Source organism: Solanum tuberosum, unplaced genomic scaffold (genome assembly GCF_000226075.1).
Source record: "Solanum tuberosum cultivar DM 1-3 516 R44 unplaced genomic scaffold, SolTub_3.0 scf00154, whole genome shotgun sequence".
Taxonomy (NCBI): domain Eukaryota; kingdom Viridiplantae; phylum Streptophyta; class Magnoliopsida; order Solanales; family Solanaceae; genus Solanum; species Solanum tuberosum.
The window spans coordinates 215,837-285,665 of record NW_006239079.1 but is presented as its reverse complement, the minus strand read 5'-3'; the positions used below and the strand labels follow the sequence as shown (position 1 = coordinate 285,665).

Sequence of the window (69,829 nt, the reverse complement as noted above, 5' to 3'; positions counted from 1 at the left end):
ATACTACTCCTCTCAAGAATACACAATTCATAGAGTTCATGCAAAATTATGGACATGAACGACTCAACTCAAGGATCTCAATAACAATATAGAAAAACTCAACAATCAGAACCTAAAAAACTCAGAACTCAAAGATACTACTCATCTCAAGAATACTTAATTCATAGGGTTCATGTTGAAATATAGACATTAACGAATCAACTCAAAATCTCAATACATAACGTATAACAATTCAATAATTAGGAATAGAATTTCAAAAGAATCATGAACTCAAGAACTCAAAATCAACTCATCTCAAGAATACTCAAATCTAGGGGTAGAATCCTAGATTACTCTTTTACTAATTTGAAAGTAAATGTAGGGCGTGAGGAAGAACTAGTCCAACACTATGATAGCCTTATATACATAAAAGAACAAAGTTCTTGAAGAATCTTGATGAAGAACTTGATTAGAAGCCCTGAAACCCTAGCTTGAAGGAGAACAATCAATAAAACCTTTCTTGAGATTCTTGAATTAGTTTCTTGAAATCTCTATTACCAAGAATTATGATTTTCATTGGTGATTTATGATTGTATGGAAGAATTTAAGTTGGAAAGAATAGAATTCTCGGAGAAAGACTTACCTTGAAGAAGAATCTTGAAAAAGATGGAAAAAATCTTGAATGAAGTCTTCTACTTTGATTTTTCCTTAAGGTTTTGTCCTTTAGGGTTTGAGTAGTAAAAGAGAATGATGTATTAAGAGATGAAAATCTGATTGTTTTGGGTTTTTAATTAGTCAAGAAATTCGTTTAGGATTTTCTTAGAGGCAAAAAGACAAAAATGGCCCTTTTTAATGTTTTTCCGTCGGCTAATTCGTCATTGCACTGTATCAGGTTACTAAAATGGTCGTAACTTTTTACTCAAAACTTGTATTGTTGTAAAATTGGTGGCGTTGGAAAGAAGATTCAAATACATTTAATTTGATAGGTTATGGACCACATCAATCTTTATATTCTAAGAGATGTGGTCATTTGAAGTTGACACAAAGAGAATCTTGCATCAAAACTTAATCGGTAAGGATACTTTCAACTTTACCTTGTGCTAGGAGTTCCTAGTGGCCTTAATTGATATCCAAAATCATTCACACACTAAAGAATTTACCTTTACACATATGGACAATTTAAGAATCACCCGATATAACCCTACAAGTAAATGAAGGATACTTAACTTAGAAATTTTTGGGGTGTTACATTAATGATGGGGAGAAATCAGAGTTTAATTCAAATCACAAACTCTAAGTCAATTTTATAGATAATCACTCAAAGTTAATTACTTTGTGTTGCACTAAGTTCTCTAAACTATTTTTACAATAAAAAAATTACTTACATTTGCCTAAACAATAAGTATCAATGTACGTATCACGAAAAGTCATAGGAGAAAATAAAAGAGACATCTTATATGATACACTTAAACAAAATTGAATGACTTTCTATCATAAAACTTATATAGTAACAAAACATTAGTTTAACTTGAGAAAAATTATGTACATCATTTACAAAAAAAAAAATTCAACGACTTTTCAATACGATAAATAAAAAATGAATTGACTATCCAAGAAATTACCCCTTACAAATCATTAGGTTGTTCGTTCGCATTAACTGCAGATGGAGCTCCAACTGGTGGACGTGAAGGAGATTTGCAATAACACTTACTTGTTATCAAGTAACATGTAGGATTTTCAGCAGGATTCAAACATTTCAATAGAACAATGCAATCCAGATCGTTTTAACACATCTTTTCATTAATATTTGGTTTGCTATTTGGAAGTTTACAATAACAATTTTTTGTACTCACAAAACATATAGGTACTCCATTCAAACATTTCAATTGTCAACCACAATTGGCAGTTGTTCTACACCTAAAAGGTTTAGTATCATGTGGAAGTCCGCAATAACACATGTTTGATGTGTAGTAACATACATGATGTCCTTCATTGCATTTTAAATTTTTATGCAAATGTCATTGTCGTTGCACCAAGTAACCTCGTTGATTGTTTGTCCTAAGAACATCATCGATAATATTGTCGAGTAAGTCAGTTAAAACATATCTAAAGTATCATGATATTTTGTCTAAATATTATAAGAGTAAAAACCATGTAGAATGGTTTTCTGAGTTTTGTCATAAGACTTGAACTATCAGATGTTCACTTTCCCTACTTGAAGTTCAGGTGTGATTTTATAGACAAGTATTACCTCTACTAAAACGACAAAACAAGATGAGTGTGTACGGACAGATATGGATAAACCACAATGTAATTACCCTCATATTCATTTTTGTGCTTATCATTTTATGTGTCGTTTAGAGCGTTACTATAGCGAACCCTAAGTCATTTATGACTTGTTGGGAAGGATAGTTCGATCACCTGATCGTTCGTTTGGTTATTGTGTGAGTTTTAGTATTTTTGGAGTTTATGATCCTTAAACGATCATTTTCAATCAAAAGTTCAAGAATATGACATTTGAATCCAATTCTGACGATTGCATAAACTCCGAAAGGGTCATTTTAGGCTAGTAGCACGGTAAGCATGGCTCCCGAGGTTTTCAGTGTGAGTCGGTGCGATTAGGCATTTTAATTTTTAAGCCTAAGTTTGACTTTTGTCAACACTTTGATTAAATGCGCTCGGATAAGAATTTCGTCAGCGCGGTTAGCTCTGTAATGCTGAGTTTGGTCTAGATTGACCCTTCTTTTGTGTTTCGAGGATTTTGAGCTTTTTTCGAGCCTCTTTGTGGTTTTTAACTTAAAATGGCGGTTGGGTGTGGACCCACTTTTTGTCAAGATGACCTCGAATGGAAATTTTGACTGCACCATTGAGTTCGAAATATCAAATTTGATATGGTTGCATATTTCGTTTATGTGCACGGGATTCTGAAAGAGTTCGGAGCGCCCTGTCGGAGTTTTTAAGTTTTCGAAAAATGCTAAAAAATCTGGTGGATTTATGCAGATATATCAGCACTTGTTCAAAAAATTTAAAAGGTCTTAACTCCCTCATTTCTAAGCCAAATAAGGCTATTCAAAGTGCGAGAGTTTCGTAGGTTCTAGCGCTTTCTCTTGATTCTCTTTTTGAAAGATCTCTTCACTTGCCTCTATGGGAGGCTCTGGTGGCTTCGCTGTAGAGTGTTCAGAAGTTGTCAGGAGCGCATCGTTCAAGTAAAATTTTGTGATAAACCTGACTGCTTAGCCCTTTTTCAAGTTTTTTTTGGCTCAGTTTTAGGTGATTCGAAGTCCCACGTGTTGGGAATTATCGAGGCTACATCGTGGTGTATTCAAGAAGTGCTGGGCACCCTTCGATTCTTGTAAATTTTGAGTTTAGCCTGTTGCATGTTTCTTTTTAAGTTGATTAAAGTGTGACTTTTCTTGCATGTTGGGTTTTCCTGCGTTTTGAACCTTAGATTAGGCGATATCGTTGCTTCTTGTATTTCTATACCTTCTCCCTTTAATTCTACAGTTCCAACGCATTCTCGAAGTTTTGGTGCATCACTAGAGGCGTGGGATTGAGATAGTATAGTCTTGGAGCCTTTTCTGTGATTTCTTGGAGTGGACGACGTTGCACGGTGGCTGTTACTGGATTGGATCCTATTGGAGATACCATCACCCCGGGGTCGTTCTTTCTAGCTGGGCTGGGAGCGTATCGTTGGCTGGGTGGACTCGGTGATTTGGCGATCACCCCCGGGCCTCTCTCTAGCTAAGCTGGGAGTGTGCTGCTGGCTGGGTGTCCCCGGGCGGCTCTTTGTAGCTGGACTGGGAGCTGACTGCATGGTAAGACGACTCGCGATATCTATCTCACCCTTGGATCCCTCTTTCTAGGTGGGCTGGGAGTGCACTGCTGGCTGGGTGAAGTTTGAAGGATTATCTTGGTTATTTTGGGCTGGAAGCCCAATTTTTTTCTTTCTTAGTAGACTTAGCTATTATGTGTACCTATCAGGCTTATAGGGTTCGTTTAGGTTTTATTTAAACTTGTGCACGAGTGTACCTTCAGATCGGGGTTCTCAGTTCACGTCTAACTTTTGGAGGACCTTTCCGGATGAGTTGGGCACCCAGGTTGACCTTAGCACAGTTTTCCACCCGCAGACTGATGTCCAATCGGAGTGTACTATTCAGGTCCTTGAGGACATGCTGCGGGCTTATATTTTGGAGTTTGGTGGTCATTGGGACCAGTTCTTGCCTTTGGCGGAGTTTGCGTATGACAATATCTATCATTCTACCATTCAGATGGCCCCATTCGAGGCCTTGTCTGGTAGATGTTGTCGCACTCTGGTGGGTTGGTTTGAGTCTATAGAGCCTAGGCCACGGGGTACATATTTGATTCATGAGGCTTTGGACCAGGTGAGAGTGATTCGGGATAGACTCAGGACGGCTCAGAGTAGGCACCAGAGTTATGCGGATCAGAGGCGTCGACCTTTGAGATTCTTTGTTAGTGATCAGGTATTCCTTCGTGTGTCGCCCATGAAGGGCGTGATGAGGTTTGGGAGACGGGGTAAGCTTAGTCCAGGTACATTGGGCCTTTTGAGATACTCCAGACAGTTGGGGAGGTTGCTTATGAGTTGGCCCTACCCCCAGCATTTTCAGCCATCCATCCGATTTTTCATGTCTCGATGTTGCGCCGGTATGTTCCTGATGAGTCCCATGTGCTCCAGTATGATGCAGTTGAGTTGGATGACCGTTTGACATTTGTAGAGGAGCCAATTGTCATTCTAGCCAGAGATGTGAGGAGATTGTGCTTTAGAGACATTCCTATTGTTATGGTCCGTTGGAGGTATTGTCCAATCCACGGCTAGGAAGGTACGAAGTGACTTGACTCTAAAGAAGAGGAAGGAGGCCATTGGATGAGGTTACTTCGTTCCTCAACTTTTTGAATTTCATTATCCCGGGAATTCGGGTTGCAACCAAAAACGAAACTTGGTAGCACTCTAATCAGTTGTGATTCCTCTTGTTGAAAAGAAAGATGCATCTTTTTTTTCTTCAAAAGCTGCCGTGCATTTCTTTTTTATAGGTATACTTGGGACTTCACTGACCATGTAAGGACTTTTTAGGAAAAAGATGTTCGGCCTACAAAAAGAACTAAAGACTATCTGATGAAAAGCTTTCTCATAGTCAAAATAGCTGATGAAAGAAAGAGAGCAGCTGAGGAGGCTACCTACGAGACCTAACAGGAGATGCGAGAGCAGTTTCCCAGCTTGTTTGAGCCCTCAGGTACTTCTTGACCCTTATTTTCGCAGACGAAAGTCCTTTTTAGTAGTGGATGTTGTAATGATCCTCATGGTCATTTATGTGGTTATCCTTTTGTGTGTCGTTTAAAGCGTTCCTGTAGCGTCTCCAAGTCATTTATGGCTTGCTGGGACTGACAGTTTGATCACCTGGTCGTTCGTTTGGTTATTGTGCGAGTTTTAGTGTTTTTGGAGCTTATGAACCTTGAACGATCCTTTTCGATCAAAAGTTCAAGAAGATGACATCTGAATCCAATTCTGAAAATTCCATCATCTCTAAAAGGATCATTTTAGGGTAGTAGCAATGTCGACATGGCTCCCGAGGTTTCAGTGTGAGTCGGTGTGTTTAAGCATTTTAACTTTAACTTTAAGTCTAAGTTTGACTTTAGTCAACATTCTGAGTAAATGCGCTCGGATGAGAGTTTTGTCAGCGCAATTAGGTCCGGAATATCTAGTTTGGTCTAGATTGACCATTCTTTTGTGTTCCACTGATTCTGAGCTTTTTCCAATCCCTTTGTGCTTTTTGACTTAAAATGACGGTTGGGTGTGGGATCAACTTTTTGTCAAGATGACCTCGTATGGAAATTTTGACTACTGCATTGTGTCCGGAATATCGAATTTGGTATGATTGCATATCTTGTTTGCGTGCACGGGGTTCTGAACGAGTTCAGAGCTTCCCGTCGAAGTTTTTAAGTTTTCGAAAAATGCTGAAAATCTGGTGTATTTATGCAGAAATATCAGCACTTGGTCAAAAACTTTAAAGGGTCCTAACTCTCTCATTTCTCAGCCAAATAAGACGATTCGAAGTGCGGGAGCTTCGACTTTTTGGTGGCTTCACTGTAGAATGTTCGGAAGTTATCGGGTCCATGTCGTTCAAGGTAAATTTCGTAATAAATCTGACTGCTTAGCCCTTTTCTGAGTTTTTGTTTTTGACCTTTTTGTTTTGGTCATATCTCGCTCATTTTAGGTCGGTATTGGGTGATTCGAAGTCTCATGTGTTGGGAATTATCGAGGTTGCACCGTGGAGTATTCGAACAGTGCTGGGCACCTTTCGATTCTTGTAAATTTCGAGTTTAGACTACTGCATATTTTTTTTAAGTTGATTAAATTGTGGCTTTTTTTGCATGTTGGATTTTGCTATGTTTTGAGCCCTGAATTGTGTTCCATTTTGGAATACAAGTTCGGGGTACTATTTTGGGTCTCTTGGTGGAGTCAAATCCGCAGAGTTCGGTGTGGGTCCCACGATTCCCATTTTGACTCTAAAATTGACCCGTCTCTGTTTGTTGTAATTTTGGTTTCTAAACAACCGTACTAACGTTGTGATCATATATTAGAGAGAGTGACAACGTTCAAAGGTCGTTCGGGAAGGAAAAGCTCCAACAAAATGATTTGGAGCACGCGCGATCGGCCTTAAGGTAGACTACGACTTCCTTTCTATTAGATTGAGCTTAATTGTATAAAAGCGTGTGGATTGGAGTGAATTTGGGGTGGGTACCAGCTTCTTACTTTATTTTGATTAGATACCTTGTGCTAGGATTGATTGACCATATTTCGGGTGTAGTACAAGTTAGTCGGGTTAGTAGAATCACATGCTTATGTGCTAAATGCTATTGTATGCTTGTATGTTGTGTGTTTCATTATTTGTTCATCGTCAACTGTAAGAATGACGTCCTTAGGCTAGCGTTGCCTTAGACTTATGACCCATGTGGGCTGGATAGCCTTGACTTTCTGCCGACGTCGTTTGGATGACTTAGCTCCTTGAGTCTGATAGTTTAAGCCTTATATTAGGCGTTATCACTGCTTGTTGCACTTTTATATCTTCTCCATCTAATTATGTGGTTCCAATGCGTTCTCGAAAGTTCGATGCATCACTAGAGGCGTGGGATTGAGATAGTATAGGCTTGGAGCCTTTTCTGTGATTTCTTAGAGTGGACGGCGTTCCACGGTGGCTGTTGTTGGATTAGATCCTATTGGAGATACCATCACCCCCGGGGTTATTTTTTCTAGCTGGGCTGGGAGTGTGCTACTGGCTGGGTGTCCCGGGGTCGCTCTTTCTAGCTAGGTTTGGAGCTGACTGCATGATATGATGACTTGCGATATCTACCTCACCCCCAGGTTCCTCTTTCTAGATGTCCTGGGAGTGGACTGTATAGTTGGGTGCCCATGGGTTTACTCTTTCTAGCTGTGCTGAGAGTGTATTGTTGGCTGGGTGGAGTCTGATGGATTATCTTGGTTACTTTGGGCTAGGAGCCCGGTCTTTTTCTTTCTCAGTAGGGCTTATGGGGGTTCGTTCAGGTTTTATTTAAACTTGCGCATGACTGTACCTTCTGGGCTTATGGGTTCCAATTAAGTTTAGTTTAGTTGTACTTAGTTTATTATTGGTATGCTCGTGTGCTTTCTTTTCATATCCGCTTTGACCTCTCTGTGTCTAAATTCTATCCTTTCTACACTCTGCATCTATTTTGTGATGCAGGTCCTAGTACCAGTTACCAACAGTGATTAGTTCCAGCCTTCTTTTGCAGCTGTGATTCAGAGACGAGGGTGAGCACTTGGCGTTTGGGGTTTGTCCTACCTCCTTCTTTTGTTTTAGCTAGTCTTGTTGATTTTGAGGCACGCTTTGTTGTGGTTCACTTTTGGGACTTGTACTATTTATTAGATAGCTCTGTACTAGTGACTTCTAAGTTCTGGGAGGAATTTCTATATATATTTATTTTGGTTTGCGTCCGCCTTGTTGTCCTTGTTTAGATTATTGTTTTCGCTAGTTTCTGCCCTTACGTTCATTACTTGATGTTCTGGGTTACGGGTTGGCTTACCTACTGGTGGGGTATAATAGGTGCCATCATGACTCGAGAAATCGGTTCGTGACACACATACCACAATAGATATAGGGAGGAAAAAGAAAGTGCCAGGCAAAAGTTGTCTTGTTGTTAGCATCGGCAATGGTGTTCTAGATCTGTGGCATCAACGATGGTGGATTTAAGAGTTGTTCACTTATTTGTGAGAATTGTATACGATGGTGAAATAAGATTTATTTTTTAGAGTGAGTATTGTGTTTGAGTTTAGGGATTTCAAATTTTAGTTGGGTTGGGTTGGACTTGGTTAATATAATTTTATGCTAATTAATAATGGGTTGTACTGTTGTGGACTGTGGTGGCCTGAAAATTGGAATACAAATTATAATATATTGAAAATTTCGGGTTTTCGGCTAACCGAAATATGATATTTTAAAAACCAAAAACTGAACTGAATAATTGTAATTTTAAAATTTGAAATCGAAATCGACCAAATAAATCCAAAAATCAAAATCGAAATTTTAAAAAATTCAGTTCAATTGGTTTTTTCGGTTTGTTACAAGCTACTCTCTGTTTAAAAAATAATGATATATGTTTCATTTAAAAAGAATGATTTTCTTTTTGAAATATTTTAATTTCAACTTTTCACATGGCATATTTAAGGCCACAAAATTAAAAAGCAATTTTATGAAAAGTTTTACTATGGATGAGGCACACCAACACAGAACAACTGCAAATTGACTCAGAGTTTGTGATGTGAATTGAACTCTGATTTCTCCCCATCATTAGTGTACCACCCCAAAAATTTCTAAGTTAAGACCTGAACTATCCTTCATTTACTTGTAGGGTCATATCGGGTGATTCTTAAATTGTCCAAATGTGTAAAGGTAAATTCTTTAGTGTGTGAATAATTTTGGATATCAATTAAGGTCACTAGGAACTCCTAGCACAAAGAGTTGAAAGTATCCTTACTAATTAAGTTTTGATTCAAGATTCTCTTTATGTCAACTTCAAATGACCATATTTTTTAGAATATAAAGAGTAATGTGGCCCATAACCTATCAAATTAAAGGTATTTGAATCTTCTTTCCAATGCCACCGATTTTACAACAAACAAGTTTTGAGTAAAAAGTTACGACTATTTTAGTAACCTGTTTCATCGCAATGACGAATTAGCCGACGGGAAAATATTAAAAAGGGTCTTTTTATTTTTTTACCTCTAAAAAAACCCTAAACGAATTTCTTGACTAACTAAAAATCCAAAACAATTAGATTTTCATCTCTTAATACATCATTCTCTTTTCTCTCAAACCCTAAAGTAAAACCCTAAGGAAAAATCAAAGTAGAAGACTTCATTCAAGATTTATTCAATCTTTTTCAAGATTTTTCTTCAAGGTAAGTCTTTCTCCGAGAATTCTATTCTCTCCATCTGAAATTCTTCCATACAATCATAAATCACTAATGAAACTCATAATTCTTGGTCATAGAGATTTCTTGAAACTAATTCAAGAATCTCAAAAAAGGTTTTATTGATTGTTCTCCTTCAAGCTAGGATTTCAAGGATTTTAATCAAGTTCTTCTTCAAGATTCTTCAAGAACTTTGTTCTTTTATGTATGTAAGACTATCACAGTGTTGGACTAGTTCTTCCCCACGCCCTACATTTACTTTCAAATCAAAAAAGGAGTAATCTAGGATTCTATTCCTAGATTTGAGTATTCTTGATATGAGTTAATTTTGAGTTATTGAGTTCATGATTCTTTTGAAATTCTATTCTTAATTATTGAATTGTTATATGTTATGTATTGAGATTTTGAGTTGATTCGTTCATGTCTATAATTCAACGTGAACCATATGAATTTAGTATTCTTGAGATGAGTAATATCGTTGAGTTATGAGTTTTAGGGGTTCTGATCGTTGAGTTTTTCTATATTGTCATTGAGATCCTTGAGTTGAGTCGTTCATGTCCATAATTCTGCATGAACTCTGTGAATTGTGTATTCTTGATAGGAGTCGTATCATTGAGTTTTGAGTACTGAGTTTTCATATTGTTATTAAGATTTCTGAGTTGAGTCGTTCATGTCCATAATTCCGCATGAACCCTATAAATTGAGTTATAAATCTTGAGATACTTTTTAAAGCCAATATTTGAGTTTTGAACTAAATTTTTGAGGAAGTAAAGATGAGTTTTGAGAAAGAGTTTCTAAAACATGATTAGTATGACAATCGAGTATGTCATCAATGTTTAAGCAGTATGGTATCTAGATATACCATCAATGTTTATGCAGTATGACTTCTCGAGTCATCAATGATCATATATCACAACATGATTTTGATATACGTTTTAGAAAGAGTTTTCAAGTATGAATTGAGTATGAGTATAAGAGAACTAAGTATTCCCAAAGGTATCCGTTTTTACATTGATAAAAGAGAAACTTTAATTTCTAAATGAATTATGAGTTCAAAGATACTCCAAGAGCAGTTACCTCTTTTAAGAGGATAGTTTGAGCAATTACCTTAAACCATAGAAAGAGTACTATGTTTTTAAACATTGAGCATGAGTATATATTATTGGGAGTAGTATTGAGCACCGATTGGGAGTAACATTGAGTAGATGAATCCTAAGTGCCTTCGGACAGATCTTAGTTGATCCACTTAGTTGAGGTGTTCTATACCTCGACAAGGTATATGACAGTTCTGACAGCGTGGGCGAGACGTTGTATCATCATGTAGCTCATAGTGATAGTTGTTGGTTAGAGAATCTCCTAAATAGATTTAAAAGTATATTTTTATTATATCACTTAATATGTTGAGTTTAAAGATGAGTAAGTATTTTGTAAAGTTTTAATGATTTCACTCATTTATTTCTTTACATTCGATTGAGTATATAAATATATATCTATTGTCGTCCTTTTATTCAGTTATTTGTTATTCAACTGTATTACATACTTGTACATTCAACGTACTGATGTCATTCGATCTGCATCTTTTAATGATGCAGATACAGGTTCTTAGGATCCTCAACAAGAGTCTGTTGAGATCACTTAATCTGCTCATCAGCTTTCGAGTAAGACCTCCTTGCTTTCAGAGTACTCTAGTTTTATGAGTTGTTAGTAGTAGTTCTTTTGAGAAGTCGTGGGTCTTGTCCCGACACTCATTTTTGTATAGTAGAGGCTTCATAGATAGACAGTTTTGGAGAGTCTTTCAGTTTCAAATGTTTTATTTAAAACCTACGTTCATACTTAGAATATTTAGAGAGTTTTGAGATTTAATGAAACTGTTGATCTATCTTTTCTTTCAGTTTGATGCTTGTGTATGCTTGAGTTAGTCTTCCGCTTGTAGTCAGTCAGGATGATGATTCGCTTGGAGACCAACACTGGTTCTCAAGTGGCGGTCACGTCCAGGGTGTAGGCTCGGATCGTGACAATTAAGAATGCTTAAAAAAATAAAATTAATCATGTCACGCAAAGATGTGTTTTTCTATTGTGTAGTAATCTGTATATAACGTGACATTCTGTGAGTATCATGTCACGTAGGACACATGTGTCTACTTGTTCAACTTTATACAAGTTTAAGTATTTACATGTGCACATCTGACGTTGGAGGGCATAATATTAGTTGAGGTCAAGTTAAAAGGGACATTTATTATCATGGGTAGGGATCGGGAGTTGGATCCTATGTAGGTTCGGAGTTGATTTTGGGTCGTAAATAGGATCAGGGTCAGTAAAGTCAGATCCTAATTCGGGATAAAGGTCGGGTCAACTCAAGGTCAAGAGATATATCCTGAATCATGTTCAATGTTAGTGTCGAGGTTCTGGGTCAGGGTTGGGAGTTTCTCAAGCTGGGGTTAGGAGTTTGGGTTTCAAATTGAGGTCGAGGTTGGGTCAAAGGTCAAGGTAAGGAATAGGGTCTCGGGTTAGGGTCAGGATCAAGATCGGGAGTTGGGTCATGGGTCATGGGTTAAGAGTCAGGTATGCATCAGGAGTTGGGTCTTGGGTCAGGTGTAGGTTAGATTTGGGTTGTGGGTCAATAATAGGGTCGAGGATCGAGTCAAGGTCAAGAGTCTAGTCCGAGTCGGGGTGAAGTGTTGACTCCTAAGTCAGGGTCGGGAGTCGAGTGATAAGGTTGAAAAAGAGTTTTGAAAAATGTTTTCCTTACTTTTTAGGAAAGTCGTTTTCCTTAATTTGAAAAAATTAAGTTCATATAAGAAAATTGGAAAATACTTTCTAAAAATATTTTTCATCGTACCAAACACACCCTGTATAAAACTTAAAACTTTTTTCTCTATTAGCTAGTGAACGTCATGCAAGAAAAGATTGTGTTATCTTAGTCTTAGATTAATTTAATTTTTTTAGCTAGCTAAACTATTTATGCGAAGGACATAAAACTATATATATATATATATTGCTAAAATCAACAGTTATTTATTTATTATTTATTTTATTTATTTTTCTAAAATCAACATTTAACTTGCAAAGATATATTCAATTAAAGATATTTAGATTAATTCTCAAACAACAAAGGAAAATTACTCACTTTTCAAAATAATTCAATGTCTTCATTTTAAAAAAAAATTATTATTTACCCATAAATTACTTGTATTGTGTAACCTTAATATTTGATTTGACTTCTTTAATTTAGGGAAAGTACATTGAATTTCTTTTTCTAAGTTATTATTTCTCTATCAACTAAATGTTTTTGTTTCCCTATAAATACATTGCTAAGAATGACAATTAAAATCAATAATAACAATCACATATATAGTTAATTACTCTTGTGTTACCACAAAACTTGGAAAAGAAAATGGAGAAGGCAACGTTCCTTAAGGTTTTCTTGATCTCCTTTTTGCTTATGTTGTTTGGTAAGCAATTTTCTTATCAATTTATGTGTCTACAATTTAAGCTATATGTATTGACTAGTAAAACTAATAATTTGTTTACCTTTTCAAATGTTGACTATCTGTTATAAAAAAAATTGTATACGTCACTGATTTGTTCAACGATGTGAATGTTGGTAGGACAAGGAAGCCATGCGAAAGGAGGATGCACTAAGGATGATGATTGTGTTAAGATTATAAGATGCATAGACGCAAGCCCCAAATGTGATGTGAATGAAAATAAGTGCTTTTGTCCAATTCCACCAAATTATGGAACAAAAAGGGTTCACAAAACTCAATAAAACTAATTTACATGTATGTTATTCATATGCAAAATTGAACCATGATTTATGTATCTCCTTTCATATATATATGGTTCAATAAATAAAGATCCTTTTTTTCATATTAATCATGTTGAAAAATGGTTTGGTTTGCTCTTTTGACTTGATGTAATTATATGCACAATGTATGTATCTTCAATTAATTCTTCGAGTCAATTAAGTTTAAGGATTTTAAGTAATTTCGAACTTTGAAGAACCCCTAATTAATTGGTCGCAATAGTCAATTATAAGATCTGAATGGATATATTCATATTGATTTTTCAATAGTCAATTTCAATTAGTTTGCTGACAAGTTTAATTTTGTATAGATAACGTAAAAATAGGTGCCACATTTTATATAAAAATATAAAATACTACAACGTTATATTAAAATAGAACAGAATATAAATAAGGGCAAAGGACATAAATCACATACTTTAAAGCCAAAATGACCATTTGTCCCTTATAAGTTTAAAATGACTGAAATCCCTCAAAAATTTAAAACACGGATACAATAATTCAGCACTGATACATTAAATATATGACTTGGATACATTATTAATTAACTGTGTCTAGTTTATTTCATGTGTTAATGTAACAATATACGATTGTTCTGATTAATGTATCGTTGAAATTTGTTGAAACAGTACGGAAACATTACAGGCTAAATTATGATACAATAACTGTGTCTAGTTTATGTCATGTATTAATGTACCAATATATGATTGTTTTGATTAAGGCCTAAGTCATCTGCGGCCCCTTAAAGTTGTCCACATAATTCATTTAGACACCTCAACTAAGGCTTGTGCCTATTGAACACTCTAACCTTAAGAAATTTTTACCTATTTGACATAAACTGACAAACAGTTGAAAAATAAAAATGCGTGTATCTCAAACGTGAATACAAAATCGATTTACCAATAAAATGATGACACGTGGTATTGTATTCAAATTCTTTTAAAAGCTCTATTTAAATAATCCAAAAAGTATTTTAAAAAATTAAAAAAGTTTTTTTTAATTAACAGCCCCTCCCCCCCCCTTCCCTTCTTCTTCTTCTTCGATAGACCCAATTCTAGTTTCCCCTTCCATTGGAGCTGGTGTCGGCACCGACGACTCCAACAAACCATCGCTCTAACTCTTTCTTCTCTTTCGTTGGCGTCGGCAGTACAAAATACACCATTCCTATCCATTCAAACTAAATACTCATTCTCTTTCATTTCGATAGCATGAATATCTTTTACTCATTGCCTTCATCTTCTATCCATTAGTAACTATTTATTAGAATTGAAAAAAAAAATAACAAACTTTTTCCCAAAATAATCAATTCATATTTTTTCATGTAATAAATTGAGCTTCTTCGAGATTTTGAGACGTAAATTAACATAAAAAGGGGAAATAAGAAGAAGAATGGCAGTGGGTGAGAGAAAGAGAGAGGTGTAGGGGGTGGGGTGTGCAAATGTGTGTAAGAAAAATGATGAGAATGGTGGAATAATAGATGCAGGAATGGGGAAGAAGATGACTGCTCCTTTTTTTTTTGTTAATTAATTTTTTTCTTTTTTATTAATTCAGTTGCATAAGTTAAGGGGAAAAAAAAGAAAAAATATTATTTTTTGATAACTTAACGCGCTCAAAGAAAGTGAAGCACACGTTTTTTGCCATGTCAGCATTTTGTGTCTAATAGGAATGACTTTTGAACAAATAAGGTGTTCAATTGGCACAGGGATAAGTTGAAGTGTCTAAGTGAATTATGCGGACAACTTTAGGTGGCCGGAAATGACTTAAGCCTTTGATTAATGTATCGTTGAAATTTGTTGAAACAGTAAGGAAACGTTACTGTCTAAAATTATGATATAATAGCTGTGTCTAGTTTATTTCATATGATAATGTATCAATATATGATTGTTCTGATTAATGTATCGTTGAAATTTGTTGAAATAGTATGAAAATAGAATTTGTAAACAACTTGAAAGCCTCGACATTCATGTACTTTTTCAAATCTTGTACAAAAGTCATAGTTGTATGCTGCACCAAATTTCAAATAGTGTGTAGGGATTTGCTTGATAACATAACTCATAGTCTGTAAGAATCCAAAAAACATAACAGAATATTATGCAAAAATAACAACCTGTTATTAAGATGATACAAAATATGACACATTGTTACGAAAGACACATTAATGACTGAGATACAAAAAATAACAGATACACAAACAGACCCACAAACAAAACACGTACGATACACATACAGACCTTAAATAAAACACATTATATGTAACTGATACAACATTTACTATGAAAGACACATTATATGTAACTGATACAATATTTAGTATGAAACTTGAAATAGCATATACACATACACAGACCCATAAACAAAACACAAACGATACATTAATGACTGAGATCTACTGAACAATGCATGTTATAACAATCGAAATAAAATACATTATAATTTGACTTAGTTAGAGTTAGTGTATAAATTGATTACAGATAATAACGATACATTAAATAAGAGACCTGAATTTGTGCATTTTTTGTATCATAAATTGATTAACTAACAAAAAAATTACAACATTCGAAAGAAGAAGAACTAAAATCTAACATCAGGTAATGGAGGTCGAGAAATTGGAGGAAGCAAATTTTCGACCCATTTTTTTGGGGGTTTTAGGAACGGTTTTGGAAGATGAAGTAAAATCGTTTTTCTTCTTTCCATCTTTTACATTCACCATTAACAATGGGTCGTGTAGGCTTTTGGATCTGTTCTCCGCCCAACCAATATCTTCATAGTCATATATCTGATTAATGTTAGCATCATCCATCTGATTCAACAATTAGAAGAACAAACAAAAGAGTATTTCAACAGTATAAGAAGAAACAAAAGAGGATTACAAGAAAAGTACCAAATTTACCTAGAGTATACACAGAGAGATACTTGATTTTGAAGAATATTGGAGAAATCAGTTGTCAAAGAAAATGTGGAGAAGTTTTAGGAGAGAAATAAGAAAAGAATGAACTCTGGTTTTTAGCGTAGGAAAGGCCCAATATTGTATCCGTGAGAGTTTTTGACTTAAAAGAGAAAAAGAGGGATTTTGGGGATTAATAAAACTATTAAGGAAAAATAGTAATAAGTAAACTTAAGGGGGGGGATTTGTGTCATTTTGCCTATAAATAAACTACAAGTCATGTATATTACTATCACTCAGTTGGATGGATTTTCAGTTTTTGAAATTCAAATAACCTTATTAAAAATAATATTAAACACTTTTATATATAGGCACCAAGTGATAAATAAGAAACTCATCACTCTCTTAGAAATAAATATAAGTGCACAACAATAATTTCAAAAATCGCTTCTCAAAAACTACTACTTCCTCCGTTTAAAAAAGAATGACCTTATTTCCTTTTTAGTCTGTTTAAAAAAGAATGACCCCTTTCCTTTTTTGGCAACATTTTAACTTTAACTTTCCAAGTGGCATGTTTAAGACCACAAGATTAAAGGGCAATTTAGTATATTTGACATAACTTTAATTTAGAACCACAAGATATGAAAGTCTTCTTTCTTTTCTTAAACTTCGTTCCAAGTCAAACTAGGACATTCTTTTTTAAACGGAGAGAGTACTATTCCCACCCATGCTGCACCATTAACTGAACAAATAAAGAAAACAGACCCCTCAATTTGAGGCATACTAATTATTAGTGCAGACATTCATAACATGGTGCAGTGGATAGTGTTGCTCTTTTTTTAATTAAAAATTTTAAGTTTGGGCTTTGAGTGCGAATAGGTTTTTGATGAGAAGTGCGACTCGCTGTGCCACAAATTTGAATTAATCGGACTTCAATACAGATATCAGACCTTAAATAGAGAAAAAATAAAATAAAATTCTAGTGCACAATGTTTGCAACAAATTTTAAACATATGAAAAATAAATAAACCACACAAATAAAATATGAAGAAACATGAATATTTTATTGACAATTATTGTGGGTACAATTTTGTTCCTCTATTGATTCTACTCTCTTAAGATTTATCCCTTGATTCTACTCTCCTAAGATTTATCCATGATTCGAGGGACGTTAGTAGCGTATTTCTCGAACTAAGATGATTCAGATTTGACCTCTATACGAATATTCCAAGACTTTTGTGGACTATTCGAGATGTCTTTTCAAGGAAATATAGTACCATTTATATAGGCATGAACTAGAGTTTAAGATTTAGCCTCCAAAAATCCTAATTGAAATTGAACACATATTGTAGAGTCCCAACTAAAATTAAACACGTCTTAGAGTCCAACAAAATTTAAATGTCTATCCACAAATAATCGAGAAAAGGCCAAAAATCGTCCCTCATCTTTGGGCTTAGACACAAATTCATCCTTGTTCTTTTATATGGAGCACTAATAGCCCTTCTTGTTTGCTAAAGTGGTGCACTTTTAGTATGCCCACTAACTAACAGTTAACTTTTAACGGAAATAATAATTTTTTTTTAATTATCTTTTATCCTCATAGCATTTCCAACTCACAATTTAACTAAACATAATTCTCCAAGATTATTTTTCCAATTTACACACACATATTCACATAATTGTCCATTTGGCTATAAATACCAGGAACCATTTGAAATATTATCAAACAACTTGTACAACCTAAATATGGCTTTGTTAAAAGAAAAATACTATACTTTTTCTATTCATTTTTATTTGTCAATTATACTAAAAATAGATATACACTTTTACTCGTTTATTTTGAAAAATTAAGAGATAATTTTCCATTTCATATTCTTATTATTAAGTACTATTCATTTCTCAGTGAATGAGATGACTTACCAATTAAGGATGATATAATAAAATTAAAATTTTATTCATTATTTCTTAAGATGTATGTCAAATCAAACATAAATAAGTAAACATGAACGGAGGGAGTAATTAGCTACCATGGAATTACTCCTTTTTAGATGGGCTTTAGTATCTCAGCTTTGGTTGCAAATACTAACAATAATTTACTGGTTTCTTTATCCAATTTTCATGGCAACAAAGTTCTGCAGAACATATCAAGCAAAGGGAAATTAACTTGAAAGGAAATTTGAATTATAGTCATGGCGACTATTATGTGATCATAACAAAAAAGAAAGAAATTTATTAGCGAAATTTATAGTGTTTTTCCCCATCTTTTGTTAGCTATAACTCTCAGCAAATCTACAAGAAAAGTAGTTAAATCTGTCTTTTTGAACTATTCAAATAACGATCTTCATTTTTTTGATTGTGGAACTGTTGTTGCAATAATGAGGGAAAAGAGATTGTTAAAAGTTCACGGCCAGTAAGTGAAGTGACCAAATGTGCACCAATTTAACAAACAAGAGGGCCTGTTTGTGTTCCAAGTGAAATATTGAGGATGACTTTAAATCTAAGCCCAAAGATATATAGACTATTTTGAGCTTTTTCCAAATAATCCCTCTGGGCTCTGACCACCGGGATATATATTCTTGCCAGTTGCCGCTCCCCTCTACTTCCTCACTATTCTTACATATATCTCAAAAAAGACCTCTGTTTCTATTAATTTCTCACTTAGTTTAGTTTTCTTCACCTGATTTTGCAGCATACAAACTCTATTTAATTACTGCACAAACTTCACATTATTCTGTTTCCACTTTGCACTTTCTCTTCCTCTCCACAGTTGCCTCATTCATAATTACGGACTAGTCAGGGTACCAAAAGTCAAAATTAATTACATCACCCACTTATTCTCTCTTTTTATTAATAAGGCTATATATAGGGATATGTATGTGTATTTACCAAATTCAAATGCCGTTTTAGGTGGGATACTCTAAAAAAGTCTTGTACCTCTGTCTAAAAATAAAAGTAAAAGTTTGGTGTATATTGACAATTGACATTTATTATAGAGGAAAAAATTGTCACCTATAATTTCAAGGTATATTGGCGGTGCATGCAACAAATTAGTTGTATGTATGTAAGTGTTTGATTAAAGATAATGGCGACCAAGACAACGGCACTCAGATCTTCACTAACACTTTTCGCCTCTCTTCTTCTCTTCATCGGAGCTATTTTCTCCACCCACTTCCTATACTCTCCATTCGACAATGTAAGTTTCTTTTTCATTCTTTTTAGTGTTATTAATTAGATACACTTCAAATTATTAATTTCATTTCTAAATTATTGACAATCTTAAAAATATCCATTTACTTATAGAATTGAACTAAGATACATTCTCAATTTTACAACATGAGTGAAATACATCTTAAATTTTGATGTGTTTTCAATATTTTTCTCGGTTTTTTATTAAAATTTCATGCTCCTACAAGAGTTTGAGATTACTGTATTGTTATGTAATGTAATCGATCAGGAATGTATCTAAATTTAGTTAGTCAAGTAAAAAAGTATTTTCAAAATTGTTAATAATTTGAGCTAAATTTAGGATGTTATCGATACTTCTCTCAATTAATTAAGTTAAATGTGTGTTTTTTTTTCACCGACTTTAACAAACACCAGGAGAAACAAAAAAGAATGATGTTCTTAATTACTTCTTTGTTTGTTTGTTTTTTTTCACTGTATTATTATTAGCTTGATACTGCATGCCAAATAATATTTAATTCGTCAAGAAAGTAAGTCACTTATTCATATTATTATCTAAAAGTACAATCACATTACTATTAGGAGGGATTTGCAGTTTTTCTTAATTGTGATTTTAAGTGTTTTTGAGCATATTTTAACTGTAATCAAATACTCCCTTCGGTTTCTCATTTGGTGTGAGAAGGGGCAGAGCTAGCTTGTGGTCAACGATTCAATCGAAAAAAAATTGAATTTTTTTTTATGTTATTTATATATAATTGCAATAATATAGAATAAATATTGAACCTTGATTCAGCTAGTTTATGAATTTACTTTTTTTAGATTTTGAAATTTCTTAGATAAAATTCTGATTCCATCACGAGACGTGGCATAATTTTTTTTTTAAAAAGTGTCTGAATAATATTTCCTCTTTGTCTTAATAAATAAATTTTAATTTTTTATTTATTTATTTTATCATGAGATATTTATATGAATATTTTAAAAATTATAAATTATAAAAAAAAAAGATTTCTAAATTTTGTGCTCTAAGCACAATAGCGGTACATTATTGAAGGTGCAATAAAAATTGTTGGGCGAATATGCGGCAGATTTGTAATTTTACCCATCTTTTACGCTGTCCTCTAGCTTTTTATTTTAAATTATTATTAAAACATTATTATATGAGAGAGGGACAATGAAACAATTTTGCTGTGAAAGTTACGCCAAGTGTCTGTTGTGTAAGTTTACGTGGCATTATTTTGTGATAGCATTAAGATTTCTCGTTTCTGTTACCCATGTTATACAAATGCACGTGTTCTACTTCAATTTTTTCTTCAACGATAATTTTATTTACATAGAAAGTTTATAGGTAGTCGAGTTAAGTTTTTCTTACGTATATTGTCATTGTTATAACTTCATCTTTCTATTTTAATTTATTTGTCTTATTTTGACATGATATAAAATTTAAGAAAATAAAAAAGATATTTAAATTTTGGGGTTTCAAATTAAAAATAGATCAAAATGTCTTTAATTTTTAGGTCTTAAATATGTCATATAGAATGTTGGAACAAAAGAGTTGCTAAATATGGAAAATAGACATTCTTTTTTAGGACAAACTAAGAAAGAAATAGGAAAAACAAATTGACACGGAGGGAATACGTATTATTTTGTTCTTTGGTTCGACTATTGTATTATGTGTTGTTGTTATTGTTCTCTTATCCGTTCTCTTCTCAATATGGCTGTTTGACTACTATATTTTCCTTTTTATATCTAATTTTATTATCTCTACTTAAGCCGAGTATCTATCGAAAACAATCTATTTGCCTTCACAGAGCAAGTAAGGTCTCGAGTCATTGTATTTTTGTAATCATGCATGATAAAGCAAAACAAGAACAAAGTTGGACTTAAGGAAACTCAATCCTAGTAGCAACTATGTAATTGGCCATACCATGGCCCAAACTTCTGTTTTTGCAGCATCAAACAATATGCTTGACATTACGTAATTTATAATATATCTATCCTTTTGATAAAAAAAAAAAAGAACAAAGTTGGACTAGTTACTTAATATGTTACATTTTGAAACTACTATAGTAACAAAAAAACTGAAGATTTATGTGCCAATGTGAAACAACTTCAACTACTTTTTGATCATCTCGTTCCTTCACCCTTGTGATTATAGGACATTATTCGCTATGTAAGCCATCCATGATCGGAGGCGGACCCACATTCATATTTGGGGTGCACGTGCACCTATATTCAACTTCGGGAAAAAATTATATGTATATCTATCTTGAGAAATTGACAAAAACTAGAATATAACTAAATGTGCACCCATGAGGAGTATAGGAGTGCCCTTGTATCACTTGTACAAGCCACAGAGGAACCACCCTAGGAACCTATGTCTCGGTTGTTTTTATTTTAAGTTTATTGGTGCACCCAAAGTCTTCAAATCCTGGGTTTGCCTATGTGCATGATGTTGCGTCCAGGACACCATATATCAATATTATTCAGTATTCATATATATCTTGTTCTTGTCTACATTGCGAACTAACTCATCATCTTGTTGAATCTACACTAATGGTTTATTCTTCCGCATTGACAGTCCACCACAGGATATTCTCCACGAAAGACAATATTAACCCCCGTAACACGCCACAATCACACTGATGCAACCCCAGCAGTGCCCCTGAAGAAACTGGAAATCCAACTAAATTGTACACTTGGGAATCTTACAAGAACTTGCCCTGCATCTTACTACCCGTTAAAGTTCACCGAACAAAATGAAGCCTCTACATCATCTCCTCCGCCGCCTACATGTCCAGATTACTTCCGTTGGATCTACGATGACCTATGGCATTGGAGAGAAACAGGAATCACCAAAGAAATGGTGATGAGAGCCAAAAGGACGGCAGATTTTCGGTTGGTGATAGTGAATGGAAGAGCATATGTTGAAACCTATCATAAGGCATTTCAAAGTAGAGACACATTTACATTATGGGGCATTTTACAAATGTTACGTAGGTACCCTGGTAAACTGCCTGATTTGGACCTGATGTTCGACTGCGTTGACTGGCCAGTTCTTAAGACTGAATTCTATCGACACCCTAAGGCCCCTGCTCCTCCACCTCTGTTCCGATACTGTGGGAATGATAGTAGTTTGGATATTGTTTTTCCAGACTGGTCATTCTGGGGGTGGTATGAACCTTAATTTTCTCGCATGCATATTGATTTGATAATCTTATAAGTTTTATTGAACCTTATCTTTTTGTTCCGAAAACATTGTTTAGGCCAGAGATTAATATAAAGCCGTGGGAGACTTTGTCGAAGGACTTAAAGAAAGGGAATGAGAAGATGAAATGGACTGACAGGGAACCATATGCATACTGGAAAGGCAATCCTGTTGTTGCTGAAACCAGGAGGGATCTGCTCAAGTGCAATGTTTCAGAAAAGCAGGACTGGAATGCACGCGTTTATGCTCAGGTATCTTGTTCTACGACATATGTAATCATGTTCCTTGTCAGAAAATACAAATCCTTCATGAGGTTAGGAGTAGGAATATTACACATGAAAGCTCATAATAGCTTCTACTATGATGTCAAATATGAAAAAGGTGAGAGGTGAGCTAGTCTTGACTTCAGTCAACTACTTCCGTCATATTTGGAGGTTGTGCCTTTGTGAGGAATTTCATACTAACTTATTGTCCTGAAATTTCCAAGTCCAGTGAATGTATGTGGAACATGTCCGTCATGTTTACCGCAGATTCCCTGCTCTAGTCATGAGGCTAATGATATGATTAGGGATAAGTAGGAAATGTAGAATGTAAAGAAATTTAGGTGATGAATCTATAAATATATGTAGGACTGGGGTCAAGAAGAGAAGCAAGGGTACAAGAAATCAGACTTAGCTAGTCAGTGCATCCACAGGTACGAAAAATAGAGTTGTTTCTCTTACTGGTTTATCTTTATTTTTCGTTAACATGTCCGTGTTTGTTAACTATATCTTCCTAAACATTGTCCGATTTTTCTCTTTTCTTCCTTATGCTATTATGTCAGGTACAAGATTTATGTAGAAGGATCTGCATGGTCCGTGAGTGAAAAATATATTCTGGCCTGTGATTCTGTTACGTTACTTATAAAACCCCAGTACTACGATTTCTACACCAGAGGTTTGATGCCTCTGCAACATTACTGGCCCGTAAAAGATAAAGACAAATGCCGATCAATCAAGCACGCTGTTGACTGGGGGAATACTCATGAACAAGAGGTAATCTATAATCCGACCCCAACTCATCACGGTCTTCACCATCTTATTGGCATTGTCCGATAATTTACTTCTTTGGTGAATAACATAGGCACAGGCGATTGGTAAGGCAGCAAGCGATTTCATTCAAGAACAACTCAAAATGGATTATGTGTACGACTACATGTTCCATCTCTTGAGTGAGTATGCTAAGCTGTTGAAATACAAGCCCACTGTACCTCGAAAAGCAGTTGAGCTTTGTTCAGAGGCAATGGCATGCCCAGCTGAAGGATTGACAAAGAAGTTCATGTTAGAATCTATGGTTGAAGGCCCCTCAGACGCGATACCTTGCAACATGCCACCTCCATTTGCCCCTGCAGGTCTTCACTCTATTCTTGATAGAAAAGAAAATTCAATAAAACAAGTTGACTCATGGGAACAACAATATTGGAAGAACAAAAGCAAACAACAACGAAGATTTTAGTTTTTTTTTTTACATGTAGTAAGGTATATTTTTTCGTTAAGAGTTTGTTGTATAATCATCTAACTTTATAATGGAGCACACGAACGATAAACCTTGGTGTTGGGATAACATATGTTTAGGAGGAAAACAATTCAGGAAGGAAGTTTTTTCCTTTATATAGGTATTTGTAATAATATATTCATTTGAAGTTCAATGGATGAAAATATAATGGAATTAGTCAGTCTAAAATGCAACAAGAGCACAATCAGATGTTTTATTTAGGAGAAAAAACAACCATTTGATACAGAATGCTGTTACCACAAGTTAAGGCATTACATGAGAAATACAAAGATCAGGTGATAATATGAACCACAACAAAGAAACTGGAAATGCAACTGCATGAGAGGACTCAGTAGGCTCGCGATTTTATAAGATCAAAGCTCATTTCACTAGGTTCAGTTGCTTGCAATTCAACTTGAATTCCATCCAGTTCTCTCTTGAATCTGTCCTTTGAGCTCGCGTATACCATCTTCATCCTCACCCTTGATGATTCAGGTGACCTAAAAGATATCATCACATAGTATTATTAGTTAGAATCAGGCCAAATCTTCTTTCACTGAGTATCTTTTTTTCTCAAATGGATATATATATGTAAGGAAAGTTATATATGTATACCAGGCAATAAAGAAAATCTTGCTTTTCTGGATATTTTCGTTAGTTATGAAGTCGAAATCAAAGACAGCATAACGACATTCATCAGGAGGGAGAGAGTTAGCGAAATCATCGTAGTTTTCTTCAGGGCTGCCAAGTTTCTCTACCACCACTTCCTGACCATCAATCTTGAAGATAATGAACCTGTAGTTTCTCTTTGCTTTTAATTCTAAGAATTTCAGCTTACATTCATCTTGTACTGCCGTTCCAGACACAGCATTTGCCTGCCCATTTATATATTTGTCAAATGTCATGAATAAGACAGAGAATTCAAATGAAACAACAATAAGAACAATTGATAAATCCTAAGATAAGATCAACAGTAACAAGTATATATTATGAATGCCATTATATTCAACCATTCATTGAGTGATTGAGGCCAAACTAATGCATGCAGGTGCTTACGCACCTTGTACAGAGATGTGTCACATGACACTGCTTCGTCAATTTTATTTTTTTCTAAATATGCAAACTATAGATAATAACCAAAATGATAATATGGGTTATAAATATTAAAAATGGCACCCCTTATTGCTATAATGATATATTCATAATTTTAAAAATACCGATACTTCTTACAAAAACTCTTGCGTATGCCAGTGGATATATTCAACCAAGAAAACATGAATAGATCCATTTTTTTCCCGTGGAAATATTTATATATATAATTAATTTTTTTTTCGAAAATTATATGCTTAGTGAGTGCACCATGATTCATCGTAAAAGTGAATCATTTTTGTTAAAAAATAAAATAAAAATCTACGTGTCACATACAAATTGGTCAATTTTTCCACCTATACACTCTTAAGTTGGATCTGAGAATATAAAAAAGGTGTCAAAATGACTCAATATATGCCTACTACAGATGTTCAAAATGAACAAATCCTACTTAAGATGAGGTGTCTAACTAAAAGCTGGTGTCAACTTCGGCCGATTGATTTGCCGTTGAATGACAATTAAGTTAAAGATGTATAACATGACAAAATGGTGATTGAAAAGAAAAAATGAAACAGAAAGAGAGTATATATATATATACCATGGTATCGTATAATGAAATTATGAAATAGATAAGGATCTCTGCCTGCAAAATGGATAGAAAAAAAAAAGGGATAAAGGGGTGGGGGGGATAGAGGAGAAAATGGTAGAGATCCTTCAATCTACAAGAGAAAAAACACAGTCTAGCTGGTTTATTATTTATAATTAAATAATACAAGAGACAGATTCGGAGTTTAAAGAGGAAATGTTAGATAAGGGGTTGTGAGTATTCTGAGCTATTTTGAGGCTCATTAATCATTTTAGTCACGACTGCGACCACGACCATTCTTTGTCAACGGTAATATAATTCCCTGTTGAACTTCCCACTACGGTCGTTTGCAGGCGTGATGAGATAAATAAGAATATGTTATGACATTATTTTATCTCATTATCAATATTTGGTAGTAATCCATCATTTGTATCTCAAACCAAATATAAGATTAAAATTAATCCCAAATTTTATTCAGTTACCCCCTAAATATACAAATGTTAATTTACACTTAAACAAAAAACCGCTATATAATTTCTCTATTTTATATTGTTGGCACAATATTAATTTGAAATGCAATACTCTAATTTGATCATCCTACTAAACTAGAAAGCTTTTACAGCAAAGTACAACATCTATTTGTGAACAAGGACCAGGTCAGCAGAAGTAGAACTGGGAAACATGCAATTAACCCAAAGCCAAAAAAAAAAGGTGGATACACAGTTTACTAATGAAAAACGAAGACTAGAAAATAGTCCTAATCTTTTTTTGGTCATACTCAAAAGACACCATTTAGCATTAGCACTCTCGAACAATTTGTCACAAGTATTTTAATTTTCTGTCCAAGATCCTCACTAACTAGAGGAGAAAAGAATATTGCAAATCAAAATTTGAAAGTGAATTGCAGTTGTTGGACAAGATATATGGAGCAGTTTCAAGAAAATCAATATCTATTCAATAGATTGCACTTTCCAGGATCACCGGTTCTTCTGGAGATTCACTCATCCTTCAAAATTAACAACTTTAGGTTCTTTTTTCTTCTTTAATTTAGCATCATCGTCTTCATTAACATCCTCTGCCATGAAGTTGAAGTCATCCTCGAGATCATCCCCACCGCTGAGTTTGGTAACTTGTCCCCTTGGCCGGTCTTCAAATTGAGCTGTCAGAAACAAGGGAAAGGTCACAAAAAAGGTGGAACAGTTGAAACCAAACTAACACTAGCAAGCAGCATCTGTTACTAACAAGCCACAAGCATATAGTAAAAAAAAAATCTATCAGGGTGTGTTTGTAATCAATAAAGGAGCACACCAACGTCCACCAAAAGTTATTCACAAGGCAGCCACTTACGACATAAATCCCCCCCATGCCAACAAAATGGACTGTTCCCTTGCTACATTTAGCACAAAATTCATGAACATGGAACTGAAGGAGTGTATGAAAGACGGCATGAGAAGGTACAGACTTTATATTGAAAAGGAACAAGAGTGACTGTGATATGACTTATGAGGCCTTTAATTATATTAAAAAAATATGATAAACAGACAACTGTAGCTCGATTAATTCTCTTCTGCACCAAAAGAAATTGGCTTGGCTTTGCCATGGTCAAAACCTGTTCAACTGAGCAGATAAAGAAAAAAAAAAAAGTTGACAAAGTTGTTGGACTGTCGAGAGAAAACAAGACTAGGTCATGCACAAGAAAAGTAGAAGAGAGCAAGTGCTCAGTTTGTCAAGTTATATGCAGCCTTGCTAAATCTGCAACTATTGAGGGACAACTGATTAGGTATGTAGGACATGAGACAAACTGAATGACAAAGAAGTTACAGAGTGTGAACATTATAATGATAGCATATAAGTTAATATGTTGCGGGTCGTTTGGTAGAGTGTATTAGGCAAAATAATGCATGCATTAGCTCTATGTATTAGTGGTACCTTGTTTGGTGCACTTTTTTATGCTATGTATAACTAATGCAAGCACTAGTTATACACTCTATTGTGTATTACTAATACCATGGATTTCTACGTATTAGTAAGACAAAGAGATTTCATGCATGTATTAGCATGGTTAAAGACCCAATTACCCCTCAAAACCCTTTTTACATCTTTTTCACCATAATTATGGAGGATATTTTTGTAAATAAATGTTTTTATACAACGCATGTTATTTTTAATACACCAAACCAAACAATGCTTAAGAAATAATCTATGTATAACTAATGCAAGCATTATTAATACTCTATTTAGCATTATTTTTATACACCCTACCAAATAACCCCTTAAAGAGTTCCTTAAACATGTATAATGATAGTATGACATGAAAAAATGATAGCATACAAAAGGTTGCAAGCAGTAGAAATCCTTGATATATCTTTTTCCTAAAAGTGAAGGCAAAACTAGAAGTGTCGAAGAGCAAATTAATGGAATAATATATTAAAGTACGTACAAATTTTAAATCTACCAATGGCCGCATCAGAAGCTTTGCCAGATTTATTAGGACAGTCTCTTGCCAAATGTGTAACGCCACCACAAATTTTGCAACAACCACCCTGCAAACAAAAGTCATCAAGAACTTGAACTTCTAACCTCCGGTGAAATTTATGTTTTAAAGTTTCCCTAGAAAAGAGCTCATTTTGATTGAGTAAACATGGACATATCGAACCAGCATCAGAAGGTAGCTGTGAAGTGATTGAAAATGAAGTTTGAAGCCAATCGAATATATGTACCTTTGGGTATATGCCATGTGTATTTTTAGGGCAGTCCTTACTCAAGTGACCTTGTTCTTTACAAATAAAGCAACTGGCAAACTTTGTTCCACCTGCATAATTGAGAAAACAACATGATTTTACTAGAATTAAAGAAAAGAAACAAGAAAAATCTTTCTAATAGAAGAGATATTATTGTTAGATCAACTTCAATAGACCCTTGGAAGACAAGGGCAACTCAATCTGAATAGCACATATATAGCAACAATTTAGCATATGCTAATTCTTGAAGCACTTCAGTTTTGTCGGTTGCATATACTCTTTTTGTTCCACCAAAGAAATTCTGAAACTAATTTCTTAACTCGGCATTAACGCAATTTAGGTCAACTCCTATTTTGTAAGTATGGATTAATGGAGTTTGATTGGTCAAGGCAACACTATAACAATTAACCAATACCGTGACCCTGTCAGTTGGTTCAGGAACTTATTTAGTAGTTTAGCCTTAATTATTCAATGTTTAACACTTCCATACTGCATATTACGAAGTTGATACACAGAGTACATGAAAATTAGTGGATCAGTATTGAAATTACAATGAGAAGGACAAGGAAAAAGTTCGTAACCTGAAGAAATGTATGCACACAAAAAAAATAAAAGAAGTAAAAGAAAATACATTGTACACGGAATGAAGAAAAGAGATACTACTAGATAAGGTCAAAGGAAAAATACCATCTTGAAGAGGATAGGGGCAGTTAGCCAAAGAATGACTTGTATTACCACAATTGTAACACAACTTCTTATCCACCACTTCATCATTCTTGTTGGGGCAATTCTTCAGGCTATGACCGCGTCGACGACAAAGCAAACATATCTTCATAGACACATATCAACCAAAGCAGCAAAAATCAGCATGAGGCAATAATATTCTTCTAGTGTAGTAAAATATCATCTTTGATATCATTGGGCAGTGAAACTACAAGTCAATACTAAATAGATTCTGTCCAAAGGCCATGTTTGGTATGACTTCAATTGTTTTTACCAGAAAAGGAAACATTTTACCTGAGAAAATCATCTGCTAAGTCATTTTCCAATGTTCCATTGAGAATAAAAGTTGGTGGAATTAAGAGTGGTGGAGGCTGGACTGACCACCAACGGTAGTGTTTGGTAACAATTATAAGTTGGAAAGGGTTCTTTAGAAGTTAATTGGGATTAATGATATGGAATATACATATTTTCTTTCTAAGTAAAGTAAGTACAATACACTTTGAATCTAGTTATGGAGTATTAAGTTCATAATAGATTTCATCTATTCGTTGTAAATCGACAGTTTTAGCAGCCAAACTCTGGAATGACTACACCATGGAGAACCGAACCAAATTATCAAAGCATTATTATTCTTTCAAATGAAATGTCAAAATAAGAAGATGAAATGAAAACAAAAGATTCAATTCAATTTTCATTTTTCGTTTATTAATGGAAGAACATTCCCTATCGTATTGTTTGTTGTAGTTTATGTTCTGTAACTATCTCTTGTTTCTAGTACTTCCGTTACTTATATGAAGTTGTTGATAGCATTACCAGCCCTATCATGAACTCCAGCAGAGTAGCATAAACATCGCAATACAAAATATACACAATAATGAAAAAAACCAAAAATTGTACCTTATTCTTTTCCCATTCGGCTTTTCTAGGGCAATCTCTGGCAATATGGTCATGTTCTTTACAAATAAAACAGCTTTCACCAGGCTTCATTCCAGCGACTCTAAAAGGGTGCTTAGTAAATGAACGTTTGTTATTAGGATCTTTGGATTCTCCTTTTTTCTTCTTGAAAGTGCTCTTCTTCTTCTTTTTCTTGTTGGGGTCTTTAGGCGGAGTTGGTTCTGGCTTGGGGAATAGTTCAGGATTAGCATCCTTGTATCGTTTTCGAGCTAATTTCTGCCTTTTGCTCACCATTTTTCTTACAGAGTATGATTCCTCTGCTTCTGCTTTGTGAATTAAAGGAAGTAAATAACAGCAGCTCCAAGGTTGAATGAACACTGTGAATGAGAAAGCTTTTAGGTATGGCTGCTGGTTGAAGACGAGGGTTTTGTGAGGTTTTGGATACACAAATTCGACATTACGGCTCGATTTCGGACCGCCCAAAGCCCCATGGGTTATCGGATCCGGGGCAAACAAAGCTAATTCAATAACGGTCCAAAACTATTGAGGAGGGTCAGTTTGGACATTACGGCCCTGTTAGGACAATGCGACTTCAAGCTGATTTCATATCATGGAATGAAATTTTAACTTCTTCAAAGAAAAAAATCATGATGTGAAATTTTAAATTATGATTTGGGATTTTTCAAATACAAAAATTGACCTACAAGTTTATATTTTGTAAAAAGAAATTCACATCTATATTTTACATTTATCCAAAAAACTCACATCAACATAAAATTTATTATTACTTTAAATAAATTCCTATTTTTTCATTTAAATTCACCAAATTTATTATTTTTGATCAAATTTATTTACCAACAAAATTTATTACTACTTCATTCAAATCAACATTTAATAAATAATATTTTATTATTATTATATTGAGTAGACAAGACTAATCATTGTGGCATTAATTGAAAAAAAAATGATTGAGAAATGTAAGTTCAACGTGAGTAGATTGTTCGTAATATGTGGAAGAATTATATTAAAAACTAGTACACTACAACTTATGTTCATGTTTTTTATTGAATTGAAATTTGATCAATAATTGTTGTATACATAACATGTCCAAATTATACATCCAAACAAAATTTTAATTTCATCTCATTATTTTATATCGCATGATCAAACGAGCCACAAGTATATCCAAATTATTCGAATTGACTCGTTTGGTAAATATTTGTTAATTAAGACCTACTAATTTCAAAATAAATTTAATTCATACGAGAATTGATGATTTTAAAAAAATAAGTAAAGAAGACAACAAATCGAGAAAGGTAAAAACTAATCGAAGAGAATCACTTGATATTAAGGCTGATTATCGGGCATATAGTTTCTCTTAACGGTTTGACCTAACAAATATTATTTTTTAAATTTACTAATTCGCTAGCAAATCTATAAGATATCGGATGGTTCGATAACATATTAGCACTTATTAGGCAGTTATTGGACAGTGTATTGACTAACATCTACCTTTTTTTTCTCCATGAACGCACCTTAAAAAATGACTTTTTTTCCCTATTTTAAATGTAGTTAAATTATAAAATTCTTCTATACTATAGAAAAATATAGATTAATAGTAATGTAATAGTTAATACTAACAGATAAGTAAATGTTTTTAAATTTTTGGCTTTACGGCCTTAAGACTAACAATATATAATTATATATTTTGAAAAAAATTATTAAATGATGCTAACATACCTAAGTTAAAAGTGTAAATATGGTAATTCTTAACAGGTTAGCGGTTTATCCAATAAGGAAATTGAATAATCCGTTTCCACACCAATAAATCATTAACTATAAAATTCTAATATGTTCATCAACCGTTTATTCTATAACTCAATACCAATAAGTCAATAAACTAATTTTGCGACTGACTTATCAATTATGATTCGATTTTGAACATTCCTACTTGATATACAAATTCATTTGCCGAGCATGGCTATAATTAATATTATATCAAAATAGAATCGTAAATTGAAAAAAATGAAATTTAATAACAAGATTCAATAGCATCAAACACTTTGGGTTATAGCCTACACACTAAGCACAACTAACTTAACAACTACACTAACCACAAATTAAGCTAACCAATCGAAACTTAAAACTAACTAACTGATCATAATACATGAATTAACATATCACCATACATAGATAAATATATGTATTTCTCAATAAAGGTGTTATCAATTTAATTGATAATCATCGGTTGATAACTGCTAAATCGATACCAAATCAATCAATATTAATGTATTATATTGGTTCGATAACAATTTTTAGTAAATTTTAAAATCTAAGCATAAATATATCTAATAAAAAAACACATGTATTATCAAGTTAGTATGTTATGTTGACACAAGAATATCAAAAGGGGTGAGCGCAATTGAGAGAAAGGTTGCTTGATGAGAAAGTTTAATGATTAATGCATCTGATCTCACTTGATCACTCCATGATATCTCACTCTCTCTAGATCTCTCTCCCTTCTTTATTATTCACGACAGGGTCAGGCAGAGGCGGATCCACATTTATATATGGGATTGTACGTGCATTCATTAACTTCAGAAAAAATCATGTGTATATATATGTACATCTATCTTGAGAAACTGATAAAAACTAGAATATAATTAACAGTGTACACATGAAGAGTAAAGAAGTTTCCTTGTATTGGTGGTATAAGCTAGCCCTACTGAGTAATATGTATGAATCTCTCTCTGAAAAGTATATTAGATTTTCTTTTTGCACTTGTTTGAGTGAAAACCACGTTTGGGATGTTCTACTTTTTCTGCTCTATAAAATATAATGGCATTTTCCCCACAATTCACCTTACAGTCTGGCCCATATACAACAACAATTCCAATGTAAAGGGTTTGGAGACGGTAGAATGTACACAAACGTGATTACTATCTTAGTCAGATCCATAAATATATATTGCAAATTATTTAGCATTTTATAATTTCTTGGGTGATCTTCTTTCTTTCTGCCATGCTCTTCAGTACAGACTGAGCTAAATTGAAACTTTTACTTTTGTCAATACGTGAAGAGGAGAACATATTCCTATGAAAACAAACACCATAAGCTATACACCACGATTGAAAGTTGGAACTCTCTAAATTTGCTTATGCCGTTGATGATTGAACATTCTTTTCATAAATCACATCATTGAATTATAGTGTGAGTTTTCTGTTTGAATTATCACTAAATATTATCGAAATTCATCTAAACTATCATTAATTTGAATTTCACGTCTTACCACTACATCACAACCATTACTCATTAATTACTGACTTATTATTCATTTCATTAGTTGGGTCATGTATCCTTTTTCTACAATTATTGAACCAAACAAAAACAGTTTCTTCTAAAAATTCTTCCAGCTGTTTTTTCACATGACTTCTCCAGTAATCACATGCCTCCTTTCCGACGCTTCACGTGCACGCAACAATCTTCCCGCTTTTCACAACGTGATAAAAGCGCGTGTCTATCACACACGTCAAACCCGCGTGACTAAACTTTTCAAAATTCCCCCAAAAAATTAACTGTCGCCGTCAAGTTGTAACGGCGAACAAACTCCGTTTTCATTTTTCCCACCAACCCTTGATCACTATATAAACCTCAACTCCTCTTTCCTCCATTTTCCTAAACCCAAATTCTCTCTTCCCCACAGTAATCCCATTCATTCAGTTTCTCGCGAAAACAAAAGCAAAAATGCGTGAGATTTTGCACATTCAGGGAGGACAATGTGGGAACCAGATTGGAGCTAAGTTCTGGGAGGTTGTGTGTGCCGAGCACGGCATTGATTCCACCGGAAGGTACAAAGGAGAGAGTGACCTTCAATTGGAGCGCGTGAATGTCTACTACAACGAGGCAAGTTGTGGAAGGTTCGTTCCACGCGCCGTCCTCATGGACTTGGAGCCGGGAACCATGGACAGCGTTAGATCAGGTCCTTATGGTCAGATATTCCGGCCGGATAACTTCGTCTTTGGTCAGTCTGGTGCTGGTAATAATTGGGCCAAAGGACACTATACTGAAGGAGCGGAACTTATCGACTCGGTTATGGATGTTGTAAGGAAGGAGGCTGAGAACAGTGATTGCTTACAAGGTAATTTGGCTGTTGCTTTTCGTTTAGTGCTTTTTGATTCTATAACAGAATTTATTTTGTAACATGTGATTACTCGGACGGTGATCGGGCTGTGTATGTACTTGTGCACGATAGCAAAGTCAGGAATTTCGCTAAGAGTGTTCAAGTTTTTTTTCATATACTTTGTATTTTTTTTATACGACCGGTATAATTTTTCAAAGAAGGATGTTTAACTGATCATCCGGTGCGTGTGGTATGTATGTCCAACTTAGCAAGAAATCATGTTTACGTCGTAATAACAATGCAATTTTAAATTTAGATGTTTGAAGACTGATGTATTCATTCCCTGTTTGAACAAATTTTTGTTAGGCTTATAAGAGAGAAATGAAGTTTGCGTTTGCTATAATTTTGTTGATTATGTGCAGTAAATGGCTTGAATTCAAGTAAATTGTCTATTTTGTAAAGCTTATGAATGTGGACTCTGTTTTAAATTTCAGGTTTTCAGGTTTGTCATTCTTTGGGAGGTGGAACTGGATCAGGAATGGGAACTCTCCTCATATCTAAGATCAGGGAAGAGTACCCAGACAGAATGATGCTTACTTTCTCTGTGTTTCCTTCCCCGAAAGTTTCCGACACTGTTGTTGAGCCCTATAATGCTACTCTCTCTGTTCACCAGCTTGTTGAAAATGCAGATGAGTGCATGGTTTTGGACAATGAAGCTCTTTATGACATTTGCTTCCGAACTCTCAAACTTACTACTCCAAGCTGTAAGATGTCTTTTTTGATCAGCAATAGTTTTTTTTTTGGTGAAACTTTACAGTTTTGATGTTTTGGTTCTTGTATGTCATGTACTCCCTGTAGTTATTAAATTTACGCTGTATCTATGCTTGTCTTGTGTCTGATTCTTTCTATCCTGGTATTGAGATTCTGTTGGATTTACCCTTTTTATATGATTGTATTATGCTAGTATATGTAGATTAATGTACTAACTCGTGATGTTTGCCTCAGTTGGAGATCTTAATCATTTGATTTCTGCCACCATGAGTGGTGTGACTTGCTGTCTCCGGTTCCCTGGTCAGCTCAATTCTGATCTCCGCAAGCTTGCTGTCAACCTCATCCCATTTCCTCGGTTGCATTTCTTCATGGTTGGATTTGCTCCTCTCACTTCTCGTGGGTCACAGCAATACAGAGCCCTGACTGTTCCTGAGCTCACTCAACAGATGTGGGATTCAAAGAACATGATGTGTGCTGCTGATCCTCGTCATGGTCGTTATCTGACTGCTTCAGCGATGTTCCGGGGAAAAATGAGCACCAAGGAAGTTGATGAGCAAATGATAAATGTGCAGAACAAGAACTCTTCCTATTTTGTGGAGTGGATTCCTAACAATGTGAAGTCTACCGTCTGTGACATCCCTCCAACTGGACTGAAGATGGCCTCAACTTTTATTGGCAATTCCACCTCAATTCAGGAGATGTTCCGTAGGGTCAGTGAGCAGTTTACAGCAATGTTTCGAAGAAAGGCTTTCTTGCACTGGTACACTGGAGAAGGTATGGATGAGATGGAGTTTACAGAGGCTGAAAGCAACATGAACGATCTAGTTTCTGAGTACCAACAATATCAAGATGCATCAGCTGAGGAGGAAGATTATGACTACGAAGACGAGGATGAAGAAGGTCAAGAAGCTTAACTAATTCAGCTGGTGAGAATTTTCGAGTGGTGTTTATGCCAGTCGTCCCACTGTTCATTCTTTTAAATGTTTTAGGGTTTGGATTTTTGTTTTGCATGTGACATCGTGGTGGGACAGTTGCTCAATCCCATGTAGTTATAGTTGGTGTTGCTTCACATACCTATCACTGTAATCTAGCTCATTGTATTCTTATTAGTACCAATATTTTGCGACTAAGGGAATTGTGGCTCGCTTCAAAAACGATTATCTCAATGTGTTCGTGAATATGAAATGTTACTTGGACAAAGTCTGGAGACTGCATTATGTTTTGCTATGATAAAGATAAAGGCAACGTTACAAATAAAAGAACCTTTGCATTACTAAGAGGAGAAATACAAGATATCTAGCCAAACAATATCCTGGTAAGATCAGAAGAGAATACACTTGCGCCATTACTGAAAATCTAGAGGCACTGATATATTCTCGTGTCCCAATTTCTTGACCAAGTAGTATGTATGTAAGTAACATTGAAAAACACATTCATTTTATTGTTAATAGGAGAACGAACCGTAGATAGCCAACAATTTGTCTACGCTCCAAACTTGGGGACTTTAGCAGTTGAAATCTGTGCAAGGAAGTGCTCTGCAACAAGTCGTCGTTGAATTTTCCCTGATGCAGTCTGTGGAAGAGAATCAGTCATGAAAACCTTCTTTGGGACCTTAAAGGCTGCCAGATTCTTCTTGCAAAATCTCATAACCTCTGCTTCATCAATGTTTGACCCTTCTCTTGGAATAACTGCACAATTTATCTGTCGAACATGAAAATGTTTGGTTTAGTCAGCCATACAATGAGAATAAGATGAAACAAGGCTGGAAACAATCCATAAACATCGCTGTAAATCAGTAGTGGATCCAACTATGGCTGTGGATGTTCATCCATCTACATCCATATATGTGTGCTAAAAGACATAAATAGAGTTAAATATACATTTCAACAGACCCTTTTATCACAAAATGTACAACGTTTTAATTCTGAGTGTCCCACTGCTATTAATGGCTTTAGAAACAATAGAAAGGATATAAAACGTAAACCATCTATAAATTGTCTTCACAATAGTAAATAGAAGCATTTGAAAGGGATAGGGATGGATTATGTGGTTGGTAAAATGCAATTTAATTATTGACAAGCTCTCTGAACAACAGCACAAAAATAGAAAACAGGGCTAACATGGAATGAGATACATTAGACGTCTATCAGATGAATACATACATGTCCAAATCATTATTTACGCGTAATCAAATGGGATTGAAACAAAAAAATGTGGATTTCCACTTCACGTTAATGGAATTAAGTGGGCCAATTCCACAAAATTGGAGTTTTTATAATCTTACCTCTTCACCATACTTGTCGTCAGGAACTCCAAAAGCAACAGCCTGAGCAATTTCCGGATGAGAAACTAGGACTGCATCCACTTCAATAGGTGATATTTTCTCTCCTGTAATTATAAGATGGGAAAATGATTGTCAATAACAACTAACGAGTAATAGTGCATTAACGCTGCTCCATATATTAATATATATTAATTAGCCGAGTTACTTCAACTCTCATATTCTTCAGTTCAGGAATCTAGTACTATTTTCGACTATTGATTATGACATGTTGAGCAATATCAGAGTATAAAGATGTAAATTTCATCAACAGTACTATTAAAAAAGCCCCTCACAGACAGAGTTTATGCTTTTCACCATTTTATAAACTTGTTTTTCGGGTTGTCACATCATAGGATGCCTTGATTCTTCTTTGTTAAGACATTTTTAAGACCATGGACAATGGAATAATCTAGGTAAGGCTTTATAAAAATAAATTAGTAGTCAAAATCATGAACCTAATTTCTGGCTTGGGCCACCCTTACTCCCAAAGCAATGGACAGAAAATTCTACTAGTAAGTTCCATCTCACACACGGAATATCAAGCCAAGTTTTATTCAGCTATGCATATTGGGACCACAAACTTGGCTTCACAATAAATAAAGATTATAAAATGGCATATATTTACGGTCCATACAACATGATACCCAAGAAAAGCATTTCTCCGCCATTAACTACCACCAATTAGTAGAAGTAAAAGAATTTAAAAGAGTTTTGTACACCATGAAAAAAATTCCTAAGGTTTATTCACAACTTCTTTTCATAACAAACCTAAAAGATAATCTGAATAAAAGAGTATACTCTAAAAGTAATATGAGGGTGTCTCGTTAAGTTTATAAATTGGTCAAACTAGCTTATAAACATTTCCTGCTATATTTGTGAGGTTGGTGAACACCAAAAAATGCTTACGAAGTGCTTATAAGCCAAAACTCACGCCTAACGTATGGTTTCAACACCTAATAGTTTTCTTCAGCACTTAGATGCTTATCAACTACTTTTAATCAGCTAACCCAAATGGACTCTATATATCGTTGGTATATGTAGCTTAATTCCAAGTAAAAGATTGTTTCTTTGACCTACTTTTTTGTTTCCATAGACTTACTTTCATGTGATTGTTATCATGCATTTCATGAGGAATAAGAAAAGAGTTCGTTACCTCCACGGTTGATCAACTCCTTGATTCTGCCAACCAAATGCAAGTATCCATCAGAGTCCAAATAACCCACATCTCCGGTATGAAACCAACCAAACTGGAAAGCTGATTTATTAGCCTCTGGATTGTTCTTGTACCCTTTCGTCACATTTGGACCCCGAATACAAACTTCCCCCTTAGCATTAGGCCCTTGTACAACACCATTCTCATTCAATATCGCCATCTCTTGACCCACAGGTTTCCCAACCGACCCGGGAATATGTGGTCCATCCTCGGGTAACGGGTTCGAAGCCATCAAATGGGTTGCCTCTGTCATTGCATATGCCTCCAAAACAGGAGCCCCAAATGCTTCTTCTAACCGGGCCATCACTGATGGAGCCAGTGCTGCACTGCAGCTCCGAATGAATCGGAGCTTCGGGTATTCAGATTCGGGTTTGCTGAGGTGACGATCCAACAGAATTTGGTGAATTGTAGGCACAGCTGTGTACCATGTTGCGTTGTATTTTTTCATGTCTGACCAAAAAGTTGTACCGGAAAATCTACCAGCAGATGGAAGTGTCACGGATGCTCCGGCTCCGAGTGAACTCAGTAACCCGGCCATTAACCCGTGAACATGAAACAACGGCAACACGATCACGGTCGAATCGGAGTGACAGAGTTTGTACACAGATTTGATGTTGTTCACTGAAGATACCAAATTAAGCTGAGACAGAGGAACACCTTTTGGCCGGCTCGTGGTGCCTGATGTATGAAGGAAAAGTCCAATATCCGATGGGTCGTTTACGATTTCTGACGCCGATTGAAGGTTCGATTGGGGAGGAGCCGGGGAGAAAGCAATATCAGAATCGGCTTCCGGCAGGGTTACAGTAATATGAGGGATTTTGAGCTTGGAGGCGGCGGCTTGAGCCGCTTCATTTCCTTCTTTTGCAGTTATTAAGAGTTTCGATTCTGAATCAGATAAATAAAACTCAAATTCTTCTGCCATATACGCTGAATTCAGTGGCGCCGCCGTGGCTCTAACTCGAATTACAGCTAGAAACATGATCACGAACTGTAAAAATCAAAATTCAAAACACAAATTACTACTTTCATTAGGTTAAAAATCTTCATCATAGTTTGAAAAAATCAAATCGTGATTATATCACAAAAGTAACGTAAAACCCCCTTTTATTTTTCCAGTTAACGTAAGAACGAACCCTGTTTACTTTTTTTCCTGTCAGATTCCATAAAGTTTCTGCAATGTGATCACGGGTTCAAATTGTGGACTATAGTCCAGCCAAGCTTAGTGCATCGAACTGTCTATATTAATTAATATGAAAACAAAAAGAGAAGGAAATCGAACCTCGATTGTGTTGGGGAAGGTGAGAGCGATGACATCGCCATGCTTAACACCGGCAGATACAAGTTGAGAAGCGGCACGTTCAACAAGTTCGTGAAGCCGTGCATGAGTGATATGAAACTTGCCGGAAATGGAAATCGCACAGTGAGAAGGAAATTTTTCAGCAACATGTTTCAATAATCCAGTGAGCGTCATACTCTCCATAGCAAAATCAATAACCACGAAAACAACGAATATTCGGCAACAAGCGAATTGTAAATGAAAATAAATGAATAGTGAAAAAGGAGATTGAAATGGTGATGAAGAATGTAAACGGTTGGTAAGTTATTATATAGAAGGGAGGCGTGAAGCTTCTTTGTTTTTTCTCTATTCAAATAGTAGTACAAAGGATATAAACTGAAATAGAGAAATTAAAATATCAAAATTAGAAAAACCTTTATGTTGGGTGTAGGTGAGACTAAGGGAGGTGGCACGCCATGTGTTAATCAGTTTGCCATTTTATGGGGGGAGAATTGGCACACTCCTCAACCCTCGAATCTATTATTACGTGTCATTTTTAACGCGGCGGATATTTTTTGTCATGGAAGTTATATAGTAAACGGCCATGCGATATCATATCACGATATGGTATTGTGAGATGAAATCAACGTTTGGACATGCGATTTTACACTGATTTCATCTCATGATTTCATATCATGAGAGGTGATATCATATTCTCCAAAAACCATGATATGAAATCACCATGTGATTTCATATCATGATTTGAGATATTTTAATACAACAATTGATCCATGAGTTTATATTTTGTTAAAACAACCCCACATTTATATCTACTAACCATTTGTTTCATATGTAAATAAAATTTATAATCACATCATTACTTTTTAAAATTTATTATTCTCACCGACATAAAATTTATTATTCTCACCAACATATAGTCACTTTAACTCACACCTCACAATTGTGGAGTAATAAAATCTTGAAGAGCCCATGAAAGGTGTTTCATTTATTACTCAAATATTGATGAGAAGTGAAAGTTAGGTTGAAAGTTAGATTGAACATGCAGTGAACAAATAAATTAGATGAAACAATTACTTAAGTGGAGAACAAATAATTTTGTAATAATTTATTATGCGATTTTATAATTTTTTGTTTACTTGATAAGATTGAATAAACAATTGGGGCTATTTTAATAGTTTTATAACTTATGGGCTTTTTATGTTTATGAGAAAATATACAACACAAAAATTCCATATCGCATGTCCAAACAAACCTTTAATTTCATCTCATGATTCCATATCATGATATCATATCGCATGGCCAAACGGGCCCATAGTAAAATGACTTTTGTTTTTGCTCCCATCATATACCAAATCGCTTGTTTGTTTGGAATTTTGTGGGGAAGGAGATCAAGTCGTTTCAAAATAAAATAAAATAAGAAATACATTGAATCGTATGATTGTGATGTATCGATATTTTGATATATTTTTGGGAGTACTTGGCGTCCTACATGCAGAGGCATAGGATATCAAAGGAGTGGTCATCGAGTTCACGTGGTTTTTTCCTGAGATAATATATAATAGTATTATATTTTTTTTAAAATATTGAAATATAGATGTGTGAATCTACACTCGACGTATCACATAATGCGATTATAACTGGGTGCACCTCTTCGCGAGATTAGAAATTTGAATTTTATATTTATCTTCTTTTATTTTTCATTCTAAAATTTGATAACACTTTTCTAAATGGTAATTAATAGCAGTTTTGGCATTTTAATTAATTCAACGGGTTTAATAAGTATTGGGGTGGGTTTAGTTAAAAATGGGTGGGTAATGGGTGAGTTTAAAATTATATTAAATAATTAAATTGCAACCAATGGTTGAGCACCACGTAATTAAAAGAATTATTTAATTATTTTAAATGGTGCTCCATTAATGAAGTGGCTAAAATTGGATCCAAAGGTGGATGGGGAGGGTATTTGTGAGCCAATATGTGGATGAGAAGGGTGTTTTGGAGCGAATAGGTGGATGAGGGATAGTTGTGTACCATTTTCAATACTTTGAGGGTATTTTAGGCCATTTTCCGTTAATTCAATATATATATGAGAATTAATATTAGGCCCTTAATTTTAAAATTTCAACTGTTTTCAGTTGTAAAAACTTAAATGTTGAACCGATCAAGTTTATATCATAGATCAACCTTTTTATAATAGTGCACCCGTCATCTCAAAAATTTGAATACGCCTCTGTCTACATGTATTATGTCATGTAAGACACGCATGTCTACTTGTTTAATTTTATACAACTTTAAGTGTCTACTTGTGCACACTCAAAGTTGGAACACATAGTTGTCCGCTGAAGCCAAGGGTCATGTTTATTTATTATGCCTATTTTAGGTATGTACAGGTATAATATATAAATGTGTCATTTAACTTGACCTTATTTCATAATTATATCATTCAATTTTGGGTGTGCACTACTGTGCATAGACACTTAAATTTATATAAAATTGAACAAATAAATACATAGATCCTACCTGTCATCTTACAAGTTTAAGTGTCTACTTGTGTACATACAAAATTAAAAGGCATAAATATGAAATAAAGTCAAGTTAAATGGTATATTTATGTATTATGCCTTTTTTAAATTTTTATCTACTTTTTTAAAAATTGCATCTAAATCAAAATAATAAACCACGTAAAAAGAATAAAATACTTTTTAAAAAAATAAAATAAGATACTTATATTAAAACAAAAAGAATTATGCATTCGATCATACCAAAATCTTCAAGGGGTGGCAGTTATTCAATCTAAACCATTTTTTCTCTCTCAAAGATATTATGATGGAAGAAACAATAGAAATAAATTATTTTATATACCGGAAATGGTAAAGGATGACCACTCAAAACTATTCTACTTCCACTTATTGAATAAAAATGTTCAAATTTAAAATTGTTTCTTTATTAAAGATACAAATATAAATTATATAATTAAACGTAATATCTTTATTTAGTGATCCACTTAGCACAAGCATCAAAATTTATTTGAGAGTAATATTGAATATTAAAAGATCATGATGCACGTTTGGGGAATTGATATATTTAAATCTCCCGTGTTGCTCATAGTCATTTAACAAATTTTATTAGTCAAACTTAACGAATATCAAGTACTTGGTTCGACTTATTCTTCCTCCATAAAACACTCTAAACAATGGTCAATTAATAGAGATATGGATTCGAACTAAAAGGAAAGATTTAGTTTTATACTCCTTTTTATAAATTTGTTTTCAGTTTAATATCATTTTTATAGGAGATTATTAATTTTATATATAATTTTTTTTAAAAAGATATCATTTTTTTAATATTTAATTTATAAGTGATCATAAGAAATTATTTCCTCATGCGTTGGAGGCAGGGAAAGAGCCACCTTATGGTCAGGGGTTCATCCGAACCCCCTAATAGTATATATCGAACTCCCTTCGATTAGTTTATGTATTTATTTTTCAGATTTTAGATCTCTTTAATGAAAATTCTGATTCTACCACTGATTGAAGGTCAGAAGTTGCCGGACATGATTAGACAAGGGAGTGGGGTCACGTATAGGATGGGAGTTGTGAAGCAATTTGGACCAACGGGAACATGCTACGAGGATGGAAGAAAATTACTAGAAGGTGTAAGGAAAAAAAAAAGGGCTCTTTTGTGAAGACCAAATTCAAACTTGGCCTCTTTCACCTAAATTTTTAGAGGAAGAATTGTAGGATAAGCATCCACGCTGTATATTCAAAGCCTATCAAGTATCAACCTTAAACTGACTTCAACCAATCTCAAGGGTCGTTTACCTCTTCGCCAAACGGTGAGGTTTGGATAAAATAAGTATCGGATAATCGTGTTCAATAAAACCTAGATAAATAAGAAGAAATTATCGTAATAATCTTTTTCGATTTCGCTTGAATTTAAACATGCCGATTGTATTTGTTACGGGTAACAAAACTATTTAATTTGAAACATATTTAACATATTATCTTTCTGTGCCCAAATATTTCAGGTATGTTATTTCTATATATTTCTTTGAACTTTCTTAAAGCACAAAATTTTTGAACTTCCTATCTTATACTCCTATTAATTTCTTGGCTAACATATAGATTTTTCACTAGTTTAGAATCTAATTACTTAGATTCATCTTAGTTTGCAATATTAAGAATTTTATCAATTAATCAAATTTTGAACTTCGAATACATGTATCTAGTGCATTCAGATACATCCAGATACATGCATCATGGATACATCGTATCAAGTGGATGATTTGCATATATCTGTCTCTCTCCCGCGCTCACCTCTCTTCTCTCTCGCTCTCCACTCTTCTCTCTCGCTCTCCACTGATCTCTCTCTTGCTTGCCTATCCCAGATACATGTATCTACTGTGATTCACATGTATTTGGGGATCTCGCTCGCCTATTTTCTTCTCGCACTGCCTCTTTCTCTATTTTAGAGTATCTGGTAGCAAAAATGGATATATTTAGATGTATTTGACTTAAAATCTGATATAAAATAATTAATTAGTCATATAATATGTAATTGTTTCAAACTATAAAGAAAATTAGTAAATATGATTAACATATTTATTTAATTAAATAGTTTTTCCTAATTTCTTTTGGTCTACAACTATTAAACCTGACATATGCTATGACTTTTCCCCTCTCGGTTTTTAGTTGTCACAATCCCAGAAACACGTATACGGTTTCTTTCATAGTCATTAAATCATTATTTTTTGGCTTCATAGGAATTTATTTTCTTTTGACCGCTTTGTTGTATTAAGAATAATTATAAGTTGATTGCTATTGTTGAAAGGTTAACTCAAATTAAATTAATACTCTAGTACTTTTTTAAGGGTTAAAGTTAATGGATCTAAAAAACACCTCATAAAGTATGAGGTCTTATGTGTAGACACTCACATGTAACTTCTAATTTAATGATGAACTAAATTAGAATTACATAAGAAAACAAGTTAGGAAGATACGACTCTACGGCTGAGACGACGAGACCCCAACTGAGAAGATGGAGAAGAAGATGCCAAATGTGATGGAGAATAAATTAATTTACATGTAACAATTTTGAACCTTTTAACTTTAACTTTAACCTAATAATAACTTTTTAAAATTTTCTACGATGAAATTGTTTTTCCATATGGCAGAAGTTTTAAATAAAAGAAAGAATATAGTATACACAACATCAAATATTAGTCAAAGGTGTATTTCACGAACCATTAATGATAGTTCAGGTAGGAAACTCACTTTACCAATAGTTCATGTATGAAACTCAACCTCGGAAAAAATAGTTTATTAATTCACGATACACCCTACTTTAAATTAATTATATTTTCGTGAATATTTTCAATGATCATATAGATTTGCGTGTGGTTGTAATATTATTTGATGGTGCAGCGGTATCCTGTCTGTTTAATTATCGCTACTTTTCCAAAATTTAATCTAATTAATGGTTCAAATGTCAATTTGTTATAAGGTTTACGTCCACTTTAAATGTTTTGGATTCGCTTTCAAATAATATTTTCCCTCTCGTCCATCAAAATTAAAGGATAATAATTATATAGTACCTCTTACCATATTCGTTATCAAGTGCTAATCCACGTCAATACTGCTTTTATATTTGAAAAACTAATCAAATTATTAGAAAAGATTAAAATTTTGAAAAGAAATTGTCGGCAAATTAACGAAACACTTTTATTTGCTTATTTTTTTAATTAAGGTCCGCACATGCATATTCAAAATGCAAATTTTATTATTTTTCTTCAACTCAAACACGCAAAATATCTTATTGATAGTTAGAATGAACTAAAATTGAAAATTAAAGTCTGTCCATTCTAATCCCAGATTTTTCGTTGAAACATAAATATAATAATTTATTTAAAATTCAATAAATGGTAATGTTGGTTTATTTAGACCTTAATTTGTGGAGGAAAATGAGAGTGAGTAACTCAATTGCGTGTAGCAATTGCTCATAATAATACTGTAATTTATGTCTCCATAATATGATTAAGACTTGTATTTTATGCTTTTAATTAGTTAGTTAGGTTGAAGTCGTGTTAATTATGTGCATTGACTGAAAGTAGAAATAGAAAGCTGAAATGTGATGTTACGTACTTTGAAGACGTGTCGAACACCATTTGTGTGAAAATGGGGACATAAATAGATGTGTGTTTTTTTCCTTTCTAAAATATAAAAGTTTGAAATAGAACAATAGCCAGGTATCTCGTGAAATTCCACAAAATGGGGTTTAGAGAGGCCATAGTATATTGTATATGCAATCTTTATCACTATCTCTCCAAGGTAGAGAAACTATTTTCCGAAAGACCCTCAGCTCAAGCGAATCAAAACACTAATAAAATAGGTGGAGAAACATGGCAACTTATGGTAAAGCAATAAAGTAACAAACACAAAAAGCTCGTTACTACCTATTAATCTTTTCTTATCTGTTATCTTCATACTCTCCTATGTATACTGTATACATAATCTTTATCACTATCTCTCCGAGGTAGAGAAACTATTTTCTGAAAGACCCTAGGATCAAGCGAACCAAAACAGTAATAACTTTCTGACTTGGATGAGGTAGAGTAGTGGGAGAGGTGGTGGTTTCGGCGACAGTGGTGGAGGAGATCTCGGAGAGGGTGGTGGCTTTGGTGGTTGCTTAAGTGGAGGTGCTGGTGATGGAAAACAAAGTTGATTTGGATAAAAGAAATGAGTTAATGATTAAGTGGTACTGATCCGGTTAAAATTGAGTAATTTTAGTTGATTTGGGGCTTTCCATCCAATTGAGGGGCACATATGATGAAATTAATAACAGTTGGGGTAAGAATAACTTCATTATAACGATGAAGACATAGTGTGGGAATATCATAAGAAAACAACCCGCTGGAAAATTCAGTCACTAGAAAAGAGAAGGCAAAGAGTAAAATTGGAAAGGAACTTTGATTTAAATGAGACACATGATCATCATCTGCTCTTCCATCCAGAAGGTTCCATAATATTAATTTGTAAATATTAGTTTTCCTTATTTTGTTTTTATGAAAATTGTAATTACATGTTTGTTACAGATTAGCCAATTAGCATAGGACAACTGTAGAAGTTTGTTAGAAGTAGATTCTCAATGTATTATTTAAACACATTTTTGTACAGAGAATACATAGGGAAAATCCTTCATCCTATTCTTCTTCTCATTTTTTTCCTTTCATGGTATCAGAGCATAGACTCTACTGATATAAACCCTCAACATTTTTCTTCTAATTTCTCATGGGTGATCAAGATAATCCAATGCCTACTTCTACTAGGACTCGAAGCCTTCTTCCAACTGCTAATGCACCTCCCATTGAGCTAATTAATCCGGCTCACCCTTTTTTCATATCTCATTCTGATTCTCCAGGTACCTTGTTGGTGAACACAATATTTGATGGCAAACGAGGCATGTGGATAGCCTTAACCGCGAAGAACAAATCTGGGTTTATTGATGGATCCACCAAAGAACCTGAAGCTGGAACAGATCTTCACAGAGCTTGGTCCAGATCTAACAACATGGTAATCTCCTGGTTATTGAATTCTCTCTCTCTCGAAATTTCTGAAAGTGTTATCTATTACTCTACTGATATCTGGGCAGAATTGGAAGATAGGTTTGGACAGAGTTCTGGTCCACGACTCTTTCAGCTCCAAAAGGAACTTAGTGACCTGGTTCAAGGGTCATCTAATATTGCTGGTTACTACACCAAAATCAAACGACTCTGGAATGAGTTGGATACTTTGGACACCTTCAACTTTTGTCCTTGTGATTGTACCTGTGGAGCAAACGAGAAGAATATTAAAGCCAAGCAGGGTGAGCGTTTAGTTCAGTTTCTAATGGGTCTCAATGACTCTTATTGTGCTCCCAAAGGTAATATCTTGATAATTTCACCTTTACCCTCTATTTCAAATGCATTGCACTCTTAATCCAGGAAGAAAAACAAAGAGAGGTTCAGAATACACCAAAATTCCCTGGTGAATCTTCTTCTTTTGTTGTTGCTAACCAAGCCAATGTTGGACAAAGGTCTTTCTTTAATGATTTTAGGGCACAAAGAGGATCTTATGAGACAAGAAGTCTTCTCTCTTATGCAAGTATTGTAAGAAACCAGGGCATCTTATTGAGAAATGTTATAGGTTGCATGGGTTTCCAACAAATTTTAAATTCACTAGGCAGAGGACTTCTCAGAGTTCTGTTCAGAGAAATGCAGTGACCTCTAATGATGTTTTTGGAGATTCTTTCACGAGTGATATAGTGTCTACTGATCAGGCAAAGTTACTCACTGCAGAATAGTTAGCTCAGGTGATGCAAATGCTTCAACATGTGAAAAATAATGATCAAGGCACCAATAATTCTAAGGTCATAACTTCTGTTAATTGTGTTGGTATAACTTTATGCTCTAGTCCATTTTCCTTAAATTTACATGTTGATTCTAAGGGCTACACTAAACAAACTTGGATTATAGATTCAGGTGCAACAGAGCACATGAGTTATAATAAGGATTTCTTCTTCTATTTCAAGCCTCTGTCTAAGCCTATTTATGTCAATCTTCCTAATTCTCAGAAAGTCAAAGTTTCTTACTCAGGATCTGTCTAGCTTTCCCCTAATCTAATTATTCACAATGTGTTGTTTGTACCTAGTTTTCACTTCAATCTTTTGTCTGCCCATAAATTATGCAAACAACTTTCTAATATGTTAATTTTCATATCTTCTCATTGTTTCATGCAGGGCCCTTCAATGAAGAGGCCAATGATCCTTTGGTGAAAGTCAGAATGGTCTCTATCTTCTCAAGACTAGTCTTCCAGATCTTCCCTCTACAAATGCTAGCTCTAGTTTTCATTCCTCAAAGGATGTTACATCCAGTTTATCTTGTATTTCTTTTTCTGATATTAAGAGCAAGTTATGGCATGTAAGATTAGGGCATATACCCCTTTCAAATATCCAACACATTAATGAAATTTCAGTTTCACTTTGTTCTAAATTCTCTGTTCCTTGTTTTGTTTGTCCCTTGGCGAAGCAACACAAACTCCCTTTTCCTAGCAGTCACATTGCATCTAAACAAATTTTTGACTTAATTTATATTGATACTTGGGGGCCTTTTCAAACACCTATTTATGATGATTTTAAGTATTTTTTTGACCATTGTAGATGATTTTAGTAGAGGTACCTGGACATTTTTACTTTCCACTCAAAGCAATGTTTTTCCTATGCTCAAATCTTTTCTTGCTATGATTGAGAGACAATTCAACAAAAAGGTTAAAGTCATTAGATCAGATAATGCTTGGGAATTGGGGTCCAGTCAAGAGAATTCTAAATTTCTATCTTCTCAAGGGATAATCCATCAAACCTCTTGTGTAGCCACACCACAACAAAATGGTGTAGTTGAAAGAAAACACAAACATTTATTAGAAATATGTAGGGCTCTTTTGTTTCAATCTCATAATCCTCATAAATTTTGGGGTGATGCTCTTATGGCGACAACTTATCTCACTAACAGATGTCCTACTAAATTATTTTCTTTCAAGACTCCTTATGAAAGACTGTTTCAGCATCCTCCTACATACTCTCATTTGAAATGTTTCAGATGTCTTGTTTTTGGTTTTACTGCTACGCAAGGTAGATCTAGGTTAGCACCCAGGGCTGAACCTTGTCTCTTTCTTGGGTATCCTTTTGGCAAGAAATGATACAAGTTGATGTCTTTGCATTCTCAGAAGCATTTTGTTTCCAGAAATGTTAAGTTCTTTGAAGATATATATCCTTTTGCCACAATTCAACCTCATGTTTCCATTTTTCCTCTTAATACTCCTATTACTTCTGCATCCTATGACTATGTTTTTCCTACCAATCATTCACATCCTATTGATCCTAACTTTTCTAGTGCTCCTAACATCCATGATCTCCTACCTGAATCTCCTATTCCTACTTCTCCACTTTCAGTTTCTCCTCCAAATCCTATTGTTCTCAAGAAGTCCACTAGGTCTGTCAAGACTCCTGCTTACCTAGAGGATTACATTTGCAATAGTGTTTATCTCTCTAATGTTTCTGATATTTGCTTTTCTTCTCCTACTCATGTTTCTCCTTTTGCTTTTTCCGCCTTGTCTCAATCCAATCAAGATTACATCACCTCTTTATCCCATGTCACAGAGCCTACTTCTTTTTCCCAAGCTATTTCATACCCAAGTTGGAGAAATGCTATGACTAAAGAACTTGATGCTTTGATCACTAATGACACTTGGGAAGTGGTTTCATTGCCTGCTGGTAAGAAAGCCTTACCTACAAAATGGGTTTACAAAGTTAAATTGAACTCATCAGGTAGTGTTGAACGACTTAAGGCTCGTTTGGTTATTCGAGGCGACATTCAAAAAGAAGGGGTTGATTTTACCGAGACCTTTAGTCCTGTTGTGAAGATTACTACTATACGTTGTGTGCTTGCTATTGCAATTAAGAAGGGCCGGGGTTTATACCAATTAGACGTTAACAACGTTTTTCTTCATGGTGAATTAGATGAGGAAGTTTATATGAAGTTTCCAGTAGGTTTGGAAGTCACTGATCCTACTAAATTTTGTTGACTGAAGAAGTCTCTTTACGGCTTGAAGCAAGCTTCGGGACAATGGTATGCTCGTTTGACAGTAACACTCAAATTTAAGGGTTTTACTCATTCTTTAAACGATTATTCCTTGTTATAAAAATGCCATGATTCTTCTGTTTCATTTTTAGCTGTCTACATGGATGACATTCTTCTTACTGGCAACGACAAAGCAGAATTAGATGCCCTCAAATTGTTTTTTGGATTCTAAATTTAAAATCAAGGATTTAGGGGACTTGCATTATTTTTGGGTATTGAGGTCATCAGGGAGCCTCATGGTTTGATACTCAATCAACGTAAGTTTGTACTAGAGCTTTTGTCGGAATACAATTGTCTTGGCCTCAAACCTGCTCCTTCACCCTTAGATCCCACTCACAAGCTACATGCCAATATGGGCTCTCCTCTTCCAGATGCCACTGTTTATCGCCGTTTGATTGGACAACTGAATTTTTTAACTCACACTAGACCCGATATTTCTTTTTCTGTCCAATACCTTAGCCAATATATGCAACAACCTCACCAGGCACATCTTTCAGCTGCCCACAATGTTCTGCGTTATCTCCTTTCCGATCCAGGCTTAGGAATTTTTCTCAATTCTTCCCCATCTTTCACTTTGCTGGCTTTTTGCGACTCCGATTGGGCTACATTCCCCGACTCTCGCCGGTCAGTGAGTGGTTTCTACATCAATCTTGGGGGTAGTCCTATTTCTTGGAAATCGAAGAAACAAACTTCTATTTCACTTTCCTCTGCAGAGGCTGATACAGATCCATGCGGCGTGTTGTTGCAGAATTGACTTGGCTTGTCCGACTCCTCTCTGATCTCTCTCTTCCTCCTACTCTACCCATTTCCCTTCATTCCGACAGTCAGGCTGCAATTCACATTGCTAAAAATCCAATCTTTCATGAACGGACCAAGCATGTTGATTTGGATTGCCATTTTGTCCGGCAACAGTATCTCACAGGACTCATTTCCCTCTCTTTTCCTCCTTCCTCTTCACAAATTGCCGACCTTTTTACGAAACCTTTACCCAGTTCCTCTCATCGTCTTCCCTTGGACAAATTGGGTGTTCGTTCCTCCCCCTCCAATTTGAGGGGGGATGTTGGAATATCACATTCAGTCACCAGAAAAGAGAAGGTGAAGTGTAAAATTGGAAAGAAATTTTGATTTAAATGAGACACGTGATCATCATCTGCTCTTTCATCCAGAATGTTCCATAATATTAATTTGTAAATATTAGTTTTCCTTATTTTGTTTTTATGAAAATTGTAATTACATGTTTGTTACAGATTAGCCAATTAGCATAGGACAGTTGTAGAAGTTTGTTAGAAGTAGATTCTCATTGTATTATTTAAACACATTTTTTGTACAGAGAATACACCGGGAAAATCCTTCATCCTATTCTTCTTCTCTTTTTTTTCCTTTCACATAGTAAATCAATAAAACAAAGTTAGAGGGATATTTTTACTCTTTTCCCTAAATTTTCTAACCAAATGCCAAAATGCCTCAAAGTGCTACCAAAATCTATGGCCCAATGGTCCTAGATAGAGCACAATATCCAGCACCAAAGAGTGGACACGTGTTAGGCTAAATATTATCCAAGTGGACATGAATTTAAGGTACAAACGTCATGAGTTTAGAACCATTCAAAAATGTTCTTGTATTTTGTCGTTATGAACAGAATCCACTAGTGGATCTATAGCCACAAAACTTACCTGGAAATTATCTTTTATGGTTCAGTATAAAATAAATTGATTAGAATAATTTTTCAGATTTATAAAAGTGAAACTTTTAGGTGTACAAAAATAAAATTAAAAATTGTCATTTAATTCTCATCCTTTTTTATTTTTCATAGTAAAAGCCAAAACGTTTAAAGATAGAAGTTGGATGGTACTTAACGGAGAATGGAAGAATTTAACAATATTTTTTCTTCAAGATTAAAACTAGAAGTTTATTTATATTTATTTGGTTAATTAATACTATGATCATTTCATTTTTAATCCAATTTATCTAACATCTATCGATAAAAATATAACCAACGGTATATCAAAAATAATTTCTCTACATAAAATCTATTGTACACACTAAATTCTCCAAATTTCTAATATTAGAATAAGTATATTATTATTGTTATTGCTATCAATTATCATTATGTAATATTTCTGACTCAAAAATAAAATAAAATTTTGAAGTATGTGAAACAAGACAAAAGAGAATAAGAAGAGAGTATCAATCAACCACAAAAAATCACAATTTACAAAAAAGAAAGAAAAGTTTTTCTTCTGTTTCTCTTTTGACAGTGATGAGAAATCAGTGAGCGGAAGGTGAAAAAAAATGGCACAATGTCAATGGCAACCGCATTTTCAAACAAGATTGAAGAAAGATGTTTCTTGGAAATGCAGAGGCCTACAATGTATTTCAATTAACAGAGACAAAGGCAAAGGAATTCGTAATTGGAAAAAAAGATTGCAGATGCCACAATGTTGCAGCAGTTCATTTCCAGTTTCATCAATAACAACGAGGGAATTAGAAGTGGGGTTAATCAATTCAGAGGGAAAACAAAGAGGAGAAAATGAAGTGGGATGTTTTGTGAATGAAAATGGATGGAAAGTGAGAAGAATGATTGAGACTGAACAAGAAATGAGGAATGTTGCTGCTGTTCAAGCTGAAGCCTTTTATGAACCTCTTCTTATCTTCAATGATTTATTCTTTCAATTCTTTCAGGTTCTTCATTTTTCTAGCTGTTTCTATTTTTCAATAATTTGTTCTGCCCAATATCCTGTTCTTGATTTTTCTGTCTTTGAACTCTGTTTGTACTGTTTTCTGCATTATTTTGTATTTATGGAGGTTGCGGATTAGGATTGTAGGTAGTTGAGCATTGTCTCACTTCCCAGCAGGATAGATTGATGCATTGTATCTGTTTCTCGATTCTTATTTTGTACCACTGGTAGTAGCATTTGTCTCGTAGCTGGCTTATCTTAGGACCTTTGTTATTCCTCGTTATTCATTGTGCTTTAGTTATCACATTAGTTTGTTATGGTTGTTGCCCCTCTTGTGTTAGCTGCTATGATCGGAGAGTCTTTTGGAAACAGTCTTTCTAGTAGTAAGATTTACGTACACTCTACCCTTCTCAGACCCACATTTGGAACTATACTGGATTTGTTGTTGTTGATGATGATCTTTCTAGAAAACAGATGGGGGCATGCAATTTGAAAATGAGAAGAAGAATGAAGATCATATATTTGTTTCAGTTTCATATATCTGTTATTAGGAAATGAATTTGGCTGTATTTTCTATCTGTTATTCTATAATCCCACCAGCACTGTTCTATCTGTTATTATTCATGCATTAGTGCTATTTTTATCAACATAATAAAGTGAGAATTATGATTATGTAGGCTGAAGTACTTTCAGGACTACTTTACAGACTGAAGAATTCTCCACCAGACAGGTAAAAATCGAACTTAGGAATGAGGTTGCATCTTTATTTTCTTTTCTGTGGAGTATATCGTTACCTTGTTGATAAGAAAATCTAGGTGTATTAAACTATGCTTCAGTCCTAAACAAGAAAATCTAAGTGCATTGCGATTGTTTAATTAATGCAGGCAAAAATAATAACATAACTTCATTCTCTGCTATGGTAATTCTGAATTTGTCTTGATGGACTCTAGTCTTATATGTACAATATTGTATTCTGCAAGAAGGTCTAAAGAAATTAGATTATTGCAAATGGACTATATTTGAGTTATGATGGTTTCCTTCATTTCTAATCAAGCTCAAACTAATTCAATGTTTTTACAAAATTTCGAATAGATAACCAACCTATAGTTACACTACTCCAACTAGATCAGTGTTGTTCTTGTTCTAAAAATGAAAATAGTCATCAAGTTCAGTTCAACTTTCTGAAATTCTTGACTAAACAGGTATGCATGTTTAGTTGCGGAGGCCTCAACTGACACTCCTGAGGTAGAACAAGATCTTGTAGGAGTCGTTGATGCTACAGTGTATAGAGATACTGATGTTCTTCAGTTTCTTCCGGGAGCAACAGAATATATCTATATTTCTGGGATCGCTGTATTGAACAACTTCAGGTCCAAGATTTAATACTTGTCCATTAAAGTGAATTGATGCTTTCTTTGACATGGCGCAAAATACTTTTTGTTATACAATCATTTGTTTATGTTCATTATTTCCAGCTGTTAAAAATGTCTTGAATTATCAAGAGAACATCTTAAACAGATCTGGGAAATATAACTAACATCATTCAAGATTCAAGTCCTTTAATAACATAATCGCTCTACTGCTACTTCATAATAATAGTCACTGAACAGAAAAAAACCCATTCCTCTATCAGACCTTTTCAACCAAACACTAGCAAGATGATTCAGGAAATAAAATTCTTTAACAAAACATTATTCGTCATATTCCACTTGCGAACATAGATGGTGATCCTATGTTATAAATGATGTACAGATGAGTTATGTCTACCTTTTGCTGTCAAATGGTATTTGATTTGACACATTGGAATGTTGATTAACTGTAGGAGGCGGAAAGTTGCAACTGCTTTGCTCAAGGCCTGTGATGTTCTTGCAAGATTTTGGAGTTTTGAATATCTAGTCCTTCGGGCTTATGAGGATGATTTTGGTGCTCGACAATTGTATACAAATGCAGGTTATATAGTAGTTTCAAGTGATGCTCCATGGAAGACAACTTGGATTGGTCGAAGAAGACGAGTTCTTATGGTTAAACAGGTCTCACCTGAATCAACTTACATTCATTGAAACAGAAATTTCGATTCAAGTCTTTTTAACAGTTCCTTATCAAATTAGTCATTCCAAAATACCTGAGGAAAATTAGAATTCTGCAAATTAATATATATAAGGTGTACAAACCTATGGCATTTGATCTTCAGGGAAGAGTATTTTATGAATCTTGTAAATATTCCCTCTATCTTCAGAGTTACTTAGCTGCTCTGCTGTTCTATCCTCATATCAAATACCTTAACAAGATCTAATTCTCTTGTTAAATCTTGTGGATGACTGGGGTCGAATTATGGTAAAATTTTTGGCTAACTTTTCATTGACTAAATTTAAGAAAATAAGCACATTGAAGAAGACAAATTATTAAGAAAACCAAAGAATGTGGTGCAAATGTAAAGAAATACATACAGTAGGGAGTATTGTGTATCCGCAAAATCATTGACAAAATGTCGTTTTAAGAAGCTTCAACGTCTTTCATATGGTATCGGAGAATCCAATCCTCGTTCTATCATCATTAGCTTTATTCTCTGTACATCCTCTATTAGACCAGCATTCTTATAAATCTTCATCAAAAGCTCAAAATTATGGTCATTATCTGGCTCCAACTCGAACAGATGTTGAGCAGCTACCTCTCCTATTTTAACATTGCCATGTCTGTAGCACGCATATAACAATGCACCCCAAACTGTTGGTCCAGCTTCGAATTCCATTCTCTTCATTACAACATTAAAAGCTTTGTCTATCAATCCTAACCTCCCATATAGATTTACCATACAACTATAATGTTCCATCCTTGGACTAATATCATACCTCTCTTGCATAATTCTAAACAGCCTCTCCGCGTCCTCTAGTTTCCCTAAATGAGCACATGCCGACAACAAAGACACAAATGTGACACTGTCCGGTAGGTCACCAGATTTCACCATCTTCTCAAAGTACAATAGGGCTTCAGGATGCTTACAGTGAGCTGAAATGACTGAATTCCATGACACTACATCCCGTTCATGCATATTTTCAAACAACCATCTCACTTGCTTCAACTTTTTTTGCTCTGCATAGAAATCAACCAATGAGTTAACGATGGACAATTCATGATTAGTCCCTCGACGAAGAACCCATCCATGAATTTGTTTCCCAATTGAGAAAGGTATTCTGGCCACAAGTAATGCTGATATAGAAACAGAGTCAGGTTCTATTCCATCACGTATCATAAGACGAAACAGGTTTAACGCCTTAGTTACGAGCTCATGCCTCATGTATCCAATGAGCATTGAATTCCAAGAAACCAAATCCTTTGTCCCAATTTGATCAAAGAGTTTTTGAGCCTTAACAATATCACCACATTTTGAATACATATCAACAAGTGCATTTAGAATAAACCCATTACTTCCAAATCCACGACGAATCACATGCCGATGAACTTCCTCTCCTACATGAATCAACCCAACACCTCCACAAGCCTTCAATGCACGTGGGAATGTGTAACAATCAGGCTCCACACCCTCTTCCACCATCTGAAAATACATGGCTAACGCATCTTCAAACAAACCCTTCTCAGCATATCCTGATATAATCGAATTCCAAGGAAATGCAGAGTTATTTCTTTTAGGCATTTTATCAAACAGTTGATGGGCCTTCTGAGTTTGTCCACTGCACGCGTAAAGTCTAATCAGCTTCGATGAAATACCCACGTTTTTACGTAAAAGCTTCTCGGGAATGAGGTTATGAACACGGATACCATGATCAATTGCCTGCAATTGAAAGCATGTTTCTAAAAGGGAAGCAAAGATTTGTGGGTCGTAAATATCAGTGCCATTTTTCACAGTGACTTCTAAATTCCTAATGACAGTTTCAAGAGCTTCGAGTTTAGTTTTGGGTGGGATTTTCTGATTGGAAAGCAGCTGGGTTTGGCCTGATTTTTGCAGACTGATGCGGCGGCTTTTTGGGTTTTCCATATGAAGTTTCTGGTTTTTTGTGTTTTCATTTGTAAAAGAGAAAGTTGGGTGTGTGGATTTTGCAGAGTGATGATGCGGCGATCTGAAGTTCATGCTAATGGTAATGTTTTGCTGCAATGTTAGAGCCATTGTCTCCATTTGCAGTATTTTCTGCTCAAGTGAATTAGTGAAGAATCATGGAAAAAGCAACTGAGAAGAGTCCTATGCCCTCAATGTGTATGTATGAATTATATATGTTACTTGAATATATTCACTAATTTGAATTCACTTTAGGAAGAGACTGACTCTTTTTCTAGTATTATTTAAAAGAAATATCTTGAATTTTAGTAGTAGAGTGAGTTCCATTTTGGATGACTTCGGGTGAGCACAGGCTAAAACCTTTACCATAGGACAATTTTTGATAGTATTAAATTAAGAAAGAATATAAATTAATAAGTATATAATTGTACTTTTTAACTTGGTCTCAAATATATTTATGCCAAAAGTAAATAGTTGTATAAAGTTGAACAAGTAAATATATGTATCCTATGTGACTTTATACAAAACAAGCTAAGTGTATTTCACGTGAATTGTCATAAGACATATATATACTTTTCCAATTTTATGTAAGTTTAAATATCTATTTTCGCCCGTTCAAAATAAGGAGATTCAAACTATTCTAAAGTAAAATAGGAAGTGTTCATCAGTATAAGTTAAAATGAATCCTTTTTAAGTTAATTATTTTTTTATTATGTAAGGTAGGAAAAAGGGGATTACATGTGAAATCAAATTATCACCGGTGAAACGAAGGGACCAAATGATTCCGCCACTCCTGCGCACGTTAGCAACAGGCTCCATTGTTCTTCTTGGTGGAGCTATCTCTATCTCTGCACTCACCACTTCAGTTCTTCGCCGTAAAGCCTTAATCAATAAGGTAAATAATTGCAGGGTAATATATCTATTTTTCAAAAATCCCATTTTCAGATTTTCATCTTCTTTGATTTTGTGTGGCAGGAAAAGTTTGGGAAGCTTTGTTTGTATTGTAGAGGAAAAGGATTTTATAAATGTAAGCTTTGCAAGGCAAATGGTACAATAAAATGGTCACCCCTTCATGATCCTGTATTTGTAAATCCATGTGTTTGTCCTACTTGCGAGGGGAACAAGTGAGTTCACTTCCATTTCAACTTCTCATAGTTTTTTTTGAATTATTCTAAGAATGAGATTTTGAGGATTTTGCAGGATACAGCGATGTCTCAATTGTTTGGGAGATGGACGGGTATAAGAGCTAAAATGCACTCTACCTGTTTGATAAAACGACAATGCCAACATTTGGAATCCGGATGTGTTTTTTTTTTCTTCAAAAATTGTGGGTACGGGAAATGGGAAAAGATTATAAGGTGAAGAATCGAATCCAATTTAGTAGCCAACCAACTGAGCAACTAAGATTTTCCAATTCAGAGGTGTAATTCTTGAGCAAACATTTTTATTAAGGACGATGTTTATTTTTCAAAAGGTTCATTTGGATTTTGATATAACTTCACAACACAGTCATTCCTTAGTGGCTCGTTGCTACAATTTCTACTTATTAGCTTGTTCTGTGCTTACTCACTTCATTCGCTCTCGGTAGCGGTTTTAAAGCAACAAGATCAAGTTTTGCACAAATGGAAATAAAAACAAAAACCAATAAAGTACCCCATTGCTAATAAACATTATCAATACTCCATTATAATAAAAGATTGAAATAGGCCGAGCAGGGTGAATGCATTTGTAGATCTCTGAAGCATTTCTCCACCTGCCTTGTGAAATACTACTGAAATTTAACAAACCACACAACGATACAAATATATGCTATCAACTGGGCCAAACCCAGAGTCCTTATTTTATTTTGCCACTAGTAACTAAAAGCCATTGTATACTTATAGTGCTAAACGTAATAAGCTTTCTCAAATTTAGAAGGGAGGCATTGCTGGAGCAATCATGAAATTAAGGGCATTTCTATCGACGCCACACCCACCAATGCATTCATCAGTTTCAATCCAATCCTTGAGTTTATCAGCCTCAATTTCTGATGTTTGGCATATATATACTTCTTCACCACTCCTAAGAATAAAGATGACTTACCTAGACTGACTTGTACCAAGAAAGCAAGTGCGAAAGCAACAATGGCTAAAGTGTTCAAGTTATATAATGAAGCCATTATGATAACTTGTTAACTTATAAATACTTGGCTTATCAACTCTATTGCCTTGCAAGTTTGTTTCTTTTTGATTTTACTTAGAACTACATAATGGAAGTGATAAGAAATCCTAGCTATTTATAGAGGCAGATTTTCATGCAATTTGAGAAACTAGTAGTAGTATGTGTATGAATTACTGTTTGATCAATTGACGATGTCAACATTTTATTAATTAGAGAAGAAAGTAGTTAGTGGTCAAAAGACTTCGCCAACAGTGGCCGTCTTGGTTTAGAAATTCCACATATTTAGGTTTAGTTGAAAAAGTGAATTTTCTTGCACTCATACTCAGTGGCGGAGTCAGAATTTTCAATAAGGGGTTCAATATCTGAAGAACTAGACACTCGAAATAGCCGAAGGTGATTCAACATTTATTATATATACCTAAAAAATTATTTTAACCATATAAAAATAATATAATTTTCCTTGAAAGGGGGTTCCGTGATGATAAGGTGGCTCCGCCGCTGCTCATACTTGTCCACTTTTCGGTTTCTATAGAAAAAAATATGTTTTCCAAAGGGATTTAACTTTCAACTGATAGATTTCTGACACATGTTTAACTTGTAAGGCTCTTATTAGTAGTACTAGACATAGGCACTCGTGCCAGCACAAGAGTCGTTCAAATTTTTATATTATATTTAAATATTTGAAATTGTTAATTATTGTGATTTATAATATTTTACATAATTTTCAAATAATATATAGTATTTTCAGTGTCCTAATTTACGTGGCACATATGAAATTTCAAGAGTCAATCGATTTCTTTATATGCATTTAAATATTCCAAGTTGTTAATCATAGTAATTTATAAAAGAAAATATTACGTCATTTTCAAATAATATGTGTTACTTTTTTTTTTCCAATTTATGTGACATCGATAGAATTTCGGGAATCAATTAATTTTTTTATGTTTATTAAATATTTTAAATTATTAGTTATCGTGATTTATAGTATTTTTTATGTGATTTTCAAGTATACAACAAACTAAATGAAAATAAGATAAATAAACTTGAAAAATAAAGAAAGTAAATAAATTATGTAAACTGTTTCTAGAGTCTTCTATATCGTGATTTATAATTAGTCACATTATCTAATTATATTTAATTTATTTTCTTGAGCTTTATGTCAAATTAGAATTGAACAAACAAAAAGAATTATTGTATATATATTCTATTAGTTAGAAATGGAGTTCTTTTAGAAATGGAATGGAATCTAAGGTGCATGAGTTGCAGTGGCTACTAAGGCTTTTAGCTTGTGACACCTAGGATAGGATTTGGAAAATGAAAAAGATTTCACCTAAAACAATTGTGGGTAGGGAAAGTGGGAAAGGATTACAATAGGGAGAATCGAACCTTCACGATTCAATGATGTTTAGTTTTCAAAAGGCTCATTTGGATTTAGATATAACTTCAATATAACCAGCTCGGTGCCACAACTTCTGTCCTTAACTCACTTCATTCACTCTCGTTCGGTAATGGTTCTAAAGCAACAAGATCAAGTTTTGCACAAATGGAACTAAAAACAAAAACCAATAAAGTACCCCATTGCTAATAAACATTATCAATACTCCATTATAATAAAAGATTGAAATAGGCCGAGCAGGGTGAATGCATTTGTAGATCTCTGAAGCATTTCTCCACCTGCCTTGTGAAATACTACTGAAATTTAACAAACCATACAACGATACAAATATACGCTATCAACTGGGCTAACCCAGAGTCCTTATTTTATTTTACCACTTGTAACTAAAAGCCATTGTATACTTATAGTGCTAAATGTAATAAGCTTTATCGAATTTAGAAGGGAGGCATTGCCGGAGCAATCATGAAATTGAGGGGCTTCACTTCTGATTCCGGTGCTGGTGCAACAAATCCCGAGCTTCTAATCTCAGCCATTTCACGACGTCCATTTCCCTTTTGCTCTGCACATAACTTGGGTAGATATACACCTATACCCAATCAAAGTCATACCCATTAATCATCACGTTATATATAATTAAATCATTTAAATTATAGACGTATGATAAGTAAATACCTTCACCAGCAGCAAGATTGAAATAGAGATCAATAATGTTAGGACAGTTGTTGTAGCAAGCAGAGGAACAGAGCTTGCTAGTAAAGCGAGACTCAAGCAGAGCGTCAGAAGAAATGCCAAGGGCATTTCTATCGACGCCACACTCCCCAATGCATTCATCAGTTTCAATCCAATCCTTGAGTTTATCAGCCTCAATTTCTGATGTTCGGCATATATATACTTCTTCACCACTCCTACGAAGATGTTTCTCTAAAACACAACGCTTACCCGTGCTCGATATTGCAAATGCACAAGAGTCTTCATTCAAATTCTCGCACGCAATGTCCCCTGCATATGGTTACGCACACATAACATGTTATAACAAGTTAAATTACACTGATGAAATTAATTAAAATCCATGAAGAATAAAAATGACTTACCTAAAGTGACTTGTACCAAGAAAGCAAGTGCGAAAGCAACAATGGCTAAAGTGTTCAAGCTATGTAATGAAGCCATTATGATAACTTGTTAACTTGCTTATCAACTCTATTGCCTTGCAAGTTTATGTTTTTTTTTGTTTTTGCTTAGAACTACTTCAAATAACTATTTATAGAGGCAGATTTTTCATGCAATTTGAGAAACTAGTACTAGTATGTGTATGAATTACTATTTGATCAATTGACGGTGTCAACATTTTATTAATTAGAGAAGAAAGTAGTTAGTGGTCAAAAGACTCCGCCATCAGTGGCCGTCTTGGTTATAGAAATTCCACACATTTAGGCTTATTTGATGTTGAAAAGTGAATTTTCTTGCACTCATACTTGTCCACTTTTCTGTTTCTATAGAAGAAAGAAGAAGATATGTTTGTGAAAAAGGATTTAACTTTCAACTGATTGTGCAAAGGTTTATGACACACGTTAACTTTTAATAGGCTGATGCAGAGTAATCCTTCCATGGTTTCATATTACTTGATCATTTTGATCTAACATAACTCTTAAGAAAATTTTAATTAGATGTATATTTTACTAAATTAACTTTATAATAATATTTAGAATGCTAAATTTAACTACTAATATTTTATATAGTTATTTAATACTAAAGGGTCATTTGATTGGAAACAAGTTATCTTGAAATTAATTATCTGGATGATGGGATAAATAATTCAAGGACTAAACAATATCTCCAATCAAACACAAGATAAAATAATCGTACATTTTATTCTGAAATTATTATATCTTATACCTCACACCAAAAGACTCATGAGGGTTGTATGAGAAAGAAGTACCAAAACTCTCATGATTTACTAGAATGAACAAGTAAAATATCTATTTGATGTAAATAGCAAGTAAAATGCAACAGAGGGAATATTAGTTTTAGGATTAATGTATATACACAAATAGTACTTCCTCCATTTCTAAATAAGTGGTACTTTTAGTTTATGTACACCCTTAAGAAAACTCATTCATTCCTAGAAAGTAAGATGTATTTTTACTAATTTAGCCTTAATAAATACCTTGAACAAGTTGTAGCTCTATAGTAATTTCTGCATTATGTAAAAATCTCCTTTTATATAAAAAGGTAAAATTGGAAGAACGTTATTATTGTATTTTTAATTGCCTTAAAAAAAGTAGCTTTTAAGTCAAAAATAAAAAGTCAAACTTAAATGACTTTTAAGTCAAGAAATAAGAAGTAGGAAATACCTACTTTTGGTTTTTAACTTATTTTTAACCTTGTCAAACACTTCCTAACTTATTTTAAGTTATTTTTATATTTGTTAAACATTTTCAGAAGTCAAAAACTGACTTAAAAAATATTTGACAAACTTTTAAGCTAATCCAAACTCTGTCTTAGTAAAAAATTCAACAATTCACTTACTATGACTACTTCATTTTGGTTTATTTGCTTTGAAAACACGATTTTTTTGCTCCGGACTCCTACTTTTGACTGTATATGTGTTGAATTGTCCAGTGAAAGTTTGGGTATTCTGTTACCTGTTCAGTGGTTCAATGTCACAATTACAAATGACGTTTAACTAATTGCTTCTGATTAGTTGTGAGTTGTGACAATTCGATGTTTTCCTAAATCCTAAGCACTTTGTTTAACTAGCTACTCTCTCTGTCCCTAATTACTTGTCCATTTTTTCTTTTTTAGTTGTCCTTAATTACTTGTTCATTTTGACAAATCAAGAAAGGACAAAAAAATTCTCTATTATACCCTCAATTTTTTACTTTGAAAAATGTAGAATTTCTTGAAAATCTTAAATTTTCAATTCATCCACTTCATAATTAATAGATGTAAAATGATAAATTCAATATATCAAGTAATTAGGGACAGAAGGAGTAGAATTATTTTATACTCCATATAGTGATTAGTAAGATCGATAGTCAATAAAAACTAACGGAACTAGTCAAGTCTCTGAGTAATTTGTCAGAGCATTTAGGCCATTTAGAATTTTCTTTTCTGACTTTTTTGTTCATGGAATTAACTAGCAATCTGCAAATTGCAAAACATAAACTACTTGAGTTCTGCCCCGTCATTTACGCCCATACTAAATTCTTTACTCCTATTTTTTTTTCTTTCAAAAATAAAATTGGCTAGTAAATTATTCCCTCGATTCATTTTTACATGTCACATTTCAACTTATCAAAATAATGATAAGATTAAAACATGAAAAAAATAATATTTTTTTTCTGCTTTGTTAAAATATTACAAATAAACATAAAAATATATTTTTGAAATTATGAACAAATAAAAACAGAGAAAATAAAAATTGGTTGTTGTTAGTTTCTTTATTATTTGTGTTGGGGCATAGATCATTGAAGTGCAACTTTTAGTAATTGAAATAGGCTTACTGATTGTTTTGTACATATATAAATGTGTAATTTTCTTGTTCAACTTTTGTCCCACTTCACCAAAATTGAAAATACTAAGGTGGAAAATCAGATATCCCCTCCCTCTAAGTATCCCTTCACTTTAATTACGTGCGTTGCGCATATATGTCAAAATCATGTGTAGTATACTATTTTTTAAAATAATATTAATTTATTAAATAAATTTTTTAAATAAATAATTGTATATCAAAAAGCAAAGTACAAGCACAAATGAAGACATATAATGTATTTGACAAGTCAATATATCCATTTAGCAAAAGTTTACTATTATAGTATTAGGAAAAATTATGTTCACCATAATGACCCAAATCTGATAGCTTTGACTATTTCATAGCATAAATTGATTTCTTTTTTGATATTTTTATCCTTCCCTTTCAAATATAATGTTTCCTTATTATTATTTTTTTCCATGGGAAACTTTTATAGAAAATAGGTAAATTTATAGCATCATGAAAAATGTCTAATTTGTACCAATCAACATATGCAACGCTCTGATGTCTTTCCCAATTATATTTTGTTGCAACAGTTGAGGTTTTGTCATATACCATTTTTCCTTAATTGAAGAATTGTTATTAATATGATTTTAATTAAGTAATTTCATTGATTATTATACCTAATAAATTTAAATTATATATATATTTTAATATAAATTGAAATATTGAAAAAACATTAGCTAAAATTCAAAAAACTTTAGACATAATAGAGACGTCACATCATATAGTTCATAAGTGTCGCCTTAGTTAACTGCAATCGAAAAAGTTGCAAAATATTGTAGTTTTCCCTAAGCAATATTTTTAAATATATTTTAAAAAATTTAAAATGATAACAATCAAAATTCAAAATACTTTAAACATGATAAACGTCAATACCTTATAGAAATCATAAAAACCATTAAGTTCATAAATGTCGACCCTATTAACAATAACCGAAAAAAGTCACTCATTAATAGTATAGTCTTGCGTCTCTATGTCGATCCTTCTTCTATGTTAATCTCTCCTTAGTTAGCATGTAATTTGTTGAGCATTTCATCTCCTTCTAGTTACCTTCTTCTATGTTAATCTCTCCTTAGTTAGCATGTTATTACTTTGTTGAGCGTATTATACGTTGTAACTTGTATTCAGTGATAACAATATATATCAATGTTTGTATTGGAAATCGAGTTTGTTTCATTGATGCTTTCATCCAGAGGTCTTCAATGGAGGACCAAAAATTACGAACTCCTTATGATTCGATTAACCCCAGGAAGGATTTGTGGTCAAAAGAGATGTTTGAAATTCGTTCAATATTACAGGGGTTGGTTGGAAAAATTGCAACTGTTAGGCCCCAAAATAAAGTTCTGATGTATGATCAGAATAGAGATTTGTCTCTGGCACCACCAATGTTTCGTCATAAGTATGCATCCATAAACTTTGGACGGTTCTGTGGTGATAATCCAAAGGCATGGATTTTCCAGGCTGAACACTACTTTGAATTCTATAAAGTCATAGAAAAGTATAAGTTATCTCTCGCGTCATTGTATCTCGATGGGGAAGCATTGGAGTGGTATCAATGGCTTTTTAGGAACAAACAATTGGCAGATTGAGAACACTTTACAGTGAAGGTAATGATTCGATTTCGTAAACAACATCTCGAATCACAAAGATGTTACTTGCTCAATAATCAGGTAACCTCCGTGATTGACTACCAAAGTCATTTTGAGGATGTCTCGTCGGGATATGGTGACTTTAATGTACTCATATCGGATATTGCATATGTTTCTCTGCAATGGAACGATATAATCAACTCACCTTTGTCGCAATGTTGTGACGAGCAATCTGAAGGCAACAACAAAACCAATGCGCCCAAGGTGTTTGATGACTTGTCTGAAAGACCCACAGATGCAAATTCCATTGATATATCATGTAAGCTTAGTCAACTTGAAGTTAAGGATCCCCACAATGTGTGTAAGTTGACAATATGAGATACTACTGAGGCATTTTTCCCTAATGATCTGGCATATTCTGTCTCTCCTTCTGCTGAGGCAACTGATCGTGAAAATGATGTTAAAAGTGAAGATAAGAATGATGAAGAAGAAGTTGTTATCATCAGAGATGGAAAACTTTACCCTTAACATGGACCGGGCTTGTTCAATGCTGGAAGAAGCTATCTTCAATTCCTTCAACTTACAGTTATCCTAACATTATAACTAGAGGTATAACCAGTAGACTTGGCCATGATGTGAGTTTCTTGATTTTGAATTTTTTTCCACCTGATCAATTTCGCTTAGAGTTTCCATTTGATCCTGGCTCTAATTTACTTTTTATGTATTATTTGGTATTTTGTGTTGCCTCGAGTGACTTGGATCATGATAAGTATATTATATCAACCTTGAGAAATTCTTGCAACTGGGTAGATATTGGGCAAAAGAGAAATATTTATGATTTCTTATTGTCTAAATCGAGAGAGAATGTTATGGATGAGAAAGTGCGGAGAGTGCTTCAAGAATTTGTTGAAAGTTACTCCAAACAGTCACCAAATATTCCGGTCAGTTTCTTGATTGTGGTGCCTTTCCTTTTGACAGTGCGTTAAATCATTTTGTGGTCTCTCTTTGGGTATAAACTTTTCAACCTCGGCTGCCATGACCACTTCCAAAGCCACCTTCTCAGTTTTCTTATTGAATTTTCTAGCCCAATTTGAGAAATCTGTTGAAATAGAATCAAAATTCGACTTCGATGGGCTTTTCATAATTGGTGAAGTTAATTCCAAGACAAATGTTCATCTATACACTGCAAATTTAAGTAGTAAGATGCAGCCTGCAACTTATGTACTTGCTGTCATATTACATGAGTGGAAGGTATTAAAGTTACGAAATAGATATAAGGTGAAGCTTCAAGTTTTGCATCTTACTAGTTACACAGTTTATGGTGCCATTGAGAGAGTAGATTTGGTTGTTCTTAATAGATTACATGTCACGCACCGAGCCTACACCCTGGGCGGGACTGGCACTCGAGAACCATTGCTGGCCCTAAGCGAACCCTTAGCCTGACTTACTTACTTAGTGGAAGACTTTACTCAAGATAAATATACTTTAAAAGAAAAGATAAACTGCTCAATAAATAACTTAAAATGTAATAAATAACATTCACTGCCAAAATGGCAACTCAAGTCTCAACTTAATTGAAAAGGGAAAGTAAAGACTCATGAACTAACATTACTAACTATGTCTATGAAGCCTCTAAACAACTGAGATGGACGTCGGGACAAGACCCACGACATCCTAATAAACTAAAATACTGAAAGGAATAAAAAGGATCCTTCGGAAAGCTAGGAGGCTTACCAACTGACTCTGAGTGCTCAACTGGATCAACTAGACGCTGGATGATGATCCTGGTTACCTACGTTTGCATCATAATAAGATGTAGGCAAACTGGCTTCAGTATATTAAATGTACGAGTATGCGAGTTGGAATGTTAAACATAACTTAAGCTTGAAAAGAATCTGAAAGAAACACTTACCTTGGCTTTACTCAACTCCTGAATAACTTAACTCAATATAAATTAATAAAACACATGCATATATAGAAAGCCTTTAAAATAGTAAAAAACAACTTAGTTCGTTAAAGAAAATGCAATAACAAACTACAACTTTACTCATATAATAAAGTAATATAGTTTCTATGGGAGTTTACTCTAACCGACAACCACCACTATGAGCCTAAGTGGTGATACATCGTCTTGCCCACGCTGCCAAAACTGTCCTATACTTTGCCGTCATATAGAATGCCTTAACTAAGTGGATCCACTAGTCTATGCTAAAAGCATCTTAAGGAGTCATCTAAAAAGTATGATCCTTTACTACCCATGATGGCTACATGGTTTATGGAGACTTGAGTTAATATGAACTCGCATCCCCATATCGGTGATCAATACTACTCCCAAAATATATTTAGCTCATATGTTTTTTAAAACAATCTTCTTTCTTTGGTTTGAGATAATTACTCAAAAACTTAGCTTAAAAACTCTCGTAGAAATCTTAGTTTCCTTTCTTGCTCAAATGTGAAAACATTTTTAACTCTTGGGAATACTTAGTTCCTGTATAATCTTTGAAGAATGAACTTTACTTTTACTCTTTACTGAAAACTAAATCAAAGGCTCTTTTGGAAATCAAGGTTTCCTTTCTTCTTTAAATGTGAAAACATTTACTCTTTCGGAATACATAGTCCCAATATACTCTTTTGAAGAAATGGATTTCAAACTGTACTCTTTACTCAACTCAAAACTCAAGTCTTAAAACAAAGTTAAAACATTTGTAAAAGACTTTTGGAAAACTTTATGAACTTCTTTTAACTTGACTCTTAACTTTCCTTGAATTGAATTATAGATTCAAGGATTGTGATTTGTGATAGGAAAAATCTCATGATGCTTAGAATGATTTTAGATAGCTAAACATGAGAAATGATCAAGAAAATCACTGCCTGGAAACTAGTCCGCGACGTGGAGGTGTATTTAAATATTTGGTCGCGAAATAACTTTTGAGGCAGAGAGGTCCGTGACCTCTCCGCGACGCGAAGAGAAAGTTACACTTCTGAGGAACAGGTCCGCGACGCGGACCTGGTACCCAATTTCTGCCCGACTTGTTCCTTCTTCATTTTCTAACCCCAATTCGCCTAAACTTGGTTCTTTTTCTCAAATTTCCTTTATATTTAGATACCCAGTATGTATACACAAGAATCTAACTCAAACAACTCAAGGAAACAACATTATAACCTCAAGGAACTCCTCAATCTCAACCTAACTCAAGAACGAAGACCAATTTCAAAAACACCATTCAAGATTAATTAACTTTCAACTTTCTAGAACAAACTTCGCTGAAATAAACATTATTGGCGCGTGGGTGAACGAACCCAACGCTATGAATCACATGCCTCGTAGGGATCACTCCTTGACGAAATCCATGAGCCTAGCTTCAAGAACTTGACGATTCCTTGCGCCTTCTCCTCTTTTCTCCTCTTCTTTTCTCTTCTCTCAAAACCTTAACTCAACATTGTAAAAGCGTAAACTGAATCATATCAGTTTAGACCCCAATTAATTACCAAAAAATGAAATGAAGTCATGGGGCATGGAAAAGACCATAATGCCCTTCTAAAATCCGGATTAGACTTTCCTTAATTGAACAACCCCAAACTTCCAATGGGCATATCTCACTCATACAAACTCAGAATTGAGCAAACTCGGCGGCGTTGGAAAGATTATTCCAAGATATTTCCTATGATATCTGGAAACACACCTAAATCATTTTGAGCTAGGAGTTATGGTTGTTTGAAGTTGACCAACTCAAACTTAACTTAACCAATTTTTCCAGATTTTTATTATTTCCAAAAATCACTCTTTCTAATTCTAGCTCTTTCTAGTTCTTTCAATTTGCGAGATGTTACATTATATTATGGCTTAATTGCAATGGAGAGACACGGGAAGAAAGAGCTTCTAAAATTGTTCGTCGATATTTGAAGTTGGATAGTTTTAGCTTTGACAGGTTGGAGTATGTTAAGAAGTATCATTTGCATCATATATCAATTGATAGAAAAGGAA

General features: G+C 34.2%; 10 protein-coding genes across 10 annotated transcripts; 5 read left to right on the top strand and 5 right to left on the bottom strand.

The window, feature by feature from the left end:
- The first annotated feature begins 19,058 nt into the window (after nt 1-19,058).
- On the top strand, nt 19,059-24,275 carry LOC102594681 (O-glucosyltransferase rumi homolog). The gene is made up of 6 exons (XM_006353239.2): nt 19,059-19,323; nt 21,892-22,484; nt 22,577-22,769; nt 23,148-23,212; nt 23,342-23,552; nt 23,641-24,275. The coding sequence occupies exons 1-6, from the start codon at nt 19,213-19,215 to the stop codon at nt 24,010-24,012; spliced, it is 1,545 nt and encodes a 514-aa protein (XP_006353301.2). The 5' UTR covers nt 19,059-19,212; the 3' UTR covers nt 24,013-24,275.
- An 86-nt stretch (nt 24,276-24,361) lies between these two features.
- Nucleotides 24,362-25,804, bottom strand: LOC102593491 (actin-depolymerizing factor 12). Its single transcript, XM_006353235.1, has 3 exons — nt 25,739-25,804; nt 24,667-24,926; nt 24,362-24,551 (listed from the first exon to the last, which is right to left on the bottom strand). The coding sequence occupies exons 1-3, from the start codon at nt 25,739-25,741 to the stop codon at nt 24,401-24,403; spliced, it is 414 nt and encodes a 137-aa protein (XP_006353297.1). The 5' UTR covers nt 25,742-25,804; the 3' UTR covers nt 24,362-24,400.
- Nucleotides 25,805-26,466: 662 nt separating this feature from the next.
- On the bottom strand, nt 26,467-30,537 carry LOC102593815 (uncharacterized protein C683.02c). The gene is made up of 5 exons (XM_006353236.2): nt 30,088-30,537; nt 29,155-29,296; nt 28,447-28,538; nt 28,167-28,269; nt 26,467-26,885 (listed from the first exon to the last, which is right to left on the bottom strand). Exons 1-5 carry the CDS (start codon nt 30,376-30,378, stop codon nt 26,728-26,730), a joined length of 786 nt encoding a protein of 261 aa, XP_006353298.1. The 5' UTR covers nt 30,379-30,537; the 3' UTR covers nt 26,467-26,727.
- Nucleotides 30,538-33,754: 3,217 nt separating this feature from the next.
- LOC102594131 (tubulin beta-1 chain) lies at nt 33,755-36,135 on the top strand. Its single transcript, XM_006353237.2, has 3 exons — nt 33,755-34,222; nt 34,699-34,968; nt 35,210-36,135. Exons 1-3 carry the CDS (start codon nt 33,829-33,831, stop codon nt 35,887-35,889), a joined length of 1,344 nt encoding a protein of 447 aa, XP_006353299.1. The 5' UTR covers nt 33,755-33,828; the 3' UTR covers nt 35,890-36,135.
- An 85-nt stretch (nt 36,136-36,220) lies between these two features.
- On the bottom strand, nt 36,221-40,210 carry LOC102593155 (oxalate--CoA ligase). Its single transcript, XM_006353234.1, has 4 exons — nt 39,791-40,210; nt 38,452-39,499; nt 37,260-37,363; nt 36,221-36,676 (listed from the first exon to the last, which is right to left on the bottom strand). The coding sequence occupies exons 1-4, from the start codon at nt 39,989-39,991 to the stop codon at nt 36,458-36,460; spliced, it is 1,572 nt and encodes a 523-aa protein (XP_006353296.1). The 5' UTR covers nt 39,992-40,210; the 3' UTR covers nt 36,221-36,457.
- A 10,616-nt stretch (nt 40,211-50,826) lies between these two features.
- LOC107061642 (uncharacterized mitochondrial protein AtMg00810-like) lies at nt 50,827-51,228 on the top strand. The gene has a single exon (XM_015311264.1). The coding sequence runs from the start codon at nt 50,827-50,829 to the stop codon at nt 51,226-51,228; it is 402 nt and encodes a 133-aa protein (XP_015166750.1).
- Nucleotides 51,229-52,646: 1,418 nt separating this feature from the next.
- On the top strand, nt 52,647-55,440 carry LOC102592477 (uncharacterized). Its single transcript, XM_015311282.1, has 4 exons — nt 52,647-53,156; nt 53,830-53,882; nt 54,355-54,522; nt 54,975-55,440. Exons 1-4 carry the CDS (start codon nt 52,767-52,769, stop codon nt 55,210-55,212), a joined length of 849 nt encoding a protein of 282 aa, XP_015166768.1. The 5' UTR covers nt 52,647-52,766; the 3' UTR covers nt 55,213-55,440.
- On the bottom strand, nt 54,520-57,519 carry LOC107061653 (pentatricopeptide repeat-containing protein At4g25270, chloroplastic). Its single transcript, XM_015311281.1, has 2 exons — nt 55,600-57,519; nt 54,520-54,627 (listed from the first exon to the last, which is right to left on the bottom strand). Exon 1 carries the CDS (start codon nt 57,282-57,284, stop codon nt 55,656-55,658), a length of 1,629 nt encoding a protein of 542 aa, XP_015166767.1. The 5' UTR covers nt 57,285-57,519; the 3' UTR covers nt 54,520-54,627; nt 55,600-55,655.
- A 333-nt stretch (nt 57,520-57,852) lies between these two features.
- LOC102592817 (uncharacterized) lies at nt 57,853-58,683 on the top strand. The gene is made up of 3 exons (XM_006353233.2): nt 57,853-58,059; nt 58,140-58,288; nt 58,365-58,683. The coding sequence occupies exons 1-3, from the start codon at nt 57,943-57,945 to the stop codon at nt 58,405-58,407; spliced, it is 309 nt and encodes a 102-aa protein (XP_006353295.1). The 5' UTR covers nt 57,853-57,942; the 3' UTR covers nt 58,408-58,683.
- Nucleotides 58,684-60,874: 2,191 nt separating this feature from the next.
- On the bottom strand, nt 60,875-61,963 carry LOC102592141 (uncharacterized). Its single transcript, XM_006353231.1, has 3 exons — nt 61,812-61,963; nt 61,393-61,719; nt 60,875-61,306 (listed from the first exon to the last, which is right to left on the bottom strand). Exons 1-3 carry the CDS (start codon nt 61,885-61,887, stop codon nt 61,155-61,157), a joined length of 555 nt encoding a protein of 184 aa, XP_006353293.1. The 5' UTR covers nt 61,888-61,963; the 3' UTR covers nt 60,875-61,154.
- Nucleotides 61,964-69,829: the final 7,866 nt, after the last annotated feature.

What these genes read in the sequence shown, in the direction of transcription:
- LOC107061642 (XM_015311264.1), top strand. Translation starts at nt 50,827, where the DNA reads ATGGGCTCTCCTCTTCCAGATGCCACTGTTTATCGCCGTTTGATTGGA.
- LOC102592141 (XM_006353231.1), bottom strand. Translation starts at nt 61,887, where the DNA reads ATGGCTTCATTACATAGCTTGAACACTTTAGCCATTGTTGCTTTCGCA. An exon ending in CTTGGTACAAGTCACTTTAG is followed by an intron (nt 61,720 to 61,811) that starts GTAAGTCATTTT and finishes AACCATATGCAG; the next exon opens with GGGACATTGCGTGCGAGAAT. An exon ending in CAATCTTGCTGCTGGTGAAG is followed by an intron (nt 61,307 to 61,392) that starts GTATTTACTTAT and finishes GATTGGGTATAG; the next exon opens with GTGTATATCTACCCAAGTTA.
- LOC102594131 (XM_006353237.2), top strand. Translation starts at nt 33,829, where the DNA reads ATGCGTGAGATTTTGCACATTCAGGGAGGACAATGTGGGAACCAGATT. An exon ending in GAACAGTGATTGCTTACAAG is followed by an intron (nt 34,223 to 34,698) that starts GTAATTTGGCTG and finishes TTTAAATTTCAG; the next exon opens with GTTTTCAGGTTTGTCATTCT. An exon ending in CAAACTTACTACTCCAAGCT is followed by an intron (nt 34,969 to 35,209) that starts GTAAGATGTCTT and finishes TGTTTGCCTCAG; the next exon opens with TTGGAGATCTTAATCATTTG.
- LOC102593815 (XM_006353236.2), bottom strand. Translation starts at nt 30,378, where the DNA reads ATGGTGAGCAAAAGGCAGAAATTAGCTCGAAAACGATACAAGGATGCT. An exon ending in CCGAATGGGAAAAGAATAAG is followed by an intron (nt 29,297 to 30,087) that starts GTACAATTTTTG and finishes GTGTCTATGAAG; the next exon opens with ATATGTTTGCTTTGTCGTCG. An exon ending in CCCCTATCCTCTTCAAGATG is followed by an intron (nt 28,539 to 29,154) that starts GTATTTTTCCTT and finishes TCAATTATGCAG; the next exon opens with GTGGAACAAAGTTTGCCAGT.
- LOC102593155 (XM_006353234.1), bottom strand. Translation starts at nt 39,991, where the DNA reads ATGGAGAGTATGACGCTCACTGGATTATTGAAACATGTTGCTGAAAAA. An exon ending in CCTTCCCCAACACAATCGAG is followed by an intron (nt 39,500 to 39,790) that starts GTTCGATTTCCT and finishes TGATTTTTACAG; the next exon opens with TTCGTGATCATGTTTCTAGC. An exon ending in GGAGTTGATCAACCGTGGAG is followed by an intron (nt 37,364 to 38,451) that starts GTAACGAACTCT and finishes TTATAATTACAG; the next exon opens with GAGAGAAAATATCACCTATT.
- LOC102594681 (XM_006353239.2), top strand. Translation starts at nt 19,213, where the DNA reads ATGGCGACCAAGACAACGGCACTCAGATCTTCACTAACACTTTTCGCC. An exon ending in TATACTCTCCATTCGACAAT is followed by an intron (nt 19,324 to 21,891) that starts GTAAGTTTCTTT and finishes CCGCATTGACAG; the next exon opens with TCCACCACAGGATATTCTCC. An exon ending in GGAATACTCATGAACAAGAG is followed by an intron (nt 23,553 to 23,640) that starts GTAATCTATAAT and finishes TGAATAACATAG; the next exon opens with GCACAGGCGATTGGTAAGGC.
- LOC102592817 (XM_006353233.2), top strand. Translation starts at nt 57,943, where the DNA reads ATGATTCCGCCACTCCTGCGCACGTTAGCAACAGGCTCCATTGTTCTT. An exon ending in GTAAAGCCTTAATCAATAAG is followed by an intron (nt 58,060 to 58,139) that starts GTAAATAATTGC and finishes TTTGTGTGGCAG; the next exon opens with GAAAAGTTTGGGAAGCTTTG. An exon ending in CCTACTTGCGAGGGGAACAA is followed by an intron (nt 58,289 to 58,364) that starts GTGAGTTCACTT and finishes AGGATTTTGCAG; the next exon opens with GATACAGCGATGTCTCAATT.
- LOC107061653 (XM_015311281.1), bottom strand. Translation starts at nt 57,284, where the DNA reads ATGGAGACAATGGCTCTAACATTGCAGCAAAACATTACCATTAGCATG.
- LOC102593491 (XM_006353235.1), bottom strand. An exon ending in AAGATTTTCTTTATTGCCTG is followed by an intron (nt 24,552 to 24,666) that starts GTATACATATAT and finishes GATATCTTTTAG; the next exon opens with GTCACCTGAATCATCAAGGG.
- LOC102592477 (XM_015311282.1), top strand. Translation starts at nt 52,767, where the DNA reads ATGGCACAATGTCAATGGCAACCGCATTTTCAAACAAGATTGAAGAAA. An exon ending in TATTCTTTCAATTCTTTCAG is followed by an intron (nt 53,157 to 53,829) that starts GTTCTTCATTTT and finishes ATGATTATGTAG; the next exon opens with GCTGAAGTACTTTCAGGACT. An exon ending in AAGAATTCTCCACCAGACAG is followed by an intron (nt 53,883 to 54,354) that starts GTAAAAATCGAA and finishes TTGACTAAACAG; the next exon opens with GTATGCATGTTTAGTTGCGG.